This window comes from Pogoniulus pusillus, chromosome 1 (genome assembly GCF_015220805.1).
Source record: "Pogoniulus pusillus isolate bPogPus1 chromosome 1, bPogPus1.pri, whole genome shotgun sequence".
Taxonomy (NCBI): domain Eukaryota; kingdom Metazoa; phylum Chordata; class Aves; order Piciformes; family Lybiidae; genus Pogoniulus; species Pogoniulus pusillus.
In genome coordinates, this window is record NC_087264.1 from 54355057 (window position 1) to 54426478 (window position 71422).

Here is a 71422-nt window from a genome sequence, read left to right on the forward strand (position 1 = left end):
CCAAAAAGGGAGTATTTTATTAAATGTTACAAACAGGGTAGTACAGATCAGATTTTAAGTCAGAGGGCTTTAATTTATTAATATTGTAACTTAAATATATCTTAAAAAAAACTCTTGTTCAAAGTCTTTCAACAGAGTAATAAAACAGACTTCCATTTTATTTGTAAATAATATGCAGGCATGAAATACACACACACACACACCTCTCAACTACCTTACATTTACCTGGGCCCAGATCAACTGCCACAGACCTACTCAGGAACCAGTCTTTTACAACACAGTTACTGTCAACGGCACAAACATGTCCACAGTAAAAACTGCAGACTTAAACATTTATGTATTCACCTCCATTGCAGTGCAGAGTCCCACAGGGGTGAGGTTGTTTCAGATCTATTTGCTGGATTCAGAAACCAGAGTACCTCATATAAGCACTATGATTCCTAGTGCTATTACCATTAAAGAAGAGTTTAAAGTCTCTAAGCTTTTGGGGACATGCAGCAGAAACCCAAACAACTGCCCATAGCATTAGAGGCACATTTATTGCCTGGGATGTACTCTTCAAATAAACTGACTGTAACAACAGATGGATGCTTTCCAAGCTGCTCAGTGAGTATCTTTTCATCCTGCTTATTCCATTTCTGCAGTTCCAGCCCATATTGCCTCCAGAGAGGACATCTCTGGCAGCATAGTAAGTGATGTGAATTCATGCACGTCTTCACCTCACTTAGGTACCTTTGAGTAGATCAGAGGAGAAACCAGCCTCCTCCTTGGGCAGCAGCTTACTTTTTGCTCACCATCTGGACAAGAGATGGCAAGATCCCAGCTGTGAAAACTATATGACTGAATGTAGACAGCATTTTGCCAGAAGAGCAGACCCTTAGTGTCTGCTCGTTTCCAAGGGAAATACTAGACAGCTTGAGCTCAACATTTCTGAACAATACAGAAGGTCAATCATTTTGTCAGCAAGAGGTAGAAACATCTGGTCAGCTGCTGATTTGCACACAGTTTCATTCTCCAGAACCCTGAGATGTAAGAAAAGATGGCTTCGGTTCTGGCAAAGAGAATAAAATCCCTCTCTAAGTGGGAGAATCAGCACAGATTGTATCTGCTGTCATTTCAGATGAATTTTGTATGCAGTAGGTAGCAAAACTACCCAAAAGTGTTTTAAATACTGCACATAGCTAAGCACAATTATCCTAAAGGAGCTGAGTAGCCATTTCTACAGCAATAAAATCAGTCTTGTTAGGAACTCTTATGCCATGCCAAGATGCATGTGCCAAAGCACATCCTGCTGTTTTGGCGATTGCACAGCAATTACAGGATCACAGGATGTTAGGGGTTGGAAGGGACCTCTGGAGATCGAGTCCAACCCCCCCAACAAAGCAGGACCATAATCCAGTGCAGGTTGCAGAGGAATGCATCCAGACAGGTCTTGAAAGTCTCCAGAGAAGGAGCCTTCACGACCTCCCTGAGCAGCTGGTTCCAGTGCGCTGTGCCCCTTATAGTAAAGATGTTCCTCCTCATGTTGAGGTGGAACTTCCTCTGCTGTAGTTTATACCCATTGCCCTTTGTCCTGTCACAGAGCAGAGCCTGTCCTCTCCCTCGTGAGCCCCAGCCCTCATGTATTTATTAGATCCCCTCTAAGTCTTCACCAAACCAAACAGCCCCAAATCCCTCAGCCTCTCCTCATGGGGCAGTGCTCCAGCCCCTTAATCATCCTCAGAGCCCTCTCTTGGACTCTGTCAGGCAGATCCCTGTCCCTCCTGAACTGGGGAGCACAAACGTGAATGCAGTATTCCAAGTGAGGCCTCAGCAGGGCAGAGCAGAGGGGGACGTTCTCCTCCCCCATCTGCTGGCCACTCTCCTCTTAATGCACCTCAGTAAGTATCAGAACTTTCACATTTCTTCCAAACAAAGGAGTTTGGAGGTTTTAGGGTTTTTTTCTCCACTGAAAGTTTCTCAGGCAGGTAAACAAAATCAGTGGTCTCAGCCCAGTTGCTCACCTTTTCTTTGGAAACGTTTTGCAAGCCAAAGGAGGAATGATGCTGTGGACACCAGAGAGGCACTGATGGCTGCTATGCCCACAGAGATGTAGCTGGCTTGTTCAGAAACTGCAAGGGTAAAAAGGGTTCACAGTGAGACCCAGAGGCATATGTGGTCTTTTGAAGCCCTCTCTACCTCTTCTTTTTCAAGAACCAGAATTGCAGCTTGCAAGGCTTAGGTTTTCTCTTGCTCACAGAGGACACATCCTGCACACACGAGGTAAAAAGCTGTGTACTAAACATCACCTGACTCGTTGGCAAAGCAATGGCAAGGCAGCACCCTGGCTATGCCAGGCTCTGTCTAACCTCCAGTCTCATATGGCAATTTATGCTCACAGCTTTCATGGTGCAGATCATCAGTTAAATTCCCACCGTGTTGTCTTCCTCTTTGAGCAATCTAGTTGAGTTTAATGACATTATTCAGCAATCTAAATTCTGCTCAAGCAAAGAAAGTGCAGCTGAGCTTTTGGGATCTGAGTTGAGTAACAGAGCTCTTGCTGCATGGAATGGGAATGCAAGGCTCAGACTTCTGTCCTGAAAAATTACAGCTTTTGACAGAAAAGCTCCGTGAGAACTTTTGGTTGAGGAGGTCACCCAAAAAATTATGGAAATTAGTTTCTATAAACGTCTCCCTACAAACTTTTCCATGGAAAACCAGACTCATGAACACAGATTTCTTCACAAGCTTTTGTTTCTTTAGAAAAGCTTTTCATAGAATCACAGAATGTCAGAGCTGGAAGGGACCTTGAAAGCTCATCTGGTCCAAACCCCTGCCAAAGCAGGATCACCTATACCAGACAACACAGGAACGAGTCCAGGTGGGTTTTGAACATCTCCAGGGAGGGAGACTTCACAACCCCCCTGGGCAGCTGTGGTGGAGGGTCACACAGGCCCAAATAGGCTTACATATGCCTATGCTTGCCTGGACATGTTCTTCTGCCAGGACCCCTGGTTGTAAACAGGCTGTGTAAGCCACACACACCCAGCTCGTGTCTTCCTGGGGTAAGTCCATGTGATCCCCATATTTGGGATAGTCCAGGCAAGGGCCTTCTGCTTATTATGGTAAGGTTTGGCTGACTGCCAAACTGATTGGTCATTCTAGTGGCCAAAGGGCCCATTAATCTCGGCCCACATTCAATAAATAGGGCGATTCGGGTAAACAAAGTCCTCCTGCCATCTCCTCCGCTCACGTCTCGTAGCCTCCTCGTTGCCTGGGGCCACTACCTTTATCCGCTATACAGGGCTCAGCCCGCCGCCCCAGCCCGGCCCGCCACCGCTCCAGCCCGGCCCGCTGCCGCATCAGCCCGGCCCGCCGCCGCTCCAGCCCGCCGCCGCTCCAGCCCAATCGGGCCCGTGGAATCTTCTCAGCGCGCCAAAAATTCGAACTGAATTATTTAAGTCCACGAGGATCAACTCCGTGGCTTTCGCTACATGTATTTGGGACCACAGAGACTGTGACTTCCAATTAGTGAGTAATTGAACTCTCTCGATTTGAGTAGCTAAGAAATTTCATTGGCTTTGCCAATGGCACTTTATGCCACCAGACTCTCTAACCAGAATCTTTCCAAACCAATACCAAATTGCTTAATCCTGCTGTAAATAGACATTCTGTAAAACAGTTTCACTGACCGCGTACAAAGAATTTGTGTGGGTTAGCTGTACAGAAGTTTGGGGGAAATTCTCTTTGTATACATTATTATTTTTAAAACCTTCAAAGTCGGCCTCATATCTAACCCCAAACGCAGACTCAAACCCCTCCATCACAGCAGCCTGTTCCAGGGTTCTGCCATGCTCACAGTGAAAAAATTCCTCCTCCTGTTTACATGGAACTTCCTATGCCTCAACTTCCACCCATTGCCCCTTGTGCTGTCACTGGACATTGCCCAGCAGAGCCTGGCTCCAGCCTCCTGGCACTCATCCTTTACATGTTTATATAACCATTGCTGAGGTCACCTCTCAGCCTCCTCCAAGCTAAAGAGTCCCAGCTCCCTCAGGCTCTCCTCGAAAGAGAGATGTTCCATTCCCTTAATCATCTTTGTGGCTCTGTGCTGGACTCTCTCAAGCAGTTCTATGTCCCTCTTATGTGGAGGGCCCAGAACTGAACACGGTACTCCAGATATGGCCTCACCAGGGCAGAGTAAAGTTTATCCGTGTGGAAAAAAGCTCAGCATGGAAAATATTTTAATTAGAAACCAAAACAATCTGAAATCAGGTTGAAGTGAAGATAAGAAGTCAATATTTTTTCACCAAGGCCTTTTATAAATCTTCCCCTCTTCTATTTTCAGAAGACATACTGAGAGACTTGGGGCTTCCCAATCCCAGGACTTCACTAAAAGTTCTAGCTCATTGGATGGAGTTACCTCCTCCAGCCTTCCACACCTTATTTGACTAGAAAACCAGTGCCACTTCTCTGGGGCTAGTCACAGGTAAAATACCTTCATATGTAGGCAGACTGGCACTCCAGTTTCCTGACGGGCTGCACTCAAGAACACGAGAGCCACTGAGCTTCCGTCCTTCTAGACAGCTGAAGAGGCAGGCTGTGTTGCAGGTGAAGTTCCCAGCACCGTGTGAGCAATCCACAGAGCCCTTCTCAGGAGTCCTCAGTGGTTCACACTGCACAACTGAAATGCAGACAGAACTCGTTGTGAGTCACTAAGGACTTATCTTTGGCCCTGTTTTTGCATTGCCAGATGTACTCTCTGCTTTCAAATTCATTTGACCTTGGGGTGGAAGCAGTTCAGAGAGCCACGATCAGGCAATTTTAAGGCAAGGCAAGTCACAGCTGACAACACGAGACAGCACAGAGTTTAGTTTTCAGTTAGGACCAAAAAGGAACACAGATTTCTGTGTGGTGTCCAGTAACAAGTAAATTGTATTTGCCAACCCAGTAAATGTTACCTTTGCATTTTGGTGCTCTGACCACCGTCCCTGTGCTGTGTACTCCGTGCTGGAGGGGCCATCCAGAACATGGATCTCCTTGCAGCGGAAATCACAACGTGAACCAGAGCTGAGATCTGCAGCAGCGTGGTCACAGGTCGCAAAGCCTTTTTCTAGCCTGCCTACAGCCTCACATCTCACAGCTGCAACAAACAGACCACAGCAGACATCAGCAAAAACGCCTCAGGAATGCAGTATGCCAGTGCCAACAGCCCCAGCGCCCAGGCGGAGCAGGGCTAAGGAAAGATACCTGCACAGGATGGCTGCTGCTTGTCCCAGGCCCCAGGAGACCCACACTGCAGTGTGGCTGCTCCTGTCAGGGTGAACCCTTCCTCGCAAGTGAACTCACAGGTGGCACCCCAGGTCAGCTCCACAGAGGGGTGGGAGCAGTTCACAGCTCCATTAGCAGGCTTTCCCAAGGCAGGACAGGTCACAGCTGGAAAGCAACGCAGACAGCACACAGCTCAGCCTGGAACCAGCCATTAAAAGGGGAGTAATTTTTTCCTGAAAGTTAGCAACATGTTCACTAAATAGCAGCAGCTTTAGCAAGGAGAGCTCTGTGCTGCCATTTCAGACAGCAGATAGGCATGGAAATAACTCAAATTGGAAGACTGACTCTTCAGGCAAAGCTGAAAATTCATCTGCAGCTCATGACAGTTACTACTTACAATGAAATATTTTCCCATTTTTGACTGCTGCTTGGTGGAGTTTGATGCTTTTAATCACTTAAACCAGGATCTGATACTAAGTAGAGTATTTTTTAAAGTAATCCTATGGTCACAAGTAACTTGCCTGTTGTGAGCAGCCTCAGCCAGATTATTTGCTCTCCCTGCTCCCCATTAAGAAGTAGAAAAGTCTTTCCCTACAAGGAAATCTGGAGCAGGACTAGAGCACTCACTCTGCCCATTTAATCTCTTCAGAAAGAAAGAGACCTGTGCACTGCAGTAAAAAGCACCTTCACCATGTCGTTAATCACAGAGGAACAGGGCAGAACTTCAATTTATAGCTATTAGCAGAGTAACACCTAAGGTGGAAAGCTCATCTGTCACTGCTTGAGAAGCTCACCTTGGCATGCTGCAAGGCAGGCAGACCAGACTCCAGAAGAGGTACAGCATACAGATGCCAATGCAGTCAGTTCATATCCTTCCTCACACTGCACTGTGCAGGATGAGTTGTAGCTGAAGCTCTCCAACGGCTGGCTGCACTGCAGGCTCCCATGATCAGGTTTCCTCAGCGGATCACAAGTCTCAACTTCAAAGAAACAGAAGAAGATTCACAGTCAGTCTCATTTGCCGAGCAGGCAACGCAACAAGGCAGACAAACTGCCTGCTAGCTGGCATGAACATGGCCCTGGCTGATAAGCTGGATGGAGGAATCTTACCAAACTCACAGTCAGGCCCATAGAATCCAGGGTGACAGTGGCAGCTGTGGTTGTTAATATCTCTATGCATTCTCCATGGCCACTGCAGGGTTACAAGAAGCTGGAGAGAAGAAAAAAAATTATATCAAATTATGCAAGATTTACCAATGGCTGCTACTGAAACTTGGCTGGCACTTGGCCTTGCAGGCACTACACAAGCAACACCTCTGATGGACCAGCTCACAGTGAGAGGATTCCACTGGCTGGGAACTGCATGACCACTTGTTTTCAAGCAGATGCTAGCAACACGCGAAATGCAAAAGGAGCACCCTGCTATGAGGTAGGCAGAAACCCTCAGCAGGTGTACTCTGCAGTAACTCACCACAGGTCTAATTTGGCTGATAAATATTTGACTTGCTTGGGTTTCTGTTGTCATTACCTAGCCTTAGCCACCTCAAAGTGTCTAATCTAATCCGGTGGTCAGATGCCTCCAAAAGGGTAATTTTTATCTAGCTGAGACACCCACTGGAGAGTGGGAAGAAAAGAGCCTGTTTCTCTCCACTGATTCTAGAGAGGCTCTGGTAATTTGGTCACAAAAGATGTATAAAGTTTGGGAGCTAAAAAGTGAGATCAGTGCAGTTCTTAGAACAAGAACTTGGGACAAGCATACAAGTGCTAACAGGGTCAGTATGCGATACCAGCCAGAACAACTCATCCCACCCCCAGAGGTGCACATCAGAATAGGTCATAGCACTCCATACCTGTGTGGCACAAGGCAGCCTTCTTTTTCTCACACTTTTCCTCATTCCATTTGCCACCATCCTTTCCTCTTCTGATGTAGGTTTCAACACAGTTCTCATTGTTCCCTTTGCCATTTGGCTCACCAGAAGCCCAGTTTTCTGCCTCTTCTGTCAGTTCTTTGTTAGTTCCGATCCAGGTCCATACCTCACGAATTTTTCTGATTCCAATCCAGTAGAAACCCGGACTGAAGGGCAAGAAGTTATTGAGATAGTTGATTTCCTCCTTATTCTGAATGGCAACCATGTTAGTATCCCTCTCTTTGCACCACAGCTCTGCTTCACTGTAGGTCATCTTTGGGTCTGAATAATGGTACGTCAAACAATGCACCCCCTGCAGTCTTATCAGGCTAGAATGAAAAGAGGTCCAAAAGTTGGTGTCTGGCTTTTTCCTCCTTATCTCTCTCGAGAAGAGCAAGCTCTGCAAAGCCCTATAAACACTGCAAACTTGTCAACATCTGAAACTGCAGAAGTAGTAGTGGCAATTATTTTATAAACAAGCACCCAGCGGGCCTCAAAACAAGCACCTCAGCATCCAGTGCAGAGACTTCAGCCTGAGGAACTGTCTGACCACAGAAAGCTTCAGAGCAAACTACAGGAGCCAACTGTGCATCTGCCAGGCAAGCAGGGAAGCAGGCCACTGCAGCTAGAGGTTATTCTGTGTGGAGCTAGTCTCAGGTTGATCAGGGCAGGTTTCAGACTTGTTTGCTTCTGAGCCCGAACAAAACAGTCACACTAATGTTACCATCTAACTACTTTTCTAGGCAGAGAAATGCACACTTGCCATAAGTAAGAAGGGTAAGAAACACAAGTATATCATGTTTCTGAGAGTTTTCTGTTCTCTGTAGCTTTTAAACAGATGGCCATGAGAAGAAAGGAGCACGTTTGTAAAGAACAATACTTTTACCATTCAGTATCAAATGCTGTCCCCACAAGCTTTTTCACATACACTGTTACTCTAAAGACTTAAAAAATACATTTTCACTTCTCATTTTAAGAGAGCTCTTAGTATTAAAAGAGCTTTTACATGTAAACAGCTTTTGAAGAACACCAACACAGGATTCCACCTGTCCAGTTTTCCTTTACCTGAGGAATGAAACAGAATCACACTCTCCATCTATACTCAGAGGATGTAAAGCTGTGGTGGCCAAGTGGCAAAGTCCTCTGTGATACCTCTCGGTGACTGCTCTCTGTTGCTGAATATGGACCTGAAGTTTAAGTTCAGCTCCAAGTGTCTGGTCTGTGCAATCTCCTGCCTTTGCTACAGCCTTTTATACTCTCAACTGGGAAATCCCATGTGGAAAAAAATTTCCTGGAAAACCCCAGGATCTGTTTCTCCCCACACATTGAGTCTGATGTTTCCCCTTGCTGAATCAACCCTCCCACAAATTCACACTGTGCTGCCAAGCTGCCAAGTACTACACTGCCTCGCTTTACTGACAGACAATTCCAGGATAGCAGGAAGGAAGAAGACAGTTAACCTTAGTTGCATGAATAAGCAGATTCCAACTTCTCACCCAGCATAAAGTCTTGCAGCAGGGAGTTGTTAGTTCTTCTGGGATCTCATCAAGAAAGGCACCAATACTCAAGGCTGATTAACTGAGTTTGAGTAAAAGAAACTGCAGCACTGGACAAGCTCTACCTTGTGGATCACAGCACACTTTGCAGAGTTCTCATCTGTGGTAAGGTTTGCTGGTACTCTTCTGGAGTCTCTCTCACAATACAGATTCATCAGTCACTTGTAGCAGACAAGCTTGCAATGTAGACTTAGGTTTGAAGAGTTCCTTGAGCCATGTGCTCCAACAGCCTTTTCTCGACAGAGTTACAATTCCTGAACAGGTGCATATAATAATTCAAGTAGAAAAAACAATGCAGCAGCCTTGTACTACAGTCATGTCCCTGCACTGTGGATACCCTGATTAATGGCACTGCTACACAGAGCATTTGCAGGGTGTCCACAGTACAGAGACACATGCCTCAGCAATCCTGGATACTGCACTATAGTGGGTAGGTAAGTGGCCACAGGCTGCTCAGAGCACACCTGTGAGCACAAGAATGCAGGAAACGTGAGGATCAGTGTTGCACAACTGTCCTCTGGCTGCACCACTACACTCTGCTCCTTGATCCTTGTTTGTGCTTTCACGCAGAGGCCACTTCAGTGATAAGGCAGGGGGCTTGAATGCTATATACAGAAGGAGTTCTGAGTAGTCTCACTTAAGTATCCATCAAGGACAGCCCTTGTTCCATGTCCACTCAGGCACTTAAAAAGCTCCATCAGGCAGTTCAGCTGCCAAACTCTTATCCAGACATGAAGTTCACCATTATGGGTACGGTTTAGTGAGGCTTGACACATCAACAGCCCTTGCTGAGTGCTTGCAACAGAAGCATGCAGAGTAGCACCCGTCCGTACCTGTAAAGCATACCTGAGTTTATGCAGTGCATGTTGGAGCTCCTATTTTTGAGCCAGTCTAAGCCTGGATTCCAAGCTAAAAAGCTCAGCTGGCATGAATTTCCTTTTTTTTTCACCACAAAAGTTGTCAGGTTTCCATACTTTAATAGATCTCTGGCCATCAAAGTGACCTACCACAGAAAAGAAGATAGGATAAAGAACATATGCTAAACTAGTCTCAATTACTATCAAAACATGAGACTTTACTACAGATTGAAGCAGTCTTAGAAAGCACAGCAAAGTCAGCTACTGACCACAGGGAGCATTAAAAACAACATACTGAGTGTTTGTTGGGAGAAGAACACATTCTGGAAGGTATGAATTAGCAAAGTTAGAAACACAACCAAACCATCAGAACCTCTGGAAAGTTGAAGTTAACTCTTAGCTATGTTGCAGACTCGCTCTGCAAGCCTAGGCCTTGCTTAGAACAACCAGACTTCCAGAGGCTTACAGGTAGCATCGGGTCAGGACCATTATTTCTTCAGCCTCAGCTGCTCATCCATAAATCAAGAATGAAAACATTTCCTGTCTGCCAACCTTTCTATGTGCTTCAGTTTGTGAACCCCCCCTAACTGAGGCTGGTACTTTTAACATACATTATGTACATCGTGCAGCAGGGCCTAATTTCACAGGGGTTCTGTAAATCACATCCCAGTAAAACTAATGATGATGAGTGTGGATAGATTTCCTCTTTTTTTTCCCTAAAACACTGATCAGCAGCTCTGTCGTGGAGGGCCTGTAGGCCTGAAAGAAGCTTATTTATGCCTATGCTTGCCTGGACATGTTTTTCTGCCAGGACCCCTGGTTGTAAACAGGTTGTGTAAGCCCCCCCACACCCAGCTCATGTCTCCCTGGGGTAAACCCATGTGATCCCCATATTTGGGATAGTCCAGGCAAGTGCCTTCTGCTTATTATGGCAAGGTTTGGCTAACTGCCAACCTGATTGGTCATTCTAGTGGCCAAAGAGGCCATTAATCTCAGCCCACATTCAATAAATAGGGGTGTACAGGTAAACAAAGTGCTCTGACCCTACTCGCAGCTCAGCTCTGACTCACCTGCATGGCTCAGACACGTGCTCTGACCCTCACTTGCAGTGCTCAGCCGCTCAGACCCCCATGCTCGGATGCCATTGTATAGCTCTGATGCTCAGAGGCTCAGACCTCATGCTCTGACTCATTCACAGCTCACCAGCCTGCGTACCTTAGATGCAGAGCTCATTTAAGCCTGCAGATATATATATATAAGGAGCCTATAGCCTCCTAAGCCAGCTGTGCACATCTGCACGGTATCATGCTATCAGGACCAGATCCTGCATTGCATTTACCTACAGAGCTCAGACTCCCAGCAGCTGTGCACACCTTGTGTGCCCGCTGCCTATCATTGCCTGGTAAGCATGCCACTGCTGCTGAGATAACCAGGAAGCAGACCCTGAATTGTCTGCACACAAACACGGCCTGAAGCTGTGATGAACCGTGCCAGAGACAGCACAATATTATTCTCCTGCTCCTGAAATCCTGCCAGCTCAGAATTCCTGGACACAGCATCCAGAAAAAGCCAGCAGCACCAAAGGCAGAGATAGCCTCTTCACCAGGAGAAAAGGTTAGAGAAAATCTATTTCTCCAGAAGCTGGGAAGATTTATCCTTTCCCCTCAAGCCAGGAAGATTCCATCCCCCAAGTCCATGGGCAGAGATCCCTGGAGAACTGGACATTAGGCACAGGCTGTGACACAGCCCTGGAGGGTGATTAATAATTAATAAGGATTGTGAGTAGAAGCTTCAATACCTCTGTAATATAAATTACCTCTGCCATAGAGCAGAAAGAGTTTCAGCCCGCTCTGCTGGGCTAACAGCATAAAGACCTCAAGGGGCATTAAGCCATGGGGAAAACTCCTCTCTCTGTTTATAGTTTGAATGTTTGCTAGTTAAATAACAAATCCCTGTACATATTTTATCCTAAATTGTTTTCATAACTGTGTACTGAACTTTAATGTTAATATACAGTGGTTGGGGGTGGCGAGAGTTCAGAATATTGAATTTAATAAATATGTATTTTTATATGAATTATCTCACCCCAATTAATTTCTCCCCTCTGCCAAAACAGGCGTAGGCACTGAGAAATCCCCCTCCACAACAAGCTTTAACTGTAGATGCAGCAAAAACAGAGACAACTCCATAAACAGTTTAAATCCCCTCTGAAGCTAGGAGGTAGAGAATCTTACCTCTCTTCCTGGAGATTCACTTTTCCAAGTCATTTTATGAACTTCCTGCTGGTAAGCTCTCATTCTCGTCCTGGCAGAAGCTCTGAGGCTGAGTGGAGCAAACTTTGTCAGAAGTGCTTTGCCAGTGGAATCTCCAGAGGAAGGAAGAGAACGATTCGCAGTTTACAGCACCCTTCCTTCTCAGGGGCTGTCCCAGACCTCTTGTCTGCAGGAGATCATCATCATTAAAAAAACCACCAAAGTAGTATCTTTGTAAAAACTCCAGCCTCAAAAAAGGCTGCCTCTTTTTGTTGGCAGTGCTCCCTTATGCATCACTGACATGGGGCTCTTTCTGTTTTTTCCCAGGGAATTCTGCCATTGACTAATTATGTTTTTATCTCCTTATAATGTAATGGAAAATGAACATGAATGCAGCATTTTCAGGAGGAGAGAAAAGGGGAGAGAAAAGGGGAGAGAGAAAAGAAAAAATAGGAAAAAAAAAAAAAGAATAGGGGGGGAAAGAAAGAAAACAAAGAAAGCAACCCTAGAAAACATTTTCAAAAGCACAAAACTAAGAGGTCAAAACCTCTTCATTAAAACTTCGGGAAGACTGAGATTCCTGTGAGCTAAAGCCTGCACTGCTTCCTAAGTCACACAGGTATTTCAAGACACATAACTCTGACAAAGTCACCTCGGTTGAACTGAGGCTGTACAAGCAAGAACTGCCTCTTAGCTGGCTTCCATGTTGCTGATTTATTCTCTTCTCACTGTTATTGTTATGTCACATTTCTGCTTCTTTTTTTCCTCTCCTCTTGCCAATTAATTTGAGGATGTAAATATCTGATTTTGTGTGACCCTCAGCTAGGTGCTGTTGTCCACTCTCATCTGAACACAACACATCATTATTTCAAATGAATCTAATTCCTCTGTGCCAGAAAAGCAGGAGACTAAAAAAAGTCTCAGACCCTCATTTCCACAAGTCTAAGTCCAGGAGTTTTGTTGGTTTGGGTTTTTTTTAAATGAATGAATGAGAATCCCCCAGATCACCTCCTTTTCCAGATCACCTAGTTCTGCCATTGGAAGGCTTACACCTGCAGGCCATTACGATATGTAAGAAAAGGCTACATAAATATAATAGGAGCAAGAATACCAAAATCCAGGTCTGCTCTCTAAGGAGGGACAGGAATGACAGAGGACATGTCACATATAGTCTCTTTCTAGACAAAGTCACTGCATAGTGTTATGAATTGGGAAGAGAGAACACATCAAAGGATGTGAGACTGAAGACTATTTAGATTATTTACACCAAATCAAGTTGCTGTTTAAGGATGCAGACCCTCAGTAGTTACCCTTGAGAGCATGAGGAAAGGTGTCAGAGGGATGACAAAATGCAAATACTGCAAATCCAGCTAGGAAAGGAAGATCAAAGTAATTAGAGGCCAGGCCTTCCATGCCAAGACCTAGAGAAGATGCTATAGAATCACAGAATCAGTCAGGATTGGAAGGGACCACAAGGATCCTGTTCCAAGCCCCCTGCAATGGGCAGGGACACTCTACCCTAGAGCAGGCTGCCCACAGCCTCATCCAGCCTGGCCTTAAACGCCTCCAGACATGGGGCCTCAACCACCTCCTGGGCAACCCATTCCAGCCTCTCACCACTCTCATGCTGAATAACTTCCTCCTCACATCCAGTCTGACTCTCCCCACCTCCAGCTTTGCTCCACTCCCCCCAGTCCTGGCACTCCCTCATAGCCCAGCTTTTTTGTAGCCCACTTCAGATCCTTGAAGGCCACAAGAAGGTCACCTTGGAGCCTCCTCTTCTCCAGCCTGCCCAGCCCCAACTCTTTCAGTCTGTGCTCACAGCAGAGCTGCTGCAGCCCTCTGAGCATCCTCCTGGCCCTGCTCTGGACACACTCCAGCATCTCCACATCCCTCTTGTAATGGAGGCTCCAGAACTGGACACAGTACTCCAGGGGGGGTCTCAGCAGAGCACAGCAGAGGGAGAGAATCCCCTTCCCTGGCTCTGCTGGCCACAGTTCTCCTGCTGCAGCCCAGGCTCTGGTTGGCTTTCTGGGCTGCAAGTGCACACTGCTGGCTCATGTTGAGCTTCTCATCCACCAGCACCCCCCAAGACCCTCTCCTCAGGGCTGCTCTCCAGCCACTCACTGCCCAGCCTGGATTTGTGCTTGGGATTGCCTCGACCCAGATGCAGGACCTTGCACTTGGTCTTGATGAACCTCATGAGCTTGGTTTGTGCCCACCTCTGCAGCCTGTCCAGTTCCCTTTGGATGGATCCCTGCCCTCCAGCCTGGCTGCTGCACCACACAGCTTGGTGTGGGCAGCAAACTTGCTTAGGCTTCATTCAGTGCCTCTGTCCATGGCACTCACAAAGATGTTGAACAAGACCGGTGTCATGACTGATCCCTGAGGGACTGCACTTGTCACTGGCCTGCACTTGGACATGGAGCCATTGACAGCCATTCCTTGGGTGAGGCCATCAAGCCAGTTCTGCATCCATCCAGTGCTTCACCCATCAAACCCATGTTTCAAGCCACCAGGTTTGTCAGGCAGGATTTGCCCTTACTGCAGCCATGCTGATTGTAGCCAATCACCTCTTCACTATTCTCCTGTCTCAGCAGTGACTCCAGGAGGATCTGCTCCATGATCTTACTGGGCACAGAGGTGAGACTGTCTGGCCTCTGGCCTGGAGCTCCCTGGCTCCTCCTTCCTACCCTGTTTCAAAATGGTAGTTCTGTTTCCCCTTTTCCAGTCAGTGGGGACTGCACCAGACTGCCATGAGTTTTGGAACAGAGAGGGGTTTAGCAACCTCATCCAGCAGTTCTCTCAGTGCTAGGTAATTAAAAGATACTTCAACCATGTTAAAGAAAACCACTGAAAAAAGAGCAGAAGGCTACTAAACTGTCAAGAATGGCTGCCACTGATGTGATTGACTTCTTGGCAGAACACTCTAGCTTGTATTTCAAGGTTGAGTGAGTAACAAAGAAACAATAGCTTGATAGAGTTTGCTATAATTAAGGCTGTTAATACTGTCCCATGAGATGTTCTTATATGCAAACAAATGCAACAGCACTTCACTGGAATCACCATTAAATGAGCACAGGAGAGATACAACCACTGCTCAAAGTGTAGCTGTTCAAAGATCACTGTCAGCCTGAAAGGACTACATAGATGAGCCCTCCCGGAGTTTCTCCTGAACTAACCTGAGCTACTTTAAGGTAAAACACTGGAACAGGTTTCCCAGGGATGTGGTGGAGGCTCCATCCCTGGAGAGATGTTGAGGTACCGGAACATGTCCAGAGAAGGACGACAAGGCTGGTGAGTGGCCTGGAGCACAGCCCTGTGAGGAGAGGCTGAGGGAGCTGGGGGTGTGCAGCCTGCAGAAGAGGAGGCTCAGGGCAGAGCTCATTGCTGTCTACAACTACCTGAAGGGAGGCTGTAGACAGGTGGGATTGGTCTCTTCTCTCAGGCACCCAGTGACAGAACAAGAGGACAGTCTCAAGTTGTGCCAGGGAGGTCTAGGCTGGATGTTAGGAGGAAGTTGTTGCCAGAGAGAGTGATTGGCATTGGAATGAGCTGCCCAGGGAGGCAATGGACTCACTGTGCCTGGAGGCGTTCAAGAAAAGCCTGGATGAGGCACTTAGTGCCATGGTCTAGTTGATTGGACAGGGCTGGGTGCTAGGTTGGACTGGATGAGCTTGGAGGTCTCTTCCAACCTGGCTGATTTGACAATTGGTGATACTGCTAGCTACAGCAGTGCTGAGATAAAACAGTGCTTTGTTTCTAGAGCCAGGGCTCTAGAAACTGTGAATCTGGGTAAGTTGGATGGTAAATTACCATCTAAAATGCTTAAGGCAATTTGCAGATGACACCATGCTTTGTGGAATTGCAAGAGTTCCAAAGGATCAATGTAGGACAACAGTCAGGTTTCTGGAATAAGCTGAACGGGGAGGTGGAGGAATCAGCCTCCCTGGAGATGGTGAAAATCACATAGAGAAGGCATTTCAGGACATGGCTTAATGGCCATGGTGGTGTTAGGCTGACGGTTGGACTCAATCTTAGAGGTCTCTTCCAAATGAAATAATGCTATGCCTCAAATATTTGGATGACTTAGAGATGTGATCCTAAAGAAATGAGGACAAATCCATAGAAACAAGTACAATGGTCTTAGCCTGGGGGAGAAAAAAACAACAAACAAACCCCCAAAACACACAAACAAAAAATCAAACCAAGACAACCCAGAAAAACCCATCTGCCAAACAAAACAAAAAACCCACCAAACAAAAAACACAGAGGGGAATGGCTGTCTGGGCAGAAGAACAGTAACAAAAGAACCACGAGTTAAGAGCAGATCCTGAATGCAAGATGGGTTGTCATTTTTCAATAGGAAATGCTGTTCTGACACATTAACAGCAGTGCTTTAGTTAAGACAAACTTTGCAATTGCTCCATCCATCTGCCACTGCCAAATCTCCTCTGGTGTACTACATCTAACCTTAAGTGCCACCAGCAGCTAAAATGCATTCAGATCCCGAGCAACAGTTGATACAGCATTTAGAGACTGAGGCTTTATGCTCTTTTGGAACAGAAACAGGGATCCTCTCATACCATCTTGACATCCACAATTAGTGGCTAGATTGATTTGGAATGACAAAGTTTTTAAAGGCAATTCCTCTGAGTGAGGAGGTCATGAAGTGCTAGAATGGGAATTTTGTTGAGTCTGGCTTTCTGTAGGACATTTTTAGGTCTTGGCTTGAGAAACACTGACCAGGATCAGCAGCTTCTGAAAATGTAATGCAGTGGGAAATTATTTCAGATTATCTAAAATTCTTTGTGGAACTTGCTGTAATAACCCAAATTAGGCAAAGACAAGACTGTGGTGGGATTTCAGGTAACCAGAACAGACAGACATATGTACACCTAGGAAGAGAGACTCATTTCCCTTGTTTTTTTTTTTAAGAGCAGCTCTTTACTGACATTAAAAGCTTACATCTGCATTTCATATTCCTAAGTCTGTACTTTTAACCATGTTAATGATGCTTTTATGTCAACAGACAAAAATTAAGTACCTCTCAGCAATCCAGTTCCAACTCTCTTCTAGTAGCTGTAAATTAAAACACTTCATGAGAGTTCATGTGAAAATAGTTTGCCCAACAGACACTTACACCACTGCTCTGTTGTGGAGGGGCTTGAGCCTGCGTTTGGGCAGAGATCTGAGGCCAATTTGAAAGTTACTGAATAATTTATTAATACATACAAAGAGAATTTCCCCCAAACTTACGCACAGCTAACCCACACAAATCCTTTGTACGCGGTTGGTGAAACTGTTGTACAGAATGACTATTTACAGCCGAACTGAGCAACTTGGTAGAGGCTTTAGAAATGCCCTGGTCAGAGCCTTGCAGCACAAACTGCCGCTGGTAAAGTTAGTAAAATTCCTTAGCAACTCGAATCAAGAGAGTTCCAATAGTCACTAGTTGGAAGTCTCAGTATCTGTGGCCCCAAAATATACACAGCGAAAGCCATGTAGTTGATCCCCGTGGAGCTGACAGTGCAGTCCGAATTGGGGCAGGCTGTGGGACAAGGCTCCGCGGCACGGCCGGGCTGATGCGGCAGGCTGGAGCGGCGGCCGGCCGGGAGCGCCTCGGTCGATCATCACTGGGTCGGTGCAGAGTGCCGGGGAACAAAGGGTCACGGAAAGCAAGCGGAGGCAGTGGCCCCAGGGAGCAGGCAGGGAGAGGTGAGCGGAGGAGGTGCCAAGAGCCCCGTGTTCACCTGGATCGCCCTATTTATCAGCTGTGGGCCGAGACTGATGGCCCTTTGGCCACAAGGACCACAATAGGCTCCTGGCAGTCAGCCCAAACACACCAAATTAGGAGGGGCCCACACGGCGAGTGGCCCCAGATACGGGGATACCGTGGGCGGGCCACACGCCAAGCGCCTGGGCTCAGGCAGCCCTGTTATACAGCCCGGGCCCTGGGCCGGCCAGGCGTTGTGGCACCAGGCCTGCTGTGCCCCTTTGGCCATTCAATGCGTTTGCCTCTGGTTTGGGCGGGGAAACATGTCCAGGCATAGGCGAGCCTATTTGGGCCTATGTGGCCCTCCACTACATGCTCACAAGGAGCTGTAAAACTACTTGAAATGTTGACGTCATGGAAAAAATCTCCAGCTTTAGCACAGCAACATTAAGTAGAGGAGGAGGAGCAAGAGCTTTAGCCAGCTCCGAAGGAAAAGGAGTTTTGGTGCCAGCAGCGAAGGTGTTTCCTGTTTGGAGAGGAGCTTGAAAGATGAACTCTTTCACAATTCAGAGACAAAAGGTTTCAGGCACAGTTTCCCCCAAGGTCTAGATGAGATGAAAAGGTGATTTCCGAAAACATCCTCACCCCTTGCTGAGACTGTGTCTCACTCAGTGTGGGTAAGGCAGGCAACGCAGCTGCTGCCGAGAAGCTGCAGTGTGATTCGGTGCACCGAAACAAAACAGAACAAAGGAGCAGAGCAAACAACTTGCACCTTGAATTAAGATAAAAGCAGGGCTGGCCTTAACGCGGCAAATACTTGGTTGCCTACAGCTGCAGGTGGAACTGGTCCCACACAGAACTTGGTTGTTCCTAACTCTGCCACTGGAAATTCTGGCAGAGGAGCTCTTGCAGCCTCGCAACCCTTCATGTGCACGTATAAGAAAGAGGAACTGCATAACCCACGTACAGAGCCAGCTCTGCTGATTTCATTGCCCAGGTGTGTTTCATAGTCACATACTCTCAGCAGGTGACGTGGCACAGATGTGACACCCATGGGGATACTGTCTCTGAGGAAGAGAAGCGTTACTGCTTTTGGCAGATGAAAGTAGCAAGAGGAAGTTTCAAGACCAGAAGATGAAGCAGGTAATTGGTGCTACAGAAGTGGCCACCAGCAGAACTGGTATATGCTATGCAATTTCTTTGCCCAGCCTCTGCCTACCTCTGTGCCCGGGACACATTGTTTTGACTTATTAGGTAGCATGTGAAGTATCAGAAGCACTGGAGACCTCACAGTCTCCTTCTGCAGTATTGTGAGGGGGAGACTCCAAAAGAGGATGAAGTGGGCAGCAGCTTCATTTCCTTACTAATACATCTCACCATTAGTTAGAACCATAGAATCATTTCGGTTGGAAAAGGCCTTTACGATTGAGTCTAACCATTATACACCATTTTTAAACACCTCCATGGTCAGGGATTCAACCACTTCCCCAGGGAGCCTACTCCAGTGTTTGGTAATCCTTTCAGGAGACAAATGTCTTCTAACGTCTAAGGTAAACCTACCCTGCTACAGCTTGAGGCCATTTCACAGGATCACAGAATCCTCTCATCCTATCACTTGTTAGTAGGGAGAAGAGGATCACATCAACCTGTCTAGAATCTCCTTTCAGGTAGCTCCAACACAAGTTTGCCACACCCCTACCATCCACAGACTGCTCCAAGAAAGAAGTTTATTTCTATCAGACAGACAGGTAATTGCTTTTTAGGACAGCGGTGCTTAACCGCAGATCAGTAGTGGATGCACACAGCGGCTGTTGGAAGAACAAAGGAAGTAATTGAAAGAAATGGTGTTAAATGGCTCAGTTTCATATTCTCTTGGTCAAAATCCGGGACCACAAGGCTTTCAAAATCTCCAGTTAGCTGGTGCCAGAAGTATGAAGACTTCCCTGATTCCCTGGGTCTGAAAACAATACTTTAACTTTCCTGTGAAGATTTTGCTCTCCTGTTACTTCCCTATTTCTTCACTCATCAGAAAGAGTGATTCTTTGTCACCTGCCCAGGAACGGCTGCACTTCTGTGAGCCTTAAAAGCAATCTACAAAGGCATTTCCTCCAAGTGCAGAGCACATACCCCGCGCCACACATCCCACGGATGACCCTTAGCCCAAAAGGTTGCTAAGCACTGGCACAGGCTGTCCAGGGAAATGGTCAAGTCACCATCCAGGGGGCAGTACTTAGGTGCTGAGGGACACGGTTTAGTGGTGGACTCAGCAGTGTTAGGTTTACAGTTGGACTCTGTAATCTTAAGGGTCTTTTCCAACCTATAAGATTGATTTATCCTTCCTGAGACATACTGGTTGGGCTTTATTGAATGGGCATTTACCCATCTCTTGTAGTCACACATGACTGCATCTAACTATTCAGACCACAGAAGCAGTAATCGGGTAATATTACTTTCATAATAGGTATTAGATCAGCAGAAAGTGAAGGAATTGTCTTTCATCATCCATAAAATAATACTGGACCCAGCCACAGCATTTATATTTGAAGCAGTTAAGCACTCAAATTATTTGTACTTCCTCTAAGCAACAAAATCCCTGTGATGTTAGACTGGGTAAAGTAGAAAGGAGAAGCTACCCTCATGTCAAAACAGAATAAAAGATCCAGGTTTATGTCTACCTGAAGATAAGTAAATTAGGAGTGCAGTTGCTCTATGCCCTCTAGAGCCAGAGGGACAAAGGTTTATCTAAAGATTAAGATGACAGAGATCTATCCCCTCTCTATTAACAGGAAAGAGGGCAGATGTATTTGCTTAGATCCTTAAAGGAAGGGGAGAAGTAAAGCAGAACAGAATTTCAGCATGGCAGTGTTTCACCTCTTGTTCAGGCTGTGTCATTAGCTGCTGAAAACACAGACCAGAGGTTAAGCCAGCAGCTCTGTGTATCTGCTTCTGTCCTCTAAGGCAGGGTTCCATTTCCTTCCTCTGAAAGAAACAATGCACATGCCCTTTTAAAGGCACTTTCCTCACTGACTAGGGGCTGTAATTCAGTAACATAGAGTAACAAGAATACATTCAGATGTGCCTGTCATGGAGGGTTGCAAAGCCTCTTGCAAAGCTTTCATTTATACAGAAAAATAGTAGCTCAAAGGCCTTCCATCGGAAAATCAAAACATTGCTTGCATGACGGCAGCTGCTGTCCCAGCAGCCGTTACAGCCCCTGAGAAGATTTCTCCCCCAAAAGGGCAGAAACTGTAAATATAAGCCATTGTTTTGGGAAGAAGACCTTGGAGTTTTTAGACACTGTGACCACCCGATCAACATCTGCTGGGGGCTGACCCCTGGGTGGTGCCACAGGTTGTTTTTGGTAAAATTAGCCAATGTATGAGTTAATTATAACTTTGAACCAATCAGTATTATACAAATGTATTAGCATCAGTCTGGTCAGATACACCTCTTCTGAACAGTATACAAATGCAGCATTTGCCTTAATTGAGCAGCACCTTGCTTGCTCTCCTTTGACTGATACCCTTGCACACACACGGCGCGGGGCAGCTCGGCATCTCGCTTGGCATTCGCAGCAACAAGCTGCAGCCGCTCGGGACAGCACGGAACTTGGCAGCGCCCCGGCCCGCGCAAGCCTCGGAAGCCAGCGTCCAGCCTGGCCCGGACCTGCGGAAGCTCGAACAGCGCGCCTTGATCCACAGCACTCTAAGGCTTCTCAGAACTGAATCCGGACAGTGAGTAACTGCCAAACTTAACTTAAAGACTGAATAATCTCTCAAGATTCCAGTGAACTCTCTTAAATCACAAACTCTCTTCATATTAGCCGTTCTGTATTTTAATTGACAACCGCAGACAAAGAACTTACGTGGGGTAGTTATAAATAAGTTTGGGGAAAGGGATTTCTAGTGTTTATAGTAATAAATAAATTAAATTCTTTCAAATTCGGCCTCGCATTTCATTCCCCGGAACCTAAACTAACTCCCCTCCGCGACAGTACCCCAAACGCTGCTCTCTGGCCCTGGCACTCACTGAGAGCATTTGGGAAAGGAGCTTTTCATTCTGTGCTCCGCATGACATGTCCTTTGTCTCAGAGCAGAACTGTTGCTCTAGATCCACCAGTCCACAGACACGAATATTAGATCACCAGAAAAAATAAAAGTAATCCTTCATTCTATATCCAGAACCCTGGAAGTAAGCCTTAGTACAGTTACATTCCTCATTCATCTTTTCTTCTTCGTTCTGACTTTTTCCGGGGGAACTGCAGCCCAAACACTGTAACTAAGGAAGGAAACAGTTTCTCTGCTAGGTACCTCCAACCCTGAAACCATCATTCCAAATACCCCTCTATCTGCTTCATAAATGCAACTGCACGAGCTTATCTTGAAGAAAAGCAGCTGCAGCTGAAGGCTCTTAGATTCAGTGTGTCAAATAGTCCACATAAACGAACTCGACATAAATGAGCAATTAAACAACTCATTCACACTGTTTGTCTCTACAGACCACAAAGCAACAGCTAGGGCTCTGGAATCATCACCTGCATGCCGCACTTTTGTCATGTCCCCAACATATGCTGTAAGGCATGGACACCAAGGGCAGAGAAGGACAACCAAAGGAGAATAGAGCCCTGAAAACCATCCCAGCAGCCAGGCTTCGCTGACCAATGGCATTCTAGAGGGGGAGAATGTTTCCAGTACTTTAAAGATTACCAAGCCTGTGGCAGACAGGTGACAGCTATGGTCATTCAGAAGAGCCAGGAGAATGACACCTCCTGGGTGGAAACTCTAGACAAAGAATAGAAATATCCTAAGAGATTCCCACTAAAGAAATGTATTCCAATGTGCCTATTAGAAATTTGGAGTTAAGTCTGGGGAAAAAGAAGCCATGACAAAGGCTCAGAATGGGTCTCTGTGCATCAGGAAATGAAGGAAGGGGATCAGGTTTCTGCATCTAATGGGATAAAGTTAGCACAAAACCTCAAATGGATACAAACCATCTTTGAATAAATGTAGGGTGGAAATGAGGAGGGAGTTTCTAGACAGCAGAACAGTGTGGTCATAAAACTGCTTCCTGTGATTAGCAGAACAAAAAACTTGGTTTTCATTTAGATCTTGCTCAGGGATCATATGCAAGCACTACTCATGAAAGCAAGGGAGAGAGCACCCAGAAGAGGTTCTGTACACTCCAGTATGCTGAAGGTTGGCTTGGATTCTTAACCTTCACTGCACAAACCACATCTTTGCCTTCTGAACTAAGTATACATACACAAACAGAAAAATGTTAATAATATGAGATGATAATAATGTTATCACCCTGCATTTGTTCTGGCTTCTTTGCTAGTCTGAGGAGCTGCTACTCAGCAGCTGTAGAAGCAAAATCTTTCTTCAAAGCCTACTAAAATGAACAGGTCAAGCAGTAAAGCATACCTGTGATCTTTCATGTGCATGATAGCCAAGACACAAGAGTGTCTTTCATTTGCACCAATGTATTAGGCATTCTTCCACTCAAGTCAAGGATGTACTCTCACTCTGGGATAAAAAAAAAATAGCAACTGCAAGCAGTGCTGAAAGCTGACCCTATCTGCTTGTCTCTCTCGAGCAAGATCTACCTGTGACAGAAACCGCCTGCTTCAGAATTCTTTTCTTACTGTTTTCCTGTAACACCGCAATTGGCCAAACACATCCTTACATCTTGTGATCTGCTGTCAAAGAGCTCAATGAAAGGGCAAAATTATCAAGCCTGGAGTTCAAGATGATTGTTTCCCTTTTCCTGACTGCTCTAACCTGATTGGGCCTAAACGCTGAGAGGATCCCACAAGGAGCTTTACTGCAGCACAAGGCATATTTCATACACCTGCCTAATGCTAATATTCCTCTTACAGTCACTTGCTATTCAGAGGCTAAACAGCAATACAAATATGAGGATGTTCTGATGTTAAGATACTCCTGGCTCCCAGGGGGTTGCCTGTTCTCAAATGAAACATTAATATTTGATCTTGAACTCTGATCCACCTTCTTGCTTTTAAGCTATCATACAAGTTCACTAGTTTACTTGGGGCACTGAAAACAAGCTAGAAAGAGCAGATTGGAGACCTACACAGTAAAATGATACTGGGTTCTGACAGCATAAGCCAAGTCTCATCTGAACACTCTCTTTCTGTAGCCAGATGACTTCTGCTACCTGAACTCATTCAGCTACAACTGGCTTTGATAAATTGTCTTGGGTTCAAATGCAGGTTCCCAGAGACTCCAATAAATTTAATAGACCCAATGACAATTTATAGAATTTATAGAGTGCCCTCCCCTCTTCCCCCTCCTTTTCCCAAAAGACAGGGAGAGAAAGGTAGGGACACCCAAATAAATCAATCTCACTCGATTTGGAAGTTAAAAAGGAAAAGTTTAACAATAACTTAGAAAAGGTATTGGAGGTAGGGGAGTTTACAAAGGATAAGGAAGGGAAAAACAGCAGAATACAACAAGGGATGGATACAACCCGAGTAATGTGATGGTGTCTCTGCCTCGTGGCTGCCACGTGGTGTTCTGGTATGCAGTAGGAGTGTGTGTGGTCAAGAGGTAGTACAGGAAAAGAGGAAGAGACAGGGAGCTCCTGTCTCTTTTATACCACAGGAAGTGGGGGGAGTGGGCTAACCATCACCTGGAGTGTGGCCCACCCCTGGGGAGGGGCCAAGACCCCCAGGGTTAGGTTCAGGGTTACTCCCCCAGGAGTGTTAACCCTATACATACCTCCACACAGAGCTGTGGTACAGCCTCATCTTTTTTGCCCCATGCCTCATTTCAATCCAAACTGAAAAAACAAATGATGGTTATCAGGTGACAGTTGTCAGTAGTTAGCAACAAGTTTTCCAGCACTTCACTCAAGGCCAAATTAGCTTTTAGCCACAGACTAGAGAATCGCATGAGCCATGCCCAAGGGCTATCCCACTGGGGCATTTAACCCAGGCTTTTGGCGGATCCTTCTTTTTCCTTACCAAGTTACTTATGAAGGGAGGCCAGTGTGTTTTCTTTGTAACTAGCAGCTACTTTTTCACTTGGTGATTTTAGCTGCAGGCTGTAAAGCACAGAACACAGGCAGAGGAAAGGAATCATCTCTGATACTTAACCTGAATTTCGCATTGTGAGTCAATGTCTAATTTAGCCTCAGGGCTGGTCTCCTGAACCCTCAGAGAGGAGCTGAAATGCTCTAGGTAGTGCTTCACCTGCATTTTAAAAGTAGGTTCATGACTGGAGTCTGACTGCAAAATACTGTTAGTGACTACTCAGGCCTGATGTGGAAAAATGGGGGAGAAGCCACGAAGCTTCTGCCTACAAGGACTCTGTTTTGTGAAGAGCTGATCTTTCTGTGCACAAAAGCACTCAGGTGGGATGTTCATGTACTCATTCATAAGCACACACAACTAAAGTAAAAAACAACCCCAAACCTGCTTTTCGTGGTTTTTTTTTCAGTAATCTTAGCATTTGAAATTCACAGACTAAACCTCAAAGATCACCTCGTCCACTCTTCGTGTTCGAGAGGGAGCCTAGAAGGGATTGCCTAGCATTCTGACCAGCCACATCTTGAAAGCCTCCAATGATGTGCCCTGCTTTGTACATGCAGAGCAGCTTTTTCAGTGCAAGTTAAATGGAAGTCTTGAGTAAGAGACTCAACCCTTCTGCTTTTATGGTCAAAGGTTTTAGGATCCAATTAGCAGATGGGAGCCCTGCAATAGCCATCTCAGGTATATTCACAGCAAGAAGAGAAAAGAGACAGGTCATAATAAGAAAGGGGTAACTAGGCAGAACTGATCTAGTTGGAGGTGTCCCTGGTCACTGCAGGGAAGCTGGACAAAAGATGACCTCTGAAAATCTCTTCCAACTCGATGCAATCTGCAAATGTGTGAACTGCTCTGGAAATCCTTCATAAGACTCAACCCCTGCCTTGCTCTGCCAGCGCCTATGCCTCAGGATACTTGGCATAACTACAGCGTTGTATCTGTTTCATTGCAGATATCCTGTGCATGCTCCAGCTGGACAGGGAGCACACCAGAAGAAAATGCAGCTGCCTTTATATTACCTGTCTGTGGTTTTTGCTCAACACATTTAAGATACTGATTGATTACATTTACTTTTTTTTTAGCATGCCTGTAGCATATTTTTCTGCTGTGAGGTTTGACACTGGCATATAACTGGATTCCTTAAACTTCTGTAACAAACTAGTTACTTAAAACCACAGTTTCTCTTTTTTTTTCCAAAGAAATTCCTAATCTGAATTGTACTTGGAGCTACTGTGAAGTGGAACAAGCCAGGGTCCAATCAATATGATTGATAAAGCAAGTTCAACTTTATTGAGTTGCAGCACGGTTTATATAGAGCAAGCAGAGAGCAAGCAGGCGTATTCTATGCTAATTATCAAGCTATGGACATGCTAATTGGGTGCTTAGCGCATTTTTTAGTCCACCCCTAGTACGCCCCTATATCCTGTTTTTGGTTAGTAGTTCCTTATTCTTGTGTGCTTTGTTCTGCTTTTCTAAGTTAACTTTAGTCGAAGGTCACTGTGTCCTTGTCCTTGATTGGTGCTTCAGCGGTGAGGGTGATCTTGCAACTTTCTTCAGATATTTCAAACAAGTCCAGTAAATTTCCATGGCCTGCTTCATGCAGCCATCCTTCCACAATTCCCCTTTTTTTCTCTTGTACAGGAAGTGCTTGAGACCGCGTAGTTGCTTTCATAACACATGCAATTATTAATCTTACAACAATTATTATTATAATCAAAATAATTAGCAATCGACAGCCTTCCATTAATAACTGCTTCATCCACCCTGTTATTCCTATTCCTCTTAACCAGTCCCCTAGAGGGTCATCATTCTGCTTAATCTTTTGAGTATGTTCCCTTAACCATTTTAGTTCCCCATGTATAGATTGGCTATGATCCGAAAGGTTAAAACAACACATGCTTCATGCAGCCATCCTTCCACACTACTGAGCAGAGTAAGGCTAGAGGATATAAAATCTTAAGATAGGGTGGCTGTATTTGATATGTTGAGCTACTGCTTACATCTGGTAAACACTCCAAAGAAAATGTTTAAGGGCACTGCAAAGTGGAAATTTCCTCCAAGATTATTTGAAAACCATCTGCCCACCTCAATAGCAAAATCAACCCTATCCAAAAACAGCTCTGGGAAAGAGACTGAAAAAGAATGCTCAGTATCCATCCACACTTCTTGAACACAGCATATTTCTTGAGAGCTGGGGGCTCATGATAGGAAAGAAAACAATTTCTAGAAAGTTATCATAAAAAGATACAAGCATCACAGCTTTACCACCACCACAAAGCCCAGGAGAAACATAGTGACATGTGACAACAGGAATGCAGTTGTCCCTTGTAAGCCGCTTCCATCTGCCAGATACCTCACTCAATGTCAGAATTCACTCCCTCGGCATGAACACCCTCCCCTCCACCCATTTTCATCAAACCTGTAGGAATGCAGTAACACTAAGATCTCCATCAGGATCTCAGATTGGTTTGACATTTATTAGCACTTTCAACAGTTATTAAACAGAAAAAGCACAGTTGCAGGACCCTCTTGTAAGGGATGAATATGGAGCACAAGGCTATTCCCTGCCTTATCAGCCTGAAGGCTCTCAGGAAGTCATTGTCAAAAATACAGCTATGACACATGCTAAGGCATCTCATACCTTTACAAAAATGAACTGAAGAAGCTACAGTAGTTGCACCCAGCTATCAATCACACCACATCACAGGAATCACAGGTTTTGTTGCTTCTTTTTCCACTCTGGCTGCTGGAATACGTAGGAAAGCCTGTCCAAGTCCAGGTGCACCAGCTCAACCAGTAACTTGGCTGAGGTATTCCAAGTTCAGCTTAACAACAGCCTAACCACACGTTCTGTTACACCAACAAACAAATGCTGTTCCACCAACAGCTAAATCCACTCCAACATGCATCGCAATACTGGCACAACCCAAGGCAGTGTAAAGATGTGTGAGCTTTATCCATGGTGTGGATAGAACAATGTGATTATAGAAAAGGCAGGCATTAAGTAACGACAGTGCAGCTTTATAGTTGAACCAGTTCAGCACAAAAGCTACAAACTGCAGAGGAAAACACCAGCCCCACCTGTAATACCTGTGAAAAATAGTACCCGTGTCAATATGAGACAAGGCAGAATAGAATATAAAAATATGAGAAAATAAAAATATGACAATATGAGAATGGCAAAGCAGGGTGTGTCGGAGCTAACTAAGGTGGAGACGTTGAAAGCTACGAGCGAGAACACAAAACACTGCGGAAAGATAGCCCCCTGTCAATATGGGACGTGAGTAAAACAGGGGTGTGTCAGCGCTAAGGAAGCTGGAGACGTTGGAACCTTCAGGTGATAACACAAAGCGCTGTGAGGAGATAGCGACCTGTCAATGGGGGACGTAAACAAAACAGGGGTGTGCCAGGGCTAACTGCAGCAAAGCCAGGGACGAACGATAACAGAGAAGCACTATGAGCATGGTAGATAAGAAACTAAAAAGCGCGCGAACATGAAGACACAAAGAGCTGAGTGATAAGGACACCTGAGGAAGACTCGTTACTTCAGCCTCACGACCACCAGAGAGACCCCCAGGAGGATTAACACGCATGCGTAAAAGTTCCAGGAAAAACTGCAACCGTTTCGGGAAATGATAAAATATGGATTAAACTGCTTTGTGAATATGTATCTGAGCGGGAAATAAAACCCTGCAACCGCGTGTGTACAGCGTGCAGCTGTGGAGATAAACTGCCCTGCGCCCAGCACTGCTCCCTGCTTGCCAAAATATAAACTCCTTAAACTTATCTCTAAGTTTTTGGTGGCTCAATTTTAACATACCGAACAGAAAAAGCACTGCCAAACACTTGCCATTATGGTCTGGCCACAAGTATCCAAGGTAAATATCCATCACCCTATCCTAATCATAACCACATCATTTCACTGCCCCTAAAGCGAGATATTCACAGTGGTTCTCCTCAGAACAACGGTTTGGCAGATCATTATGAGGAGACAAGCTGGCACTTGGCAAACAGCTCAAAAAAAATCCCAATTCTTCGGAAAATAGTGCCAGAATTATGGCCCCAGGTGGGCAGGAATAAGCCCAAAATCCCTGCGTGCAGCTTTACTGGAGGCAGGCTCCCTCTGGTTGAGATCCCTGCCGGCCCATGCCGTCCTTTTCATACCCCTGAGGCCCACAAAAAGACACATTAGCAGTCACTGCCAGCAGCAGGGGATTGATGCTTTCGGCCTAAAAGCCAAGAGGAAGCTCCTACGCTTCAGTGTGATGTAGGAAACTACTTCTGGATGAAGGGGGTGCTTGGGGAGAAAAGCATTAAGAACATTACAAAATTCTCTTTTGCTTATTGCTAAGTCACACCTTACACATTCAAACTCATATCAGGTCAGTCCAGATGCCTGCTCTCCTTGCTGAGAACAAACTCCTTCAAAGGCAGCTTCTAAGGTATGCCCTAAGCACTTCCTTTACCATCCTCGCCCTTGCTTATCAGCATTACTATTGTTTGCTGCCGGTTCCCTCCGCTTCCATACCCAAGGAAACAAAGCCTCCTTTTCCAGCTAAACGGGGGAGGATCACTCAAGTGAGCAGGCTCCATAAAACCTTACCAACGCCAGAACTTCAAGGAGAGATAAGCACGGCTGAATCAGTGCACAAAACAAAAATTATCAAAACAAAGCCAGACCCTCTGGACTGCTTGAAAGTGTGAGAAATATATATTTGATCCGATCAATTCGTGGCAAGAGGCCACAGACAGGGAGGAAGGGGGGGTTTGAATGGAGCTGCACTCCTCCTTGCACAACCATCACAAAAGCATACAATTGGCTTAAGATAACAGCAATAAATAATTAGAAGCTAGAAAGCTTGGTGGAGGAGTGAGGCAGGTGGAAGAGACAGCCTTTGGCATGAGCAAACAGAGGACTAGTTTGGAGTTCACGGTGCGGACACTTGAGGAAGATCCCTTACTTCATCACTGAAGACCACCAGAGGGACCACAGAGTAAAAAGAGACATGCGTGGAAGAGACACCTCCCATTCTTAGAACTGATAAGCAAAACCCAACCTTTTCTTAGAATTAGTAATGAATCTGTAATAGAATAGGATATAAAAAGAGAACACTGAAAACAAAAGGTGTGCGTCAGGGCAGAGCAGAGCCTCCCCACACACCCAGGCCTGTACATTGCTTGATTCCTGCAGCTCTATTAAAGCCTTAACTTGCATGAACGCAAGTTTATGCCTGTTATTTATGACAAAAGGAACTTAAAGAACAAACACTGCAACAACTCTACAGGTGTTAACTACTGGACGTGTTTGAGCAACCACATCCAGCTCCGCAGGGGTCTCTGTGATCCTTAAAGGGCACTTCACCCAGACTGAGATTTTATCACCTTCCCTGCCTGCCTTGGCAGATCCAGAACACCTCAGATGGTAGCTTGCTTTCTATTTAAAGCCCTTCTCACCTTTTCAGTTTCTTCATTCACTTTATTTGGCCTCTTCTTTGCTGTGTAGTGACAGTGCTGTCCTGGCCCAGGAGACAATCGACAGCAGCACCTAAAACAGCAAAGCATGAGGAACGTTTGTTAAGGCTTGGGACTGCTAACAAAGATTTTTAGGAAGCAACTTTAATTACAAAGCAAAAAACCACAAAACGAATTTCCCGTTACTTAGTTAAGTGCCTCTAAATGCTTTATTTAGATGCTAATGTGCTGCTTCTCTCGTTTATAAACACTTCATCTCTACAGCATGTTGTCTGTGCATTCGGGCACTGCTGCTGCATTGTAAAACTACTACAGATGCAAAAACTCTGTCAGCAATTACTTGCGACTTAGGAGCACTCAGTTAAAAGTGACCTACAAGAATCATAGAATGGTCCAGGCCAGAAGGGACCCCTAGAGGTCATCCAGTCCAGCCCCCCTGCAGTCAACAGGGACATCCCCACTAGACCAGGTCACCCAGGGCCCCATCAAGGGAGGAGTTCAGGGCAAGTGGCCTTTTGAACTGAGGGATGGGGTCGGGGAGCAGTGTGTTCCCCTGGAAATTCATGAAGAATTAGTTCAGGACCTGCTGAGCCATCTGGACACCCACAAGTCCATGGGACCAGATGGGATCCATCCCAGGGTGCTGAGAGAGCTGGCAGCTGAGCTGGCCAAGCTGCTCTCCATCATTTTCCAGCAGTCCGGGCTCACCGGAGAGGTCCCAGGAGACTGGAAACTGCCAACGTGGTCCCCATCCACAAGAAGGTTCGGATGGAGGAACCTGGGAACTACAGACCTGTCAGCCTGACCTCAGTGCCAGGGAAACTGATGGAGCAGGTTAGCTTGGGGGTGATAAGAGCGCACCTAAGGGATGGCAAAGGGCTCAGGTCCAGCCAGCATGGGTTTAGGAAGGGCAGATCCTGCCTTTCTAACCTGATCTCCTTCTATGATCAGGTGACCTGCTTGGTGGATGTGGGGAGGCCTGTGGATGTGGTCTGTCTGGACTGCAGCAAGGCCTTTGACACTGTCCCCCACAGCAAACTGCTGGCTAAGCTGTCAGCCCATGGCTTGGATGGCAACACTCTGTGCTGGGTTAGGAACTGGCTGGAGGGCCGGACCCAGAGAGTGGTGGTGAATGGCGCCACATCCAGCTGGCAGCTGTCACTAGTGGTGTCCCTCAGGGATCTGTGCTGGGCCCCATCCTCTTTAACATCTTCATTGATGATCTGGATGAGGGCATGGAGTCAGTCATCAGCAAGTGTGCAGATGACACCAAGCTGGGGGCAGATGTGACTGAATTGGAAGGCAGAAGGGCTCTGCAGCGGGACCTTGACCACCTGGACAGATGGGCAGAGTCCAATGGGATGGGGTTCAATAGCTCCAAGTGCAGGGTGCTGCACTTTGGCCACAACAACCCCATGCAGAGATACAGGCTGGGGTCGGAGTGGCTGGAGAGCAGCCAGACAGAGAGGGATCTGGGGGTGCTGATTGATACCCGCCTGAACATGAGCCAGCAGTGTGCCCAGGTGGCCAAGAGAGCCAGTGGCATCCTGGCCTGCATCAGCAATGGTGTGGTCAGCAGGAGCAGGGAGGTCATTCTGCCCCTGTACTCTGCACTGGTTAGACCACACCTTGAGTACTGTGTTCAGTTCTGGGCCCCCCAGTTTAGGAGGGACGTTGAGATGCTTGAGCGTGTCCAGAGAAGGGCGACGAGGCTGGTGAGAGGCCTTGAGCACAGCCCTACGAGGAGAGGCTGAGGGAGCTGGGATTGGTTAGCCTGGAGAAGAGGAGGCTCAGGGGAGACCTTATTGCTGTCTACAACTACCTGAAGGGTGGTTGTGGCCAGGAGGAGGTTGCTCTCTTCTCTCAGGTGGCCAGCGCCAGAACGAGAGGACACAGCCTCAGGCTGTGCCAGGGGAGATTTAGGCTGGAGGTGAGGAGAAAGTTCTTCACTGAGAGAGTCATTGGACACTGGAATGGGCTGCCCGGGGAGGTGGTGGAGTCGCCGTCCCTGGGGCACTTCAAGGCAAGGTTGGACGTGGCACTTGGTGCCATGGTCTAGCCTTGAGCTCTGTGGTAAAGGGTTGGACTTGATGATCTGTGAGGTCTCTTCCAACCCTGATGATACTGTGATACTGTGATCTTTAATGTCTCCAGGGAAGGGGCCTCAACCACCTCCCTGGGCAACCTGCTCCAGTGCTCCACACCCTCACAGTAAAGCACTTGTTCCTAACATCCAATCTAAATTTGCTCTTCTCAAGCTTGGACCCATTGACCCTTGTCCTGTCACTGCAGGCCTTTGCAGGTCCATGTCCTTCTAAAGAGAGAGATCTCTGTTTCCCTTGACCAAGAGAGTGATTCACCTGGGTCAGGAAAGCTCTGGCTTTTTTCAAACGATGTTGCCAATGGAATTGGATTGGATGTTGGGAGCACCTGAGGGTTTTTTTATTGTGTTTATTAAGCCTTCCAGTACTTACAGATCAGGAAGCCTTTCTTTTTAATCACAGACGCTTTAGCAGGGCCTGTTTTGACAGGACAAGGTGTGATGAGTTTTAACTAAAAGAGCTAATCCTAATGTCTATTCTTTTAAACAACCCCAATGCATCTTACTTGAGCTAAAACCAAAGTCTCTTCTTTGAATTAATCCTAACATCTCTTAGTTGAATTAACCCTAATAGCTTCCAAAAGCAGACGGTTCAGTAAGGGCTGCTTGCAATGGACTCTCACTTATGGGCTTTAAACACATGTCCTGTAACTGTCCTTCCCAACAGAGTCTGTGTTGAGGGAAAAAAGCCTCAATAAATCTGTTCTTTAAGGTGTGCTAGTTTGAAGCAGGCTAGAATGTTTTGGAGAGAGAAACTAGATAATTGGCTGAAAAAGGAAAACAATGGCTGTGTCTCCTTCCCTCACAGTTTTCGCTGAGAGCTCTGGGAACAAGAAGTAAACATTAGATAACATTCTCCGTTTTGTCTCTCACTCTGCTTTTGGCTTCACACTGAGCAACGTCTCATTAACCTCGCTGCCACTAACCTTCCTTCTTAACCTCTTGGCTGCACCTCTATTCTTTTCTCAGGACTTGGGGTAAGGTTGAGAGGGGCAGGGGGAGGTGCTGGGGTGGTTGAGAGCCCCTCCTGGAGACTCAGGTTTCTGGGAGGGGAGTTGTGCTTCTGTATTACTTTTACCTTGTATATTTCTGTATATAACTGTATATACTGTAAATATCTGCTTGTATATTGTGCTGCTGTAAATAAATAGCTTCATTTATATTCCCCAGAGTACATCTGAGTTAGCTGGGGCAATTCTAAAAGGTGTGGGGGGCGGGTAACAGCCAAACCACCACATAAAGTTTTTCATAGAACAGATTATTAAATTGTTTTTTCCAGCTGGATTCTGGGAGGGGGTTAAACACAACAGCACTAGAGACAAAAAAGGAGAGAGGCAAAAGCCCATTTAGAACTTAGGCTGCCACTGCTGTCAAGGAGAATAAAAAATGTTTCTATATTAATGGCAAAAGAAGGGGCAAGAACAACCTCCACTCCTTACAAGATGTAGAGAGGAATACAGTAACAAAAGATGAGGAAAAGGCAGAGGTACTTAGCATTTTCTTTGCCTCAGTCTTCAACAGTGGGACAGGTTGTCTGCAGGACAACTGGCCTCCTAAGCTGGTAGATGGAACCTGGGACCAGTATAGTCCCCCTGTAATGCAGGAGGAAGCAGTAAGGGACCTGTTGAGCCACTTGGATCCTCACAAGTCGATGGAACCAGATGGGATCTATCCTTGGTTGCTGAGAGAGCTGGCAGATGAGCTGGCCAAGCCACTCTCCATCGTTTATCAACAGTCCTGGCTCACTGGAGAGGTCTCTGAAGAATGGAAGCTGCCAATGTGATGCCCATCCACAAGAAGGGCCAGAGGGAGGAACCACGAAATTACAGAACTGTCTGCCTGACCTCAGCGCCATGGAACAGCTCATCTTGAGTGCTACCACAAAGCACCTACAGGATGGCCAAGGAATCAGGCCTAGCCAGCATGGGTTTAGGAAGGGCAGGTCCTGTCTCACCAACCTGATCTCCTTTTATGATCAGGTTACCCGCCTGGTGAATGTGGGGCAGGCTGTGGATGTAGTCTACTTGGACTGCAGCAAAGACTTTGACACTGTCTGCCACAACAAGCTCCTGGCACAGCTGGCAGCTCATGGTTTGGACAGATTCACTCTGTGCTGGGTCAGGAACTGGCTGGAGGGCCAGGCCCAGAGAGTGGTGGTGAATGGTGCCACATCCAGCTGGCAGCTGGCACTAGTGGTGTTCCCCAAGGATCAGTGCTGGGCCCAGTCCTGTTCAATATCTTTATTGATGATCTGGACCAGGAGATTAAGTCCAGCATCAGTAAGTTTGCAGATGACACCAAGCTAGGAGCAGGTGTGGAGCTGTTGGAGGGTAGGAGAGCCCTGCAGAGGGACGCTGCCAGGCTGGATGGGTGGGCAGAGGCCAATGGGAAGAGATTGAACAAGGCTAAGAGGAAGGTTCTACACTTTGGCCACAACAACCCCAAGCAGCACTACAGGCTGGGGATGGAGTGGCTGAGGGCAGCCAGGCAGAGAGGGACCTGGGGGTACTGGTAGACAGTAGCTGAAGATGAGGCAGCAGTGTGCCCAGGTGGCCAAGAGAGCCAATGGCATCCTGGCCTGGATCAGCAATAGTGTGGCTAGTAGGATAAGGGAGGTTATTCTGCCCCTGTACTGGTCGGGCCACACCTTGAGTGCTGTGTCCAGTTCTGGGCTCCTCAATTCAAGTGAGATGTTGAGGTACCGGAACACGTCCAGAGAAGGACGACAAGGCTGGTGAGTGGCCTGGAGCACAGCCCTGTGAGGAGAGGCTGAGGGAGCTGGGGGTGTGCAGCCTGCAGAAGAGGAGGCTCAGGGCAGAGCTCGTTGCTGTCTACAACTACCTGAAGGGAGGCTGTAGACAGGTGGGGTTGGGCTCTTCTCTCAGGCACCCAGTGACAGAACAAGGGGACACAGTCTCAAGTTGTGCCGGGGAGGTCTAGGCTGGATGTTAGGAGGAAGTTGTTGCCAGAGAGTGATTGGCATTGGAATGAGCTGCCCAGGGAGGCAATGGAGTTACCGTGCCTGGAGGCGTTCAAGAAAAGCCTGGATGGGGCACTTAGTGCCATGGTCTAGTTGATTGGACAGGGCTGGGTGCTAGGTTGGACTGGATGAGCTTGGAGGTCTCTTCCAACCTGGCTGATTTGACGATTGGTGATACTGATAGCTACAGCAGTGCTGAGATAAAACAGTGCTTTGTTTCTAGAGCCAGGGCTACCCCATGGAGGAGTGAAGTTTTTTCTGGCAGGTGCTGCACAGGGTTCCTCAGGTACTCAGCATGCCCAGCTTGAGGGCATGGCCAGTGTCGCCTTGTGGGTGAGATCCCTGTGGCTGCCTGAGAGTGCCAGGGCTCTCACTGGAACTGCTGGACAGAATTCACGCTTGTCCTCCTTTTCTTCTAGCACCCCAAGAAGGATGATCTTGGAGTTCTCTTCCAACCTAGTTGATTCTATGATTCTTCATTCCAGCTAAAACATGTACCATGTCAGGAACCGATTTAGGTAAAGAGGAAGAGAAGTGCATAAAACCTCTCTGGTGTGTTGGGCTGAAAGCTAAAACCTGTCTCTCTCTGCTTTTAAAACATCCACTTTTAAAACACGAGGTGATTGAGTTGCCTTTCAGAAATGAAGATGTGATTTTAAAGTTCTACTCTCCAGGCCACTGCACGTTACAAAGAGGACCATCAGTCATTTCAGAACACATGCAGAAGGCACTGGTTTCTGTTCAGGGCTCAGCAAAGGAAAAGGCAAATCCCCTTGCAGTGGCATTTAGACAAGACCTAAATGCACAGGCACTGCATTTGCCTTGTCCTTGAGCAAAACACCATGAGGGAATCCTCCCTTGAACAAGTACATCATCTGTGATCGTGATGATTACATAAGAACCCAGAATTGTCTCAGCAAAGATCCTGAACATCCTGAACAACCCACCTGAAATGTCATCTCTGTCCACCGTGACAGCTACTGCCCACGGGGTGTGGTGGACACTGGACAACAAAGAGAGGCAGAGGCTACTTGGTGCCAATCTCTGCAGGCACACAGAAAGACCCTCTGGAAGTCTCCCCTGGAATGTGGCCAAGGTGTGAGCCAGATGAAGCTGCAATGAATAAACCAAGAGCAGTATAAAATGCCTGAGTTATGCCTGTGTAAGGAGAGAGAAAATATCACTAGAAACACTACGAGCTGGAGTGATGCCACCCAGGACATCACAAGCTGAAGCAATGCCAGCCAGAGCAACAGCAGAACACTCTTCATCAGGAACATCTCTCCCCTCGTCCCCACCAAAGAAAGAACCCGGGGGTAGTAGTGATCTCACTCTGTCTCTCCTGCTCTGTATCTTTCTCCATTCTCTCCCTCCCTCTCTCTCCCTTTTGTCCTTCTTTCTCTGTTTTGCCTGCAAGACATAATTAACCTCACTTTGGTATATGACCTCGCCAGAGTCTTAATTTAACCCACTGAAATGTTCAAAAGAACTGTGTCCCCTTCCCAACTTATGGATCGAGACACTGGGACATTCAGCCAAGAGCTAACGCAGTCCATTCTTCTTTGCAGAAAGAACAAAGCCAAAAAAGGGTTGTCTGGTGTGCAAGAAGGGCAAAAAGAAGTCTGGAGGCAGGGGCGTCGCTGTAGGTAGAAACGTCCCAGGAAGCAGAGACGTCCCAGGAAGCAGAGACGTCCCAGGAAGTGAAGGCGGCCAAGGAGGCAGGGATGGCCCAGGACACAGGGGCAAACCAGGAGGCAAGGGCGTCCCTGGAGGCAGGGACGTTGCTGGAGGCAGTGGCATCGCTGAAGGCAGGGGTGTCGCTGGTGGCAGGGGAGTTGCTGGAGGCAGAAGAATCGCTAGAGACAGAAGAATCGCTAGATGCAGGGGCGTCACTGGAGGCAAAGGAATCTCTGGAGGCAGGGACGTCCCTGGAGACAGTCGTCTCAAGAGGCAGGGGCGTACCTGGAGACAGGGGCGTCGCTGGTGGCAGAGGAATCGCTAGAGGCAGAAGAATTGCTAGAGGTAGGGGTGTTGCTAGAGGCAGAGCAATCGCTGGAGGCAGGAGCGTCGCTGAAGGCAGAAGAATCGCTGGAGGCAGAAGAATCGCTAGAGGCAGGGGCGTCACTGGAGTCCGGGAGGTCCCAGGACACAGACGTCTCAGGAAGCAGAGGCGGCTCAGGAGGCAGGGCTGTCCCTGGAGGCAGAGGAATTGCTAGAGGCAAAAGAATCCCTAGAGGCAGGGGCATTGCTGGAGGCAGGGAGGTCCCAGGACACAGAGGCAAACCAGGAGGCAGGGGCATCCCTGGAGGCAGTTGTCTCTGGAGGCAGGGGCGTCGCTGGTGGCAGAGAAATCACTAGAGGCAGAAGAATCGCTAGAGGCAGGGGTGCCAGAGGAGGCAGAGGAATCACTGGAGGCAGGGGCATTGCTGGAGGTAGAGACGACCCAGGAAACGGAGGCGGCTCAGGAGGTAGGGCCGTCCCTGAAGGCAGGGGCGTCACTGGAGGCAGAGCAATCGCTAGAAGCAGAAGCGTCACGGCAGGCAGGGACGTCCCAGGACACAGAGGCAAACCAGGTGGCAGGGCCATCCCTGGATGCAGGGGCGTCGCTAGAGGCAGAAGAATCACTAAAGGCAGAAGAATCGCTAGAGGCAGGGACGTCGCTGTAGGCAGAGGAATCGCTGGAGGCAGGGACGTCCCAGGGGGCAGAGGTGTCACAGGCTGCAGGGGCGTCGCTGGTGGCAAAGGCATCCCGGGAAGCAGAGGCAGCCCAGAAGGCTGAGGCTTCCGCAGAGGTAGAGGCGTCCCGGGAAGCAGAGGCAACGCCGGAGGCAGATTCATTGAGCTACACAACAGAAAGAAGGAAAACCACTGTGAGAAACTAGCCAGGTTGAATGCCTGCCCTGCTGGACGGAGAAGCTAAGCAAGCAAGAGGCATGTGCCTCAGCCGTCTGCATTCTCCCCAGCAGCCTGGCCCTGCTATTCCATGTCTCCAGAAAAAGTGACCTTCCTTGGTTAATGTCACTGTCTGACTGTAAACTGATTTCTGATTGGGGGTGCTGGACTTGCTCCATCTTTCCTCTTCAGGAAGAGGAGACCAGGAGGTGGCAGCAGACACAAGGCACAGAATCAGCCTGTGGACAACCAGCCGAGGAGTCAACAGCTCCTGCTCCAGGCCAGTGCCTTCACTGGGCTCTTTGTCTGTCACTTCTCTTGGAGCGTTCTTTAGGATCACAGAACGCTTTTGGTTGAGAGAAACCTCTCAGATCATCGGGTCTGACCGGTAACCCCACACTGCCAGGTCACCACTGAACCATGGCCCTCGGCACCACATCTACAGAACTTTTCAACCCCCTCCAAGGATGGGGACTCCACCACTGCCCTGGGCAGCCTGCTCCAGGCCTGACAACCCTTTTGGGGAATAAATTGTTCCTCATGTCCAACCTAAACCAGCCCTGGTGCAACTTCTACGTTCAAAAGGGAAGAGCCTGCAGGAAATACATCTTTGTGGAACTCCTATCAAATCCCTTCTGCTGGTCCCTGCTTGTGTAGTTCATCCAGAGAGTGCCCCTGGGAGTGCTGCAGACCTGCCTCTTCAGCTTCAAAATGACTGACCTCAGATGCCAAGATTCTGGTCGAGTCATCACTCTCCCCAGAGCTTCCCCTAGGCCTGAAGTCAGGATGTTCTTTGGCAGCCATGCTGTGGGTGAGTGCCTCAGAGCCCATCAGGAGCCTGGTGCAGAAAAGAAAGCATAAAAGCCACTCAATGAAAGCAGAGCAGAACTGGGCTCAGAAAAGCTGCCAGGTGCTTCAAACACCTTACCTATTGCTTTGTTTTCCTCTCTCAAGTAGCCTGCTTTCATTTCCTCTGTGCTGTTTGGAGGGGTTGTTACACACTACGGGGGACAATACCTTCCTGACCCAGCACAGCCACCAGCTGCAAGGCCACAATCCCAGCTCCTGCCCCACTACCAATCCTCGCTGCTCTGTGCAATGTTGAGACCTAGCTGGAGGAAATGACTGAGCTGCTGTCTTTGCAGACACGAGAGGCAGCTCTGAGGGGTGGTGGCAGCTGAGTCCTCCTTAGGGACTCCCATATACTGCACTCACGTCCTGGTCCCTGTGACCAAGAGGCAGCTCAAGACCGACTTGGTCACCAGGAGTAAGTAAAACAGTGAGTGCAAGGCAACAGATGGCCAAACACCACCACAGGTCTCCCCAGGGCAAATTCATTCCTACACTCAGTGAAGGTGCCACAGGTACCAGCCCCTCTCTAAGAGGCTGGATGGAGATGTGCATGACGAGGAGATCTCGGAAGGTGTCAATCACAGGCTCATCCTGCCCAAGATTCATTTCTAAGTGCAGGTCAAGCCAAGGTAAAGGAGTGTCAAAGCAAACAGACTGCTCTAATGCATGGAGAACCCAGGCTGATTAGGTGCTATGTCAGCAGCAGGCAACAATCTAGAACAACTTAGAGAGAGGTCACTCACTGCTGCCAGTGTGAATTATGCCAGGCTTTTCTGCTTTATTAACTTCCAGAACACATTCAGGTGCAGATGGAATGATTGCTTAGAGACTGCACAGTGCAAACAGGCTGACCAGGGGAAGTCAGAGCAGGACGGCACTGAGCCCAAGTCAGAAACCAGAGAATGAAGTCTCACATGTCTTGCACACAGCTTAGGCAGCTCCAAGGAAGTCACTAAGAGGAGGCCACAGAATTCAGGCATCGTCACAGAATCACAGAATCGCAGAATCATTTCAGTCAGGAAAGACCTTCAAGATCATAAAGTCCAACCATTCTCTAACTCTACCAAGGCTAGTGCTAAACCAGACTTTAGGGCTGGGTGATAGTTTGGACTGGATGATCTTGGAGGTCTCTTCCAACCTGGTTGATTCTATGGCCCTAAGCACCACATCTCTGCCTCTTTAAAACAACTCCCTGGGGTGCCTGTTCATATGTTTGAGTATCATTTCAGCCAAGAAGTATCTTCTAATGTCCAACCTAAGCCTCCCCTGGCACAACTTGAGGCCACTTCCTCTTGTCCTATCACTTATTGCTTGAAATAGGAGACTAGTTCTCACCTCACTCCAACCTCCTTTCAGTATGCTGTAGAGAGCAAGAAGTTCTCCTCTCAGCCTCTTTTTCTCCCAGCTAAAGAACTGCAGTTCCCCAAGCTGCTCCTCACCAGACCTGTTCTCCAGACCCTTCACCAGCTTTGCTGCCCTTCCTATGAAGGGGGAGTCCCCTTCATATCTCCTCTTCCATCAGGTTCAAGTGTCTCTCCTTTAAGGTGTTTTTACTTCAGTCATTGAACTCTGCTTTCATCCCCTGACGCTCTCCCTGAATTCCTGCTGGCCTTCTGTTTCCCACAGCTGCTTAGCTGCCTGCCCCTCATCTCCAACCACCTCCTGTTTGAATCTTTGTGGCATTAGACCAAACAACTGGACTATCTCCCCATGATTCTTTTTGTCCTTCTCTAACTCCAAGGCAGTGAGGCAGATTGTTTCTGTTATCAATGCCTTTTTGCTTACCTTCATTTTCATCTTAAAATCCTGCAAGGAGTTTTTGCACCTATAGAGCAAAGTAGACTAGTAACAGGCCAGGCTTTATCATCCTTTCTATGCTGCTTTCAGAGAAGTTATGACACAATGGATACTAAATTTATAATCCAGCATTGAATTTGTTCCTTCTTCTGACACCCTGGCAAGGCTCACTTCTTTCTAAGCTCTTTCATCTTAACTCTCATGACTCCTAACAACAGAACAGGGACAGCTCCAGACAGAAGCAGTTTCTAGCTGATGATGTCTTCTGGAAGCCATGCAGAGGTCTGGATCCCCGGGCAGGTTTTACAGCTGTTTGTCTGATTTGTTCAGGTTCACATTAAGACACCACATGCCCTTTGCCCCATCACACTCACAGGCTGAGCCTCTCCACCACACTCTGCTGACGTTTGGGTGGTGCGGGTCTGATCTTAGCAGCTGCTTTGATCTCCTGTGACAGGCGGTAACTGCAACACAGAAGCCACTGGGTTAGGATTTTTACAGGCAATGTTTCCTGATCTGTCTCTCAAAATAGCAATATTCATGATGTTCAAGAAGCCTTCAGCGATTCCCACTTCACAGAAGGTTGCAACTCCACAAAGAGGAGCACAGCATCATTGTTTTGCTTGGAAAAGACACCTAACATCACTGAATCCAACCATTCTCTAACTCTGCTAAGGCTGGTGGTAGCTGTGGCCCTCAGCACCACATCTCTATACCTTTTAGACACCTCCAAAGACAGGGCTTCAACCACCTCCCTGGGCAGCCTGTTCCAGTGTTTGAGAACCCTTTCAGTGGAGCTGTTTCTTCAGATATCCAACCATAACCTCCCCTGCTGTAAACTGAGCACATTTCCTCTCCTCTGTCTGTAAAATATAGACAGCTCTGTCTATATTTTACCACACTAAAGGGGATCTTTCACCTCTTCCAAATGCTTTTTTGGATGACACCCATGGTTTTATTTTAAAACCCAAGAGAATAGTTCATGTGGGTCTTGGGTAAGCCAACTGGCCTGTTTCACTGTGACTCCATGCAGTGCAAATTGTGACTCCATACGATGCAAATTAACTGCTGCTTCAATTAGCAGAGAGATGGTCAAAGCTTAGTAGAGATAGCACAACGCTGTCAGTAAATGCTCTTGGGATCCTCTTGTAGCACAGAGCTCAGCTCTTTGATGAAAGACCTGCTCCAAACACCCTGAAGACATCGATGTGGTGAGCGCTCAGCAAGCTCCACATTGCCTTGGCTACCTGCCGCCCACACCCACCAGCCAAACAACTCAGTGATCTTGATCTCCCTTAGGACTGACTTCTGAGCCTGTGCCTGCACATACAGACAGCCTAGACACAACAGACTATCTCATTTCAAATTCAAAACCCTGATTTCCCATCTCAAAACTCAGTGCTCAACAGGTTTCCTTCAGCTGGTTAGCAGGAGGCAGATGTATTTCCACTGCCCCTGAGCAGCAGTACACACAAGTTCCTATAAGAGGATAGACAAGGGCTGACCTAATCTACCTGTGGGTGGGAGTCGGGTAAGACAAGCCTGCTTTGCCAGCTGGACTAAGAACTCACCTCTCCTCCTCAGTTAAGTGCTCCTGCTTCCTGAACCACTGGATGAATTTGTGGTTGGGCGTCAAGAAATAGCTCTTACACGCAGACTGAAGCAGCTTAATTTGGGAAATCACCTCAAACTCCTACAAGAAAAAAATAAGCAAACAGGAATTCTAATTAGAAAACAAGATGAAGGCAAACAAACTCATCCTTATACTAAACACATGACACAACAGCCCCAGGACAAACCCAGTCTGGCCTGAAGTTCAGTTTCAGTTGAGTGACTATTTCAAGAGCCACTCTGTCAAACAGCAACACTTCTCCGTCTCCCCAGCAGACCTCAGATGAAAAGGAAAGGCTCAGGTGGAGGACAAGAAACAGGTGGTTTAAATGGAAAAGGATCCCCTGCGGGGTCAGTGCCACTGGCAGGCATCACCAGGTTGGGACGGTGCAGGAATACCACTGTCGTATCGATCAGAGGGCTCCGGTACGGCGAAAGCACCTTCGGGCCTGCCAGCGCGGCCTGTGCTCAGCCGGAGGCCGCAGCTCAGCTGCGTCAGCACCGCAGCGGCCACCAGCGTGGCGAGAAGCGCGGAGCGACTTCGCCCGGCGCCGCCTTCAGTACAGCCCGACCGCAGCCGGGAACCGGGGCTCTGGCTGCTGCTAGAGGTGCAGCTGCTGCGAGAGCCGCCGGCGTTCCTGCAGCCCGCAAAGGCGCCGGCAGGGGAAGAGGCGCCCCCCGCGCCGGGACCGCGCCGCTCGGCACCGTGCCGGGGCTCTACGCTGCCTTTAGCTGAGGCTCCAGCTCAGAATTAGTTACTCGCCGCACGGGCCACCACCCATTTCTGCGCCCATGTGTCCCGCACTGCCCGCACTCTCCGCTGCCCTGCTGCCGCCGGTGTGTGCGCGGGCGCGGCAGACCGAGACTGCCTCACTTCGCTCTTTGCCCAAGGGAAAGGGCAGTAAAATCATAACGCTCTGGCTGGACTGGAGATGAAAACACAGACAGGCTGTATCTAGAGGTGTGCAGGGAAAGACACAGCATACCTGAATGCTTAGCACCTGATACAGGAGAAACTGCCCCCAAAATCTCCTCCCCCCAAAAACGCCACCCAGAGCCCAGTGTTCATTTTCTCCCATCGCCATTGCCTCCCATTCCGGCCCCCAACAGGCCGAAATCCCCTGCAGGCCGTGGCCTCGAAGGCCGCTGGGCTACAGGATACCTTCTACGTGGTTACTTAGTTACCCAGAGGAGATCCTGCAGAGGCAGGGATAGAAGAGATCGAACAGACCTTGCTGCTTACTTGGAAAGCACTCTCAGGGTTATGAGACTGAGTAACATCACTGCGATGGCATTGTCCAAACAGCTTCGAGGCTTCGCTGCCTCCTAGCAAGGAAAAAAAAATCCGTAAAAGAAACAATAGGTGGGGGGGGAACGGGGCCCCGCGGGCCCTCCACAGGTGGCTAGAAGGGGGGAGGAGGAGGGGGAGGAGGCCAGCAGCCGCAGTGCCGCTTTTGTCCTCGGCCTTCCATCTCGCCCAACCCCCAGCTATTTCAGGTCAGCCACCACTTGCTGTTTCCGTCCGTCTCCCATCCCACTATCGATCCCTGGTACACAACATGAAATCTACCCTGAAAACTTCCAAACTGCCGTCCTCCCTCTCAGGCTCTTCCAGAAAAAAAAAGGCAGAGGTGAAGCTGTGAGCTATCGAACAGCTAATCTCCCTGTAGCTATACAAACGCAAATTGACTAAACTCTGAAACGACTCAAGGAAACCCACAAATCCTTCCCACCCCACCGACCCCTCAGCATCTCCCTCAGTCCCCCAGCTGTTGAAGACTCGCGGGAGACCCCTCAGCTTTGGGATGCGGCCCGTTGGAGATGGGCGGGCGTGCGGCGGTGAAGGGGGCGGATCTGAAGACTGTTCCGCCGAGCCGCGGGAAAGGGAGGGTCCCGAGCCGTCCGGTGTGGTCGCGTCTGCCATCGGTCCATTCTCTCTTTACCGTCCGTTCCTCTGTACCTTCAGTAACGTCTTTTACCGGCTGAAAACTAAAAGTCGGTGTCCTGTATCGCGTGCAGCCATCCGCGGGACGCGCGGGCTACAGCGGCAGATTCGACACAGTACACACAGCGGCAGGCAGCCGCCCTCCGCGCGGCAGGTCCGAAAACTTTTCCAAGCTGAGAAGCGATTGTAACTGGCTGCCGGCGGGTTGCTACGGGCAGCCGCCATCATGGGTGTGTCAGTGAGTCGCTACGGCAGCCGCCATTATGGGTGTGTCAGTGAGTCGCTATAGGCAGCCGCAACAACTCAGTCCCAAGCGCGTCTCTCCCAGCGCTCCGGCTAGACCGATCAAAAAGTCCTTAGCTTCCTACGTGCAGCCCACAGAGCTGAAGCAAGACGAGATGTCTCTCAGAGACTAAGACTCGTCAGCGGGGACAGAAAACAAAGTCATTCACATAGTGATAAACAATTGCACACGCCCAGTTCTTTTCGAGGGGCTTGCAAATGCTTTGCAACGAACAATCAGCAGAGAGTTGGTGTGGTTTGCATGCCTCGCGGCAAAGTTGTGTACTCAGAGCGGCTCGCAGGCTCTGCTTCAGTCACAGATGGTACTATAAAGGCAAATCGCCGGCAACCTTGTTGCGAACCGCGTATTGCTCCTGCGGTCAACGTGGCTACAATCGGGCTACCGGGCGCGGCTCCAGTAGGGAAGGAGGGCGGAGGCGGGGCGGGCGGTGGGCGACACGGGTGTCCGCCGGGATCGTACGGCACGCTCATTTTCAACTCCGCCACAGAGCTGACAACCTTCCCAGCCACGCCTTTAACGGAAGCAGTTCTGCCGAGACCGAAAAACCGAACCACGGAGCTTTCTTTCTTCGGGACGCGCGGGGCAGGGGTGGAGGAGAAACCTGGCGCCGCGCACGCGTCAGAGCTGTTCGTAGCGGCTGGCAGGGCTAGGAGAAGTAACAGGAAAACCGCCGCCGCCGTCTTTCTTTCAGCTGTCATCCTTAGTAACGCGCGGAGCACCTCCCGCCGGGCGGGACTTAGCTGGCGGGTCGACTCAGAGTCTGTGCCGTTGCTAAGAACCACGTCCCACAGCGCGTCTCCGACCTCCCGCTGCACTTTCGATCTTAAAATCATGGGAGGCTCATTACTCGCATGACCCTGCGCATACGCCCGGGCCAGCAGCTCTCAGAGCTCAGTGTCCGGCGAACTTCTCTCATGAGACAAATACGCCAGCAGACGCAGTGCCCCAGCAAATCCACTGTGGGCCTTACCTGCCTTACACACAGGCTGTTCACTCCGGAAATGAACGTCCAGACTACTGCCACCTCCGGGCAGCGCTACCCGGCCCAGCGGCACCGAATGATGCTTACTCTCTCCGATACGGAGAACGTCCCACAAGTTGATCGGACCCCTCTGTCTTCGGGCCAACCCTCCGGCCCCCAACGCAGTCTCACCTGCGGCCGGCTTGTGTCCTGACTCCTCTGTTCGAGCGCCAGATGTTGGGAATCACGTTCGGTGGAGTGCTATGGGAAGATGACTCTTTGTTCACCAATATGGTTAGATGGTCAAATCCACTTTATTTCCGTGATACAGTGACTTATATGCATTCTAGCAAGAGGCGTGCTCAGCTTAAGATTGGTTACAGTCAGAGGGTCCAGAGTTACATGTAAGGTGTGCATAGGTTAACTTATCACAACATTCTAAGGGTCAGCCTTCCAGACCACCCACTCCAGCCCCCTTAGTTATCTAGTCTCTGCCCACTGCAGCTGTGTGTGGGGTGCTCAGTTGTTTACATCTCGATTTCCTAGCCTCGCTGGGAACCAAGGACGTCCTCAGCGCCAGTTACCCATGTTTATGACTTTATGTCCTCGACTGGTGAGAAATTCTTCCACAGATAACAAAGGTTGTGAGGGCCTACACAGCCCAAAGGTAACTTGAAAAAGAAGCTCCTGTCCTTTAAAGCAGTGCTTTTGTTTTCACTTGGTGAGCCAGTAGAGAACCACAGACTGGTTTGGGTTGTAAGGGACCTTTAAAGGTGTCTTGGGTTCAAATGCAGGTTCCCAGAGACTCTTATAAATTTAATAGACCCAATGACAATTTATAGAATTTATAGAGTGCCCTCCCCTCTTCCCCCTCCTTTCCCCAAAAGACAGGGAGAGAGATAAAGGTAGGGACACCCAAATAAATCAATCTTACTCAATTTGGAAGTTAAAAAGGAAAAGTTTAACAATAACTTAGAAAAAAGGATTGGAGGTAGGGGAGTTTACAAAGGATAAGGAAGGGAAAACAGCAAAATACAAACAGGGATGGATACAACCCGAGTAATGTGATGGTGTCTCTGCCTCGTGGCTGCCACGTGGTGTGCTGGTATGCAGTAGGAGTGTGTGTGTGTGTAGAGTGAGCGCAGGAAAAAGAGAGGGTGAGACAGGAAACTCCTCTGTCTTTTATACCGCAGGAAGTGGGGGGAGTGGGCTAACCATCACCTGGAGTGTGGTCCACCCCTGGGGAGGGGCCAAGACCCCCAGGGTCAGGTTCAGGGTTACTCCCCCAGGAGTGTTAACCCTATACAAAAGGTCAGCTAGTTCAATCTCCCTGCAGTCAGCAGGGGAGTCTGCAACTAGAGGAGGTTACTTATGGCCCTGTCCAACGTGACGGGGTTCCAGGAATAGGGCATCTACCACCTCTCTGGGCAACCTGGGCCAGTGTTTCATCACCTTTCTTGTAAAAAAAATGGCTGAACATCCCCAACTTTCTCAGTCTGCCCTCATAGTAGAGGTGTTTCAGCTCTCTGATCATTTCTCGTGGCCCTAAATGTATTTGTTACTATACTAAAGGTCTTCATTCCCCCAAACTCAGACAAACTCCTCCGCGAGAGGCAACTAAAACAAGACCATGTTGTTTCCCAGGGGTTCCTTCCCAGGTCATGTTAGTTGTGTATAAACACACTGGTTCATTTTGTAACATCAGTGCTTCTACTACTTTTTCACTCTTTCTGGAGTCACAAATGCTATGTACCTGACTAAAAATGTGACAGTAGCTTGGTTCTCCTCATGACCTTAAACACCCCTCACCTCCATGTCAGTGCTTCTACTACTGTTTCACTCTTTTTGTGGTCACAGATGTTATGTACCTGACTTCTAATGTCCATTATGTTTCTCTGTTGTGAAGCATAGCAACAGGATAAGGTCATTACACAAATAAGGTAGATGCTCAGTCAGGTTCATTTGATGCAGAGCTCGCAACCAAGGGCATGGTGATACACACCCAAGCTCCCTTTCTAGCTCTGGCAACTTAAATTAGTGGTTTCAAAATGTCTAATTTAACTTGCCTCCTGAGTTATATCCATAGCTCAGGGTTTGGGTTTGGGGAGAGAAGTTGAGTGCAGAGATTACCATTCAAGGAGTAAGGCTTGGAGCAGAGAGTTCAGACCTGAACCTCCATGCTAACAGCCAGTGCATTACATGTTTATACACAAAGTCTTACTACATTATCTCAGGAGAGGGGCTGGCTTGAGAGGCTGTTACCACTTGCAGCTGTTAACATGAGGAAAGCAAGGAACACGTGAAAGCAAGGAATGTTATCTTAAGCTAGGAAACCAGGACTGAGCTGTGCTGTCAGGAGTGAACTGACCTGCTTGTTTGGCTGCTGTGCATTTAGTTTGTTTGTCTAATACTGAAGTGATCCAGAATGTGCTGAGTAAAAGCATGAGAGTTGCTTGGTCCTCATCATGACCTTAAAAAGCCATCACCTCAACAGCTGAAGGTTTTTAAGAATGGGGCATTCTTAGCTGTCTTGGGCAGCCTGCTCCAGACCTTCACAACCCTTTTAGGGAAGAAATTTTTCCTAATGTCCAACATAAACCTCTTCTGGTGCAATGGGAGACCATTTCCTCTTGTCCTATCATTTGTTCCTGGCGAAAAGAGCCTGACACCCACCTGGCTCCAACATCTTTTCAGGGAGTTATAGAGAACAAGAAGGTTTCTCCTCAGCCTCCTTTTCTCCAGACTGAGAAAAAAAAAACAACAGTTCCCTCAGCTGCTGTGAACAGGACCTGTTCTCCAGACTCTTCACCAGCTTTGCTGACCTTCTATGGACCTGTTCGAGCACCTGAATCAGATGCCTGAGAGCCAAGCGGCTCCAGAGATTTCAGGGGAATTCCCAAAATGCGTACACAAAAATGGTGAGAGTTCTAAATCATTTGTAAAGTCACTTCTGGGAGTTAAAGGCTTGAGTTGGATACTTTGAATCCCATTAAGACTTCTTAGTATAAGATGAAGGGAAAATTCTATGTTATAATGATTCTCCTATGTTAGCAAGGGTTTGGACTGTATGAGATCCCTTCTCACCCCTATGATCCAATGATTCTGTAACTTTGCCTGGCACAACTTGAGGCTATTTCCTCTTGTCTTATCGCTAAAATGTTACCCAATTTGATCACAAGAAGCTTTCTAAGCTGAGAGTTGTAGTGAGGGGTGTGTTGGTCTCTTCTCCCCACTATGAACTGATAGAAGGATAGAAAATGACTGCACCAGGGGAAGTTTAGATTGGCTGTTAGGAAACATTCTTTTACTGAAAGAGTGGTCAAGGCTTGGAACAGGCTGCCAGGGAGGTGTTGGAGTCACAGTACCTGGAGATGTTCAAAGAACATGTAGACATAGCATTTTGGGACATGGTTTATTTGGCACAGTGGTGCTGGGTTGACAGTTGGACTTGATGACCTTTGAGGTTTATTAGCAACCAAAATGATCCTGTGATTATTACTTTACTTTGTCAAAAAGTACAGAACCAGTTATGTACTGTGGTTTTGTTGCTTGGTTGGTTTATTTGGTTTACAGTCTAGTAGTAATATAGTGTTCAGTCTTCTAAATCCAGGACTAAACTGTACTTACTAACCACAGGGCACTGTACTGACACTGTTGGGTGATATGTGAGCACTTTGTGCCCAGAAAAACATGGGAGAGGTCGGCAGGGTCCTGCCTTGCTCATACCTTTCTGAAAAACGAGCCAATGTTGAAGCATGACATCTTGGCTTGGGACTGGTTGGGCAGAAGTTGCCGCTAGGAGATGCTGGGTTCCAAAAGATGAAAGTAGACACCGGCACACAGACTTCACACAGTGAGACTGCACAGGTGAAGCTGGGCTCAGGCCAGACAAATCACCTACCACAAACCATAAGAAGCCACCACAAACTTAAAAAAACACAAACTTCCAAACCACTCCCTGCACACCACCAAACTCCACAACAAACCACAAGAGATCACCACAAACCACCAAACCACTCACCACACACCACCAAACACAACAAACCGCCAAACCACTGGCAAACCACTTACCACATACCACGGAACCCCACCACAAACCACCAAACCACTCACCACAGAACCTCACAACAAACCCGCAAACCCCACGGCAAACCAAGGACCAAAGCCTGCCGAAAAAAAGCCACTCAGGAGCACCGCAAGTCAAGCCCGAGCAGCACGACACCGCCAGGGACGCTAGCAAGCAGAAGCCCAAACGGTGAAGGCGTTACCGGTCTCCCTGGCAGCAGTAGCCCCACCCCAGGCCAGTGACGCACATCGCGGCCGACCAATGGCAGCTCGCCTCGCGGGTGCGTGCGCGACTCCGCCGTTGGCGGCGGTGGGTGCGGCGAAGCGTGCGATGTCAGCGGCACCGTTCCGCCAGGCAGGTGTGCATGAGTGCGACGAGAACAAGTTTGTGGACGAAGAGGAGGGAGGTGAGGAGCAAGCGGGACCTGCGCTGCTGCCTGGTATGGGAACGTCCGTGCCCGGAATGGGGCCGTGGCCTGACAGAAGGGTAGGCAGTGATTGAGGCTGATTGAGGCAGTGATGGAGGCAGCGATCCAGGGCTGGCAGGAGAAAGGGCTACGAGGCTGAAAGGGGAAGCGACCGGCACTGAGAGAAGGAAGCCAGCCTTGCTTCCTCTCCATCACGGCAGCCCAGGGCTGCCATATGTGGGAGGGGCAAGAAGGATAGAGGAAAGGTTTTTCCCGGGGAGGAGAGGAGTGCTCCATGTGCCCACCGCTGGCTTCCTTGCCTGGCTGCTAGCTCTTGCCGACAGCCACTGCTAAGTTGCTGTCCCTGAGGCCTGATGTGGAGGGCTACGAATTGCAGTCGTGGTGGGGAATGATATATTTTACCTGGATCCTCGAGCGGTGAAAAACTTAAGAGGTATGATCCAATGCTGGAAGCGTGCAGCTTCTTTTCAGTGCTGCGCCTTCCTCAGGTGGCCTGCTGATTGCAGCCTTACAGTGCTGACTGTGTTGGCTGTTGAGGGAATCATTGCAGCCACTGAGCCGTTCAGTATTTTTAGTCATACAGAAGCCAGCTACAGGTCCTGCTACCCTGCAGCTGCTTCTGTTGCTTCCTAAATACTTGGTATCTAGTCCTTAACCATTTATCGCAGAGAACATGATGGCTGCACTACAGGCATCTCTGAAGAACCCTCCCATCAACAGAAAGAACCAGGCAGTGAAGGTGAATAGGGACCAACTTATGGCTTACACCTTGTCCTGATTTGAGCTAGAACAAAACCAGTTCTCACTTCAGTGATCTTTTTTACAGCCTCAACCCCTGACACTCCTTCAAAATCCTTTTTTGTTTCTATAACCCCACTAACCTTGCCAGGTGTGACTTTAAGAAGCCAAGGAAGTTAGGTTTAGGGTATTCCCTGATGTTAAAACATCTGTGTCCTTTGTTGATTTAATCTTGCACTTTAACTTGGTGCCAGATCAGGTTTTGTGTGTTCTCCTACCCGGGCTGCTGGTGTGTTGTTGTGTCCTGGGTAACTCCACACATCACCAGGTGCCTGTGTCTGACCCAGAGCTGGCAGCATGTAGATGTAGTTGGCACTGAACTACTGAGGAGCCACAAATGCCGTCATCACCTTTGACTCAGGAAGCTGCTAGCCCAGCCAGAGCCTGAACCTACAAAAAAGGGAGAGCTGTTGGTTATCACATCCAAATAAAGCTAAGCTGTGTGACTTGTAGTGTAAAAGGTGGGGAGGCGCTCATTTGAAACAGCCAGGAAGGCTTTCTGATCAGTGGTTTCAGACTGTAGGTACCTTGACCTGGGGTAATTCCCATGTTTCTGTTTCAGCAGCTGGAGGAGTGTGGTCTGTCGTGTGCACTCTGAGTGCCAGGAAAATGGTTAAATCCAGTAACGAGCAGCTGCTGCCCTCCAGGGCCTGGGAAGTGCCGGTGCAAAACCCAGAGGGCCAAATGCTGTTGCTGCCCTGTAGGCAGTGCCTGTCTCTTGCCTCGTCTTCTCTCTGCTGCTGTTGTATCTGACCAGTAGTGCATATTGTGATCTCTTTTTATGTTCTCTTTTTGTTAAATTCCTGAAAATGATGAAGGTGCAATTTTCTTTCTATCAGGAGTATCTGGTACTGATAAACATTTCAGGGACAGCATCTAGTGATGTGTACAGCTTTGTCTTTAGGGTGATTGGCATTTGTGTGCAATTATGGCTGATTTCAACCTCACTTTCCAAGCAGGTGCTGAGGCACTGAGGGCAATGTCTTAATTCTCTTTGCCAGCCAAGCAATGTCTTGCCCTAAGATCTGTATTTGAGAAGTGAGTCAGCTGTTAATATAGGTAAGGGGGCTGTGCTTCCCTTGGTCAGCCTCTGAACCTACAACCTTAAACAGGACAGCAAGCAAAAACTCCTTTCTGACCCCAATTATCATTCCAGAGAGATGGGTATTTTTCTTACCCTCTCATCTCACAGCCTGCTCAGGTTCCTTTGTGATCAGTCAGGTTTCAGGTCCGTAGCAGGGAGGTCATAGTTCTCCATCATGCAGCTGGGAGGATAGAACTTAAAAGGCTGATGGTCCATACATGCTGGAGCCCAGCCCAGTGGAAGCAGCAATCCTGAAAAGAAGGAAGATCAGCTCTCACACAGCAGAGTCCTTCAGCAACTTAGTAGGGTTATTTTTCTCAAGCACAACAAAATGGCTACTGGTGTCCACTCTATCCCTGTAGAGCTCTCCCATGTTTTGTTTTCTAGTATCTTAAGGGACACTAGAGAGTTCACATTGCTGTTGTCTTGAGCCACAGTGTGTTAGCTAGAGGGCAGATTGGGTTCCAAAATAGAGGAGTACCTCACCAAGAACTGGGAAAGGCCAGGACATCCAGTGCCAATGGCATCCTGGCCTGGATCACAAACAGTGTGGCCAGCAGGACAAGGGAGGTTATTCTTTCCCTGTACTCAGCATGGGTTAGGCTGTCATGGAGGGTAGCAAAGCTCCCTAGCAGGTCCCAATGTTGTGCGTACTAGTGCCTCACACTGAAGGCCAAAGCATCGTAAAACCCAAAACAATCCTTCAGTCCCATGAGAGAATCTCTCCCTAGTCGAGATAAAAGGTAAACAATGGCCACTGTTTTGGTTAGGGGGAATGGCAGTTCTCATGCATGCCCAACACCTGGTGTGGGCCGAACTTGGGGTGGTCTCAGAAATTGTTTTGGTAAAAATTGTCCAATTATACGGGTTAATTATAATTTGTGCCAATCTGTAAGAATAACGTAAAATTAGCCTGAACTGGTGGGTTACACCTCTTTTGAACATTATAAAATGGCGTGTCGGCCTGGATCGGGGTACCTGCTCATTAGCCTGCCTGCCTGCCTCACTCCTGCCCCGGTGACCTCTCACTCCTGATTGGCTCTGCCCGCGCAGGGGCCGCGAAGGCCAGAGGCCCGCTTCGGCCCGATCCTGACGAAGAAAGGGACAACGCCCAAAGCTTCGAACTTGGCTGAAGTAACTGCTTAAACAGTGAGTAACTCAAGGAAAAGACTCTTCTACCTAAAGACTAAATAACTTCAAAGACTCAAAAGAACTCTAAGGAAATCACAGACTCTCTTTTATTTGCTATTTTCTGAAATGTTACTCTACAACCTCAGATCAAAAGAATTCACGTGGGGAATTTAGTTCGGGAGGGGGATCTCTGTGTCCGAGCAATAAATCACTTGAACTATACGAGTGAGCCCCGTGTATTTTCCCAAAATCTCCCAAACTACCTTCCACGACATAGGCCACATCTTGAGTGCTGTGTCCAGTTCTGGGCTCATCAATTCAAGAGAGATGTTGAGGTGCTGGAAGGTGTCCAGAGAAGGGCAACAAAGATGGTGAGGGGCCTGGAGCACAGCCCTGTGAGGAGAGGCTGAGGGAGCTGGGGGTGTGCAGCCTGCAGAAGAGGAGGCTCAGGGCTGACCTCATTGCTGTCTGCAGCTACCTGAAGGGAGGCTGTAGCCAGGTGGAGTTGGTCTCTTCTGCCAGGCAAGCAGCAACAGAACAAGAGGACACAGCCTGAAGTTGTGCCAGGGGAGGTCTAGGCTGGATGTTAGGAGGAAGTTCTTCACAGAGTGATTGGCATTGGAATGGGCTGCCCAGGGAAATGGTGGAGTTGCTGTCCCTGGATGTGTTCAAGACAAGACTGGATGAGGCACTGTATAAGGTTAACTCTCCAGGGGGAGTAACCCTGAACCTGACCCTAGGTGGTCTTGACCCCTCCCCAGGGGTGGGTCTGAACACTACCAGGTGATGGTTAGCTCACTCCCCCTTCCTGCCTAAAGAGCCATAAAAGCAGGGGGACTTCCTGGTTCACTCTCTCTGTGCTCCCTGCCTCCCTGCTTGCCACCATCACCATCCTGTTCCTGGTTTCTCTTTTGTTTCACCACGTGGCTATCACCATCACAATGGGGTTGTATTTATACCTTTTGTATTTGCTTTCCCTTCCCTGTACCTTTGAAACTTCCTTACCTCAGATACCTTTTTCAGTTATTGTTAAACTTCTCTTTTTAACTTCCAAATGGAGTGAGATTCATTTATTTGGCTGTGCTTACCTTTCCTCTCTCTCTACTTCTAATCCCTTTCTTTTGGGAAAGGAGGGGGAAGAGGGAAGGGCTCTCTATAAAAATTGTTATTGGTTCTATCAAATTTATTTGAGTCTCTGGAAAGTTAAATTAGAACCGAGACAGGCACTTAGTGCCATGGTCTAGTTGATTGGATAGGGCTGGGTGCCAAGTTGGACTGGATGATCTTGGAGGTCTCTTCCAACCTGGTTGATTCTATGATTCTGTCCCAGACCTCAGGTGACTGTAGATAGTTTAGGGCCAGGCCTGAAACACCTATTTTCCATTCACCATTTTCCTGCAGTTCACTTGTGTAACACTGTTGGGGAACTTGGGAAGTTTTTCCTGGTTTTTTTTTTTATACCTTTTTTTTTGGTAAAAATAACAAGGAGCAGACAGTAGTCACTGAATAGTTACCTGGTGTGTGAAGTACCTTCAAGTTAACTACGGGACTGACCATTTTCAGCAGGCTGCTGTTCCAGGATGGATGACACTAAAAAACAAAGCCCTAAAACTTCTATTATTTTTTTGTGATAGTTTTGCTTTCTGGCTGTTATTTGTAGCTATGTAATGGTACAGGAAACTTACTTTTGGATGAAAGGGGTGCTGTGATCTTAAAGGGCAACTCACCCAGACACAGATTTTATCACCTTCCCTGCCTGCCTTGGCAGATCAGAGCACTTTGGGTGATAGGCTTGCTTGCTATTTAAAGCCTTTCTCACCTGTTCAATTTCTTACTTTATTTGGCCTCTGCTTGTTTGCTGTGTAGTGACAGTGCTGTTCTGTGCCCAGGAAGATGATCAACAACAGTACCTAAAATATCAAAGTGTTTGTTAAGGCTTGGGACTGCTGACAAAGATTTTTAGTAAGCAACTGTATGCAGTAGTGTATCACAAAGCAGATTTCAATAAAGCATCTCTAAATGCTTTGTTTAGATGATAATCTGCTGTTTCCCTAATTTATTCATGATTTTCAAGCATCTTAATGTATATAGCACACACCTGCCTGTGTAGTCAGGCACTGGGTTTGTATCATATAGGTGGCAAAATTCGTGTCAGCAACTGCTTTCTGCTGGTATGGATGAATGGAATTGCTCATTTGAAAGTGTCCCACAGTGGAGCACTTCAAAGAAGCAGCTGTGCTGAACCTCAGCTGTAGAGGTACTCTGGAACTGGGAAGACTTCACTCTTTCAACTGCAAATCTCCCCACTTTTGGAGTAAGCACTTGATACAAGACCATGCTCCTACTGCAGTGCTACAAGGGAGTAGTTGTTTTTTCCTCCCCGGAGCTGCCAGAGGCTGCTGTGTCTTCCTTCTCCAGACACGGCATGTTTGCTCCTGCTGGCGTTGTCTTGCTTCTTGTAGCCCTTTGTCCTTGTGATGGATCTGTGAAGCTTGCCTTGCTCCTTGCATGGGACTTGTAAAATACAGCAAATGGGAGATGAATTTCTCTTATTTAGTGTTTCCTTAAAATTTAGTGCAGAAATCTGCCCCTGTTTCATATATGGAACGAGTAACATAGATTGTGAGGGCGTGAAGCTGTCCCTGGCCCCCACCCTAGCATGAGGCCTTTGCAGTCGATGTGTGACGGCGGGCACCGGTAGGGCCCCGCTCTGGGAAAGGGCCCGTGGAGCCGAGCACCCCGAGGCCTCCACGGGCAAACTGAAGCAGTAACGCTTCGCTTTTCCCTTGCGCCTTCACACAGAGCCCCTGAGCAGAGAGCACCGCCTCCGGCAGCCCGCGCCCCGCTTCCCTCACGGGGAGCCGCCGAGCGGCAGCGACAGACCCGCGCCGGGACCGTGCGGCGTCTTCCCGCTCACCGCGGAGGACGGCGGTGGCGGCGCCGTGGCTGCGGTGCGGGACGTCGATGTGGACCCCGAGGGAAGCTTCAGGTAGCTCCTGGTGCGCCTGGAGGAGCGGCGCATAGTCCGCGGCACCAAGGCGGCCGAGTTCCACAGTGCGCGACGGGCGGTGGGAGCGGGGCTGGGGAAGCGGCTGTCGGCGGCCCCCCCTTCGCTGGCTTCTCCGTTAGGGCGGGACGGGGCGGCCGATTCCCCGGGGAAGCTGAGGCGGAGGGGGGCCCCCAGCCTGCGGGGACTGGTTATTAGAAGTTTTGTGCCCCCTTTACAGGTGCCCCACGCGAATGTGCGGAGTGGTCCAGTGTCTGTCAGGTGTTCTTTCCAAACTCGATAGCGCTCATCTGGGAGAGTGAGATCTGTTAACCGAGCGAATTGGGCGGGCAGCTTACCTAGAGAAGCTGTGAATGCCCTGTCCTTGGAGCTGTTCAAGGCCAGGGTGGGTGAGGCTTTTAACAGCCTCATCTAGTGGAAGGTGTAGGTGCCCATGGTGGGGGGGATTTGGAACTAGATGATTTTTAAGGTCCCTTCCGACCCAGACTGTTCTATGATTCTTGGTGAAGAAACAGAAAAGCTTAATTACAGCTTTGCTATGTCTGTCAAGACAAACCTCCCTACCTTGCGGGTGAAAGGAGGAGGAAAATGAATGGACAACAGCTTGAAGAGTGCTTGGTGCCCAGTGTGTATTCTAATGGCTCTAATCACTTTTCTTCTGCAGGTCACATATTTGAGAAACTAAATCTTGAAATGAAAAAGCTGGGGTATGAGTGCAAGAGCCTCGGAGGAAGGAAAGTTGATCATGATAGCAAAGACAAGAAAATTAGGGTAATTGGGCTCTCTACAGTATGTGCATCTCCAATATTCCTTCAAATTCTTTTGTCTTTGTCCTGTTTTTTCCCCCCTGTAGTATGGTGGTTCTTGGGAATTTGAACCACAGTGCAAATATTAGCTGGAAAACTTGTCTGGCTTACTTGTGACCCTGACTTTCTGTACATGTCTGATGAGCACTTGTGCTTTCCTGCAGGGCTGTGGAAAAGCAGATCTCTCTGTGACTCTGGAGGTACTGAAGAAAGTGTACACAGGTTATAAAATTACTTGGGCAGATGACAAGAAATACCTCAGCTACTTCTGAACACAGACAGTTCAAACCTGGTAACTGTGTGAGCTCTACTTTGATAAATATAGCTGCATGTGTCTATGCTACTATAAATCTGGAGTAACTGGACTCTGCTGTAACTCATCATACAGTTGCTAAGTCCCAGATCGTTTTCAGAACGTGTTTTTGTTCAGAATTTGCATTTCTAAGCATTTTTTCCTCTGCTTTTGGTATGTCATCTAATTAAACACACTCATACCTTACTTCTATCATGTTTTCATCCAGTCCTGTCTCGCAGGTGTGCTGCAGGATACACCAGGATTTTGCCATTGGTTTATACACCACAAGCTCCAACCTATTCCCTCATTATTTGACTGTACTGCTGTTGGTTTCCTTTATTGCTCTTTGGGCTTCTCTGCCTTCTTATCCACATTTAGAAATCTTGGGAGGGAGGGAAAGGTTGACTTACAGATCTTTATCAATGATCTAAATCTGCAGTTTACTCCATAGATTGGAAAACTCAGTCACATTCCACACAAGTAACAATCCTGTGTTCTCTAAGACTCTTCCCTAGAGCAGACTGACTTCGATGTCAGACTCTTGTTTCATTCTGATTCCCCTGTACTACTTTTATTCCCTGTGAGGATAATGATGTTTTTCCCTTTTTTACAGCAATAATTACCTGAGTTAATGACCTTCCAGCCAGACCCAGTACACCTAGGCAGTGCCTGAATTAACCTAGAGCACCTGCTTCATCCCATTGTGATGGAATGTTGCTCTACATTTGCGGTGAAACTATTTGCTGCCCTTGTCTCTGATTTGTTTCCCAACAGCCTGCTGAATGCTGTTGTGGTTTCCAGTGTGGTACCATTTATTTTTATGCTTACATTGCTGACTTGCAGTGTTTAAGATGTGTTTGCATATAAAGCCTGTTCTCTTTTCCATGACTTCTGTTGCACTTACATACCAGCATCTGGTGCTATACAGTGGCTTTTTCCTTCAGTGTGCCTGTGACTCCTAAAGTACATAGTGTAAAATTTAGGAGGCTTCAGTCCAACACCTAGCTGCCTTATTACACTAATAATTAATCTTACATCACCCTTTTTGTGTCTGTTTTGATTGCCTGGGCAGAGAGGGATTTCCTTCGCTCATTCTTCAGTCTATTCCTCATTAGACTCCATCAGTAATCACCTAGGAGCAGGATCTCTTGAACCTGGTGCTGCAGGTCTCTTGGTTGATACCTGCTTTCCCTCATGCAGCTTCTAGTTTCCCTTCCAGCACTGCATCTGCTGGTGGTGCTTCTCTTTAAGCTCTTGTGCGACGATCACCACTTAGAATGCTATACACCGATGGCAAATTTAGTTTTTGTTTTCTTAAGAAGGGCTTAATTTCAGAACCTTATTGAATGCCTGTGTACTGAGTAACCAAGAGGAGCACACTAGTTGATAACTGGGAAATTGGGCACTCCCCCCTTCAGTTTTTCTCATGGGCTTTTTTCCCAAAGCTTTAGTAAAATAACTGTAAGGGATTTGAAACTAAGAGAGCCTCATTTCCCAGCACTAGAAAATAGTCTTTCAAAGGGAACTCAACGGTTAAGATTGTGCCAGTTAAAACATTCTGAGATGTTTAATGACTAACTTTCAAGTTCCTCTTCACAATACTTACAGGAAAGACATAGTTTAAACAGGATTTCTTAATGTGATGACTCTCAGAAAGTGAGGGGAGAGAAGGGATGATGAGTTGGAATGAGCTGATAAATTGAGTTACCCCACCTTGTGTGTGGGGTGTGTTTTGTATATACAGGAAAGCGGGCCTGATGTAAAGGTTTATTGTTATCAAAGAATACTTTGAGGATCTTCCCAATTCTGTGTGTTTTTTTCTAGTGGAGTGTCCTTTGAGGGAATACTGATTTCCATAGCTATTAAGTAATAAGTGAAAGCATTACAAGTGAGTGAAACATTTTTATTCCAGGCCATAAAGAGAAGCAGGAAACTCATCGCTAGGGTGGTGGTGGTTTAGCAGTTAGAGAAAGCCTTGATGTAGATTAGGGAAACAAGTATTGATGTTGAAAACACCAACAGAACAACCAGCCTACAGACCTAGATGTGGAGTTCTGCTTCCTCTCAGCATTTACCTGCTGAATTTTAAGGACAGAACTCGCCAGGAATATTGAAAATCCCAGTGCTAACTTTACTGATTTCACCAGAGGAAAACATTCCATTTCACTATTAATGAAGGGACATGACCTAAACAATGTGATCCTGTATTTGTAATAATCAAATAAGGATGCTGAGGGAAGCAATAGTATATTAAACTCAAGCCAGTGAGTTTGGTTGTAGAGTATTTTCAAGAGGAAGCATTAGGGTGGAAGACTAAGTGCTGCCTTGACTCATTCAAAAATATATCAGCTCCTTGTTCCTAACCACATTCACTCTCATAGTGTTAACATTTGTTACTGCAGGCACTGCCCTCCAAAACAGCCCTAGAACCTTGCAGCTGCAGAAGCTATTCAGCCACCATTTGTCCTACCATTAAGGTTTGAAAAATGGCCAATGGCTGCCACTCTCATACTCATAGAATGGTAAGGGTTAGAAGAGACCTCTGGAGATTTAGCCCAACCCTCCTAATGCAGGTATGCCTCCATCTATCCCCAGTTCTGTTTAAAAGCTTCTTCCATGCTTTAAATGAACATTACCATCCAATTTTACTCTCCTTTGTTTCCAGCTGGGTAGCAAGACATCAAAGCTGCCTGAGTCTCATTTCTGTGGTGGCCAAAGCAGTTCACTTCTTCATCTGGATGTGCTACTTTCTGGTCAGGGCTGTCCTTTGGAAGAGAAATAGTTGTATCACAGTATCACCAAGATTGGAAGAGACCTCATAGATCATCAAGTCCAACCCTTTACCACAGAGCTCAAGGCCAGACCATGGCACCAAGTGCCACGTCCAATCTTGCCTTGAACAGCCCCAGGGACGGCGACTCCACCACCTCCCCAGGCAGCCCATTCCAGTGTCCAATGACTCTCTCAGTGAAGAACTTTCTCCTCACCTCCAGCCTAAACTTCCCCTGGCACAGCCTGAGGCTGTGTCCTCTCGTTCTGGTGCTGACCACCTGAGAGAAGAGAGCAACCTCTTCCTGGCCACAACCACCCCTCAGGTAGTTGTAGACAGCAATAAGGTCTCCCCTGAGCCTCCTCTTCTCCAGGCTAACCAATCCCAGCTCCCTCAGCCTCTCCTTGTAGGGCTGTGCTCAAGGCCTCTCCCCAGCCTCGTCGCCCTTCTCTGGACACGCTCAAGCATCTCAGTGTCCCTCCTAAACTGGGGGGCCCAGAACTGAACACAGCACTCAAGGTGTGGTCTAACCAGTGCAGAGTACAGGGGCAGAATGACCTCCCTGCTCCTGCTGGCCACACCATTGCTGATGCAGGCCAGGATGCCACTGGCTGTCTTGGCCACCTGGGCACACTGCTGGCTCATGTTCAGGCGGGTATCAATCAGCACCCCCAGATCCCTCTCTGTCTGTCTGCTCTCCAGCCACTCCGACCCCAGCCTGTATCTCTGCATGGGGTTGTTGTAGCCAAAGTGCAGCACCCTGCACTTGGAGCTACTGAACGCCATCCCCTTGGACTCTGCCCATCTGTGCAGGCGGTCAAGGTCCTGCTGCAGAGCCCTTCTGCCCTCCAACTCAGTCACATCTGCCCCCAGCTTAGTGTCATCTGCAAACTTGCTGGTGATTGACTCCATGCCCTCATCCAGATCATCTATGAAGATGTTAAAGAGGATGGGGCCTAGCACTGATCCTTGAGGGACACCACTAGTGACAGCTGCCAGTTGGATGTGGCACCATTCACCACCACTCTCTGGGCTTGTCCCTCCAGCCAGTTCCTAACCCAGCACAGAGTGTTGCCATCCAAGCCATGGGCTGACAGCTTAGCCAGCAGTCTGCTGTGGGGGACAGTGTCAAAGGCCTTGCTGAAGTCCAGATAGACCACATCCACAGGCCTCCCCACATCCACCAAGCGGGTCACCTGATCATAGAAGGAGATCAGGTTGGAGAGGCAGGATCTGCCCTTCCTAAACCCATGCTGGCTGGACCTGAGCCCTTTGCCATCCCTCAGGTGCGCAGTTATCACCCCCATGATAACCTGCTCCATCAGTTTCCCTGGCACTGAGGTCAGGCTGACAGGTCTGTAGTTTCCAGGTTCCTCCATCCGACTCTTCTTGTGGATGGGGACCACGTTGGCAGTTTCCAGTCTCCTGGGACCTCTCTGGTGAGCCAGGACTGATGGAGAGCAGCTTGGCCAGCTCAGCTGCCAGGTCTCTCAGCACCCTGGGATGGATCCCATCTGGTACCATGGACTTGTGGGTGTCCAGGTGGCTCAGCAGGTCCTGAACTAATTCTTCATGAATTTCCAGGGGAACACACTGCTCCCTGACCCCATCCCCCAGTTCAAGAGGCCACTTGCCCTGAACTCCTCCCTCCTTACTGCTGAAAACTGAGGTGAAGAAGGCATTCAGGACCTCACCCTTTTCCTCGTCGTCAGTTATAGTGTTCCCCTCCTGTTTAAAGTAGGTCCAACCATCCTGGACCCCTTTGTTCTCAAGGACTGTGTGAGCAGACTCTGCCACAGTGTAGTTGGTGTTTGTGCAGTGAAGCCTTTAGTTCTTGATTATGAAATAATGGCAGTGGAGACAAAAAACCTGACAGTGCCAGGGGAGTTTAGCATGTGCTGGGTTAAAGGTCGAGGCTGTGCTCCCTGTAAAAGGCTTTTGGTGTGTGTTTGTGTGGTTTTTAACATCGTTTTACTTCTGAGATGTATTTAATGTGCCTTCCTTTCTACTTTCCAACTGCAGAGCTGTTGCTTCTCACTTGCAGCACTCTCTCAGCGGACAGGTAACTGGATTTTGTTTCTGTTCCAATGGTCTGTTGTAGCAGAAGGAAGCTGTGGCTGCCTGAGCCTGAGACTCAACATCTGGAAGAGTTGGGAGATACCCTGTATGCCTGTGAGGGTAAAGGGATCTGATACACATCTTAGGGCAATGTGTGTAAGTATCTGCAGCATTCCTGAAAACTTGGTGCTAGTTAAAGCAGAGAGAGCAGTACTGGATGGTTTGTGCTGAGGGCCACGAGGATGATCAGAGGGTGGGAGCAGCTCTGCTATGAGGACAGACTGAAAGAGTTGGGGCTGTGCAAGATGGAGAAGAGGAGGCTCCAAAGTGGCCTTCTTGTGGCCTTCCAGTATCTGAAGCCCCCTGTGGCCTACAAAAAAGCTGGGGAGGGACTTCATAGGCTATCAGGTAGTGACAGGACTAGGGGGAATGGAGCAAAGCTGGAGGTGGGGAGATTCAGACTGGATGTGTGGAGGAAGTTATTGAGCATGAGAGTGGAGAGAGCCTGTAATGGGTTGCCCAGGGAGATGGTTGAGGCCCCATCCCTGGAGGTGTTTAAGGCCAGGCTGGATGAGGCTCTGGCCAGCCTGCTCTAGGGTAGGGTGTCCCTGCCCATGGCAGAGGGTTGGAACTGGATGATTTTTGTGGTCCCTTTCAGCCCTGACTGATTCTCTCTGCTATCCAGCTGCATTCTACAATTCCTCTAAGAACAGATGCTGGCTTTGTAGAATGTCTCTGTAGGAGGTGTGAAAGGAATTGGGAGTCTCATCTGCCTGGACACAGAAACTCTGCTGTCTTTCACATGGCAGGGGAGTGATGATGCAGCAGAGGAGCAGGTGAGTGAGGCATGGGGCAGCCTCCTGAAAAGGCTGCTTGCAGCCTCAGATGTTTGCAATGCTTGAGAATCCTTGGCAGGCATTAAAAACATTAAACCCTGTAAGTGTTAGCCTGTGGTGTTCCAACAGATCAAAAGCTCTCCTTTTTAATCTAGGTATACAAGAGTGGTATTGATGTGTAAAAGAGACTTGGAAATGCCCCCCCCCCCCCCCCCCCCATCTCCTCTATGATATGTGAAGGCTTCTAGAAAATAAAACCAAGTCCTAGGTAGAATTATGAAATATAACTTGTGTATATGTAAATTGAAACCAGTGGATTTTCCTTTGTGTGTCTTGGGTGTTTGGAAAGTGCTTGCCAGCAGGAGTGGGAAATGCTCATTAAACTTGGAAATGAAGTTTCAGCTTGCCCAGCTGCCTCTCAGCATTGCTGTCCCTACTACAGAGGGGTGGGCAGGCTGCATCCCTCTCTGGAGGAAGGGAGGGGTGGCTTGCTGTGCTTCAGAGCCTACAAAGAGGGGACTCTTGGACTGAGATGACCTTCAACAGCAGGACAGCTGCAGCCCTGTGCTATGCCTCATGCCTTATCCCCAGAAGGGATTTGCTAGGTGAATTGTTCATGTTCTTTCCCCATGTCTCAGTTTCCCTGACTAGAAAATGAGTCATGAAAGGGCAAACTGCTGTGCTGTGCTCCAGAAAAGAGCAAAGGCTGCTCACCCTCCAGAGCAAAACCGCCAGCCCATCACTGCCTTGCATACACTTCTGTCACCAGCTCTTCCTCAGCCCACTGGGCTTTTTGTCACTCAGCAGGCATTGAGGCTTGTTTTGTCTGCTGTGTTCCCTCAGCACCCCCACCCACCTAGTTCTTCCTGACTGCTGCATAATGGGCCTGAAAACACAGACCTGAAATGCACATCTGACATTGAATTTGGACATGAGAGTTTAATGAGCCTGTGGCAGTTCTGCCACTCACAGCCTCCACATCCTGCACCTTGCACTCGCATTTCCTTAATGACATGTGTCCCCACCACACGTGTGTCAGCGCACACTTAACATGCACATGCTCCCCAACATCACCCACCTTTTGCAGAACCCTTGCTCCCAGCTGCTCTCTGCAGGGGTGTTGGACAAGATGAACATGGAGGGTTCCTTCCAACCCGATGCAGTCTGTGATTCTGCAGACTGCTCTCTCTCTCTGTACCTCCTCCCAGGGTGCTGAGGCCATAGGGTAGATGCGACCGATAGAGATTCAGTCTCCACATCTAGTAAATCAAAAACCTTCTGTGCTAGTTTGAAGCAGGCTAGAATGTCTTGGTGAGAAGAACTAGGGCTGTGAAAGGGAAACAATGGTGATGTCTACGCCCCTCAGAGTCTTGCTGAAGAAGAAACGAAAACATTAGATAACACTCTCTGCCTTGGGCTTCTGACTGAACTGCATCTCCCTAACCTCACCTTCCATTTGGACTAACCCACCTTTGCTTCATAACCTCTTGGCTGAACTTCTATTCTTCTTTAGGACTGGGGTAAGTTTGAGAGGGGCAGGGGGAAGGTGCGGCGGTGGTTGAGAGTCCCTCCTGGGGACTCAGGTTTCTGGGAGGGGAGTTGTGTTTCTGTATCACCTTTTACCTTGTATATTTCTGTATATAATTGTATATACTGTAAATATCTGCTTGTATATTGTGCTAGCTGTAAATAAATAGCTTCATTTATGTTCCCAGAGCCGGCTGAGTCTAGTCTGGGTGATTTCTAAAGTGTGTGGGGGTGGGTAACACCCAAACCATCACACCTTCTCACATAAAGATGGTCCTGGAAATGGGAAAGAGCAGCAACTTAGTAAATTGAAGCACAATTTTCTTCACTCCCATTAACCACTAAGCTTGGGTTCCTCCCATATGCAGCTCTGAGGAGCATGCAGGGGTACAGACAAGAGAAGGACAGCAAGAGGCAGGGTCTTCTCCTGGTGCCCTGAGGGTCTGCCCCTATCCAGCAGTGTTAAGCTCAAGTTTGGGTCCTGTCTGGTCTCCCAGCCTTGGGAGTTTAGTCTCTGCAGGCTCAAACTCCTTGCTTGTGGCCTGTCTCCCTGAAGTTTTAACTCCAAGCCCATATAGGCTCCTTCTCAGATTCTTGTCCCTGAAAAATGGACATCAGCACCTCTTCACTCGCCTTCTTCCTTTCCCTGGGTCAGACCCCCCAGGACCAAGGTCAGGGCGTCTTTCTGGACACAGAAATCTCAAGCCCAAGCATTCCTGCAAGAATTCTGGGGCTGCAGGAAGAGTAAGGAGCAGCTGCAGCTGAAAGTGCCAAGCAGGGGGAGAGATGGGAGCTGCAAGCTGCACCAAAGGACCTGGCCCAAACACCAGAAGTGGCTGTTAGGAAAAGGTGGAAGGTGCCACAAAGCTGCTGCTGCACCCCGAGCAGGAGCCAGCATTGAACACTCAGAGGGGCTGATGAAAGGCTGTAGATTCCCAACCCTGCACTCCAGGAGTTGTGCAGGCTGAAATAGTCCAGCTCTGAGTCAGACCCTGGGACTCAGCTAGCTGCTCCCAGCCAAAGTAGCTGGTGGACAGGGCTCCCTCCTGGGGGCAGATGCTGGCCAAGAGGTCAGTGTTGCTCCTGACTGCAAGAGACTACAATCCAGTTCCTCTTCATTCAGAGCTGGGAATGTTCTGGTGGCTCAGTGGCTGCCTTGTCCAAGGCTGATCCTTTGTGCCAGGTGAGTAGAAACAGCAGTGGGGGCTGCTGGAGAGCCACCCTCAGCAACAGGAGATGATGGCTCTCCTCTTCTGAAGCTTTGCCCATCAAGTACAGATTTTAAACAGTGTTTGTTTAAAATATTCAGCCTGCCAGTTAAAAAAGAGTACTCCTACACACCAGGAATGGAAAGAAAGATGGGCGATAGGGGCTGCATTCCCTGCTTGGAGGAGGGGGAGAGAAGCAAACAGGAGAAAGGTGTTTCCTCAGCATCCCTCCTGCTGGATGTGCAGCCCAAGATGTGTGCCACCTGCACTGCAGCTTTGCCTGCCTCTCAGGCCCCACAACAGCCTTCAGGAGCGTTTTGCACCCTCCATCCCATGTGCAGGTCAGCCCAAAGACAGCTTAGGTGCTCAGAGGGCACAAAGAAGGTGAGGAGGTAAGGAAACACTCCCTGTCGGGGTACGGAGGCTGGCGAGAGGCGAGATCGGGGTACTGACGACTCGAGACAGCAGCTTCTAGGCATCTGTGCATCAGTACATCAGTACAACTTTATTAGGGTAGTGCAATGGCTTATATAGTGTCTCCGAGGAGGTGTTTCCAGCCAGCCTGGGGCTGGCAGAAGTGGACAGTACAGATTGGCTCCAAGTTATATGTAAGGCAGAGATAGGTTACCTGTGGTAAACAACCTGTGAGTACCACCCAGGAGGGCTGGCCAGGGTCAGCCCCCCTTGGGGCTGCGTCCGCCCCAGGGGCCGGCAGATTCCACCCCCTGACAGCTGTGCGTGGGTTGCTCATGGTTGCCAGCTTAGGCCCCTGGGAATCAGTAAGACCCAAGGACACTTCCCATCACAGGGCCTGATGTTTACATTCCATACCTCGTTGCAGGAGAAAGCTTCCCACAATACCCCCTTCTTTTCTTTGAGCAACCCACGTTCGATCTTATACAGGCCGTGTTTGATACAGGTATGGATGATACAAGTGCAGGTTAACAACGCTAAAGTTAAGAGAATACATCTGTGAAGAACCCTTTTGCTAGTGGCAATAGTCTGGCAAACTAACAACCCAAGCTTAGCTAGCAATCCCAAAAGCTATTCCTGTAAGCGACAGTGAGTCAAATGTTCAAAGCCCAAAAGTCCAGACGAACATCACAGTCACTGGAGAGTGCAAGTCTTCGTTGGTTCAGTGTGGCAGCTGATGTTGTAGAGCTGCAGCTGCACCAAGCTGTCCAGTATTTCTCCTCAGACTCCCACAGTTCTGGATTCAGTCTGTAGTCCTCAGAAATCTTGATGTTCTAATCACACCTCTTAGCTGTGAGCTGCGTCTGTCCATTGTGCTTTAAGAACTACTAGCCTCTAAATATAGTACAAGGATATGCCTTAGATATTGCATTCAGGGTATTCTGCTTAGGCCTTTTCCCACAGTTCTTTATCTACTTTAAGAATTTAGGGCAGTGTTTTTTATCTCTTGCAGGGCCCTTGCAAGAGATAAAAGGCCACATTCCCATCTTATGCCAATTTGAGTGGGCTTTGACCTTTACAAAAGGATGCTAAACTGAATCTATTCCATTAAACCACAATCACTGAAACTCATGAAAATACCCAAATTCACTAACCATGATCAGACCTCATCATCCATAGACACATATAACCATCATTTCAGTACTCCTCTCAAGATCTTACCACAATTCTGCCATCTGAGCAGGATTCCTGCTCACCTTAGGAAAGGACAGGCTAATCATACTCAAGCTGGTCCCCATCTTACAATGCCTGTGAAGATAAGGGATCAAACACAAACAAATACAGAGACAAATGCAAGTGAACAAATACAGAAACAAATACAGAAACAAACACAAACATATTGAGTGCCTAGGCTGACAAATCCATTGATCCTGTCTGCAGAATTTCTTTATACCTGCTCCCTTGTCTTTCTACCCCCTTTTCCCCCCCCCCCCCCTTTTTTTTTATTCCAGAAAAAACCCAGATATACGGAAAGAACCCAAAACCAGAACATCCCATGATTTCCCCATATCAAGAAATCCCATAATTGTTATATTACAAACTGTTAGCCTCAGCTATACTATTTTAGCAGCTGAGAGGTCTAGGAAATGAAGGAAATAGGAGAAAAAAAAGGCGAAGAAAAACTCAAGAAGTGTGGTACCACAGGAGAGTCAGAATCAGAACAGAGGGGAAAAGAAGATCTTCCTAGAAATTCTGATAAAATTAACAATCATTTAAAATCCTATTCAGTAAACTCCTAACCTGTAAGATCCAGTACAATCAAAAAAGAGCATTAATACTGACGTAAATAGTTCATATAGGTAGCAAGATACAACAATACGAGTTTGTTACAGTAAGAACTAAGCTGTTCGTTTCCCGCTGAGGAAGTGCAGGGGGGGGGGGCTGTGAGCCAAGCTCGCCGCGCCGCCCGTGCCAGGGGAGGGAGGCGGGGGGGGAGGGAGAGGTGGGGGGTGTGTCCCGTGACCTGCGGAGCCGCCGCCATTTCCGAACTTTCCAAGCCGTGACGGGAAAGGGACCCTGCTGAACTCTGCCGCCGGCCGGGGGTGGGGGGGGGAAAGGGGAGGGTGGCTTGGACTTCCAGACGACTTCTCGCTGATCTCCGCAGGCTGGTCTTCGAGCCCGGTCCCCCAGAGTCTTTCTGTTTGTCCGTCTGTCTCTTTGGTGTTCTCATGTCCTGTACCCACGATCGGTGGGGGGCACGGCGGGGGGTTGGGTTCCACCTGGCTCTGCAGTTGGGGAGGGGCGTTTCCCGCCGGCAGCAAGACTCGGGAAACGCAGGCGCTGCTGCCGTTTCTACTTTTTCATTCTGCTTTTCGTTCTGTCCGTATCGGGGACGCGGTGGTGGGGGAGCTGCAATCCTGATAATGGAATGCAGAAGGAAAGCGCCGTAGCGGCTGGCGGATTGGACACGGCAGTGGCGGCTGGAAGCAGCCGCTTTGGACGGCAGTCCCGAAAAACTTTTACAGGCTGAGAAACTTTGGCAGTTTGCCGCCGCCGGACGGCCATCGGCAATCGCCATCACGGGGTGGTGGGAGCGGCTACCGGCGCCGCGCGGTCGCTATTCCGCCAAAAGTAAAAAAAAGGGAAGGGGGGGGAAGGGGGTGGTCTGCTTTCTGGTGGCAGCTGCTCCGGGGGGTACCTGACTATGCACGATCACCGCCCCCAGAAGTGCCCATCTGTATGGTCGCACCCGTCGTCACGACACCTGCCGTTATTAAAGTACCCCCATATTTATGAGCGGTTCCCATCTTTAATAAGCACCTATCTCTATAGGCCGCCCGTACCAGCAGACACTGTCCCCCGCAGTTAGGGATGGGATAAAAAAAGAGGAAAACCAGCGCACTTCCCCAGAAAAATTCCGTAAGCGAGAAAGGAGGGGGTGGGGGGGGGGATGGGTGTGTGTTCCTGCCTTCCGGCAACAACTGCTCCTCGGGGGGAGATCCGAATCTCCGTGATTACTGACCCCGAAAAACGCCCATATGTATGGTCACGCGGCCGTCGCCACAGCTGCTGTTACTGAAGCACCCCCATATCTATGAGCGGTCAATCTTCAATAAGCGCCTATCTCTATAGGCCGCCCGTATCAGCAGACACCTATCCCTCGTGGTTAGTAATGGGTTAAGCGAGGGGGAAGAGAAAAAAAAAAGAGAAAAAAAAAGAAAAAGAGGAAAAACAGCGCGTTTCCCCAGCAGGGAGTATAGTAGCATCCGATCTCTTATGGTTCTGCCAGCTCCTTACACACGGAGGTGAAGCGATGTCTCGGCCCCTCCTCGGGGCCCCTGCGGCTCAAGGGCTGGCTTAGAGTTCTGTCGATCGCGGCCTGGAGGCCTGCCGGTGGTCATGATGCAGGCCTCAGTGCCTGGCCGCAGCGATACGGTGGTCCAATTATCCTGTTTGAGCGCCATTTGTCGGGATACAGAGGCTGGCGAGAGGCGAGATCGGGGTACTGACGACTCGAGACAGCAGCTTCTAGGCATCTGTGCATCAGTACATCAGTACAACTTTATTAGGGTAGTGCAATGGCTTATATAGTGTCTCCGAGGAGGTGTTTCCAGCCAGCCTGGGGCTGGCAGAAGTGGACATTTCAGATTGGCTCCAAGTTATGTGTAAGGCAGAGATAGGTTACCTGTGGTAAACAACCTGTGAGTACCACCCAGGGGGGCTGGCCAGGGTCAGCCCCCCTTGGGGCTGCGTCCGCCCCAGGGGCCGGCAGATTCCACCCCCTGACAGCTGTGCGTGGGTTGCTCATGGTTGCCAGCTTAGGCCCCTGGGAATCAGTAAGACCCAAGGACACTTCCCATCACAGGGCCTGATGTTTACATTCCATACCTCGTTGCAGGAGAAAGCTTCCCACAACTCCCCTCTATGCCCACCTCTCCTTACCTAAAAGCACAATCCTTTCTCTAATTAAGACTTCATCTCTTCAGCTAATGTGGCCAAGGGGCACATCAGTAGCAGGTGAAATCCAGGAGTGGTGGTTGAGATCTCCCTCATCAATGACAAATGCATCACCTCTGCTCTGGGCACATCCCTGTCCTGCCTGTCACCAGCCCCTGGATTGCCACCTGATGCTGAAGAGGCAGGTAGGCCCTGGCTGCAGTACAAAGAGATTTCTCCTGTACCTTGCAGCACTTTCCAGGCTAAGGCAGGTTTTCACTGTCTTCTGAAGTGGGTTTCAGATGGAAGAGACTGCAGGTAGCATTGGTGAAGAGAGAGGACCCGACTGCCCAGGGAGGTGGTGGAGTCACCGTCCCTGGAGGACTTCAAGAAAAGACTGGATGAGGCACTTAGTGCCATGGTCTAGCTGACTGGATAGGGCTGGGGGATAGGTTGGACTGGATGATCTTGGAGGTCTCTTCCAACCTGGTTGATTCTATGATTCTATGACTCAGCATGTCCTGCCCCAAGAAGCTCATTCAAATAATTGGATACATTTCACAGCAGGGCACAGGTTGCAGTGGGATGCTCAGGAAAGCACAGCTCTCCTCCCCCAGCAAACAGACACCAGAAGGGTGCTGCTAAGCACACATGGTGCCCTGGGTAGCTTGCTCTAATGGAGGTGTCCCTGCTGACTGCAGGTAGTTGGACAAGATGACCCTTGAGGGTCCCCAAATCTGAGTTTGGGGAAAAATGCAATGAGGTCGATTTAAAATTATTAAATAATTTATTAATATGTACAAAATAATTCCTCCAAACTTATTTACAACTCTCCACACAAGTTCTTGGATGCGGTTAGTAGAACTATTTTACAGAATGCCTATGTACAATGGAATTTTGAAAGGTTTCAGAAAATGTCTTTAATAGAGAGTCTGGCAGCTTCATTCACCACTTGTGAGGTTGATTAAAATCCTTTAGTAACTTGAACAAAGAATGAAGAATACTCACTAGTCCTGATGGCCGTGGCCCAAAACATAAGCAGGAAAATATTCAACAAATGTCCTGTGGCAAATTCCACGTGGGCTGCAAAGTGGAATCAGCTGCTGGCTGAGGTGGCTGAGGTGACGGGTGGGCGAGCGGCAGGTGAGCGAGGAATGAACGAGCATGCAAGCTCCTTATTCACCTGTTCAGCCCCATTTATAGGGTAATGGCTGAGGCTAATGGTCTCATTGGCCACACAATCACCCAATCACCTCTGGCAATCACCCAAGTAGACCCAAAAATGGAAGAACCCACAGGCTGTTGTCTTCCAAAAATGGGGGGCGCATAGGCCTTGCATGCGACAGGGGCATGGTCCCCGTGGAACCCCTCTCAGACAACCAGACTAACCAGACTAGGTTCCCTGCGTTTCTTTGTCCTGTTTTCCTACCTCTGGCTGCAATGCAGACAGGCAGGTAAATAAGGCAGGACATACTTAAGCCCATTTTACATCCTTTGGGACTATTCACCACACCAGGCACAGGGGCAGGCAGTAACCCCGAAGCTGCTCAGTGTTGCT

The 71422-nt window shown here is 48.4% G+C and overlaps 2 protein-coding genes across 2 annotated transcripts; one reads left to right on the forward strand and one right to left on the reverse strand.

Moving 5' to 3' along the window:
* Positions 1 to 270: 270 nt before the first annotated feature.
* On the reverse strand, positions 271 to 22078 carry LOC135187472 (E-selectin-like). Its single transcript, XM_064166618.1, is given in 13 exon segments — positions 271 to 284; positions 2004 to 2111; positions 4478 to 4663; positions 4941 to 4955; positions 4958 to 5122; positions 5230 to 5415; positions 6045 to 6230; positions 6361 to 6420; positions 6423 to 6449; positions 6452 to 6460; positions 7101 to 7486; positions 21062 to 21204; positions 22073 to 22078. Coding segments are annotated over 13 exon segments (1491 nt in total).
* Positions 22079 to 49828: 27750 nt separating this feature from the next.
* On the forward strand, positions 49829 to 57319 carry LOC135188117 (uncharacterized). The gene is given in 8 exon segments (XM_064167751.1): positions 49829 to 50006; positions 50371 to 50427; positions 50663 to 50733; positions 52930 to 53010; positions 55210 to 55321; positions 55810 to 56061; positions 56679 to 56803; positions 56985 to 57319. Coding segments are annotated over 8 exon segments (984 nt in total). The 3' UTR covers positions 57093 to 57319.
* The last annotated feature ends 14103 nt before the right edge of the window (positions 57320 to 71422 follow it).